Here is a 72,089-nt window from a genome sequence, read left to right as displayed (position 1 = left end):
ACTTTTTTATAAAAATCTGAAATGTGATAAAATGTAAGTTACAAAGAACTTAGCAGATATAAGATTATTTTATCTAAATATTACCATATAATAGATATTTGAACAATTTGGCTAGACTGCAATGTTTATTTAACACTAATAATGTTTTTACAAATAATATGGCTGAAAATATAAATTTTGTAAGAAATTAAAAAATAAACTTATAGCTCTTTATGAAATGTTCAGCTTGAGTACTATTGCATTTAATGCTCCAACAAAAATTAGGCCATCATACGTACATCCCATCTATCTTCATATCGTTCTTCCATAACCTTCAAGTCATTTTTTTTTATTATCTTTTTTTTTTTAGGTACCCCAAGAGGTCCTTATGCTCTTATCACAGACCACCGCGGATTAGCATTTAGTTGGAAGTTCACGCCTCCTTCCGAACCGATGTCGCAAAACTTGCCCAGAGGTCAACTACGGATCCTTTCTTTCTGAGGCAAGTGCGCTACCACTGTGCCACGTCTCCTAAGATCTAGATGAAATCATTCGCTTGTTCATGGCTGCTCAGATCTTGATAAAATTGTTGTTTTCATCAAGTCTTGATGAAATTGTTCGCTTTGCTCATCACTGACAGCACTAAGATTTTTAGGAAAACTTGCAAAATGGCAGTGCAGAATATATAGTTTAATACTCATATTGTAACTAAGTGCTTTATAATTTTCCAATAGTTGCTGAACAATTTCTTTGTAATTATGTGCACATGTATTTTCAAGAAAGTTCTTGACGATGTCTTTAAATGATATCTAAGCATTCTTCTCAAGATCCAACTTAGTTTGGATAAAATGTTTATCTTCGATAAGCTGGTGAGTTTGAGGACCATCAAAGGCACAGGCCTTAATCTTTTCAATTGGCAGTCTAGGAAATGTAACAATAATGTACTTAAAACGGTTGCCATCAGTTGGTAGTGCTTTCACAAATTGCTTCATGAGACCTAATTTTATGTGCAAAGGTGGAAATATTATTTTCTTTCTGTCAACAAGTGCTTCATGTAAAATATTTGGATATCCAGGCTTAAGATCAGATCTTGGAGGCCAGTTTGTTTCAACCCAATGCTTATCTATAAAAACTTTATTTCTTTTTTCGTAATTGGATACTCATAAATTCATTCCTAAAACGGTTATAGCAGTTCTTTTTTAAAAGGCCTAGGTGACTAACGTTGCCAGACGTCCGGCTTTTACGGAGTAGAATACAGCGCCAAAACTGTAAAACTAAATTTTTTTACTGTATTCTCTTTTGTAAAAGCCGGACATCTGGCAACCCTATACGTGACCAAAAATGTTGTTAAATTCTTAAGACCAAGAAAGCCATCTTCCCCTTTAAACCACTCAGCGATGGTTTGAATCGGACGATAGTTTTTTTTGGACTCAAGGATTTATCATCACTGTTGGTAGCATGATCATTTAAAAAAAGAACTTATAAGTTATAACCATATTTTTGGAACTAAATTATGAACATACGGTTATGAACAAAAAAATAAAGCTATTAAGCTATACCCTGAATTACTTAATTTGAAGAAGACAATGGCTATCTTGGACTCAAGAGTTCATCAACGCTGTCTTAATTTTCTCCAAAGAAGAAGTTGTTACTCGGGTGAGTTTGGGACGCATTCATTTATTATATATTAAAACTATGCCATAATTTTCAAAATGTTGCTTTTGTTTAGGATAAAGAGGCGGTTCAAATGGGCAATTAAGCAGTTGGAAACGACTCTGTTTTGTCGGAGAGGAAATTTTATGCAATAGTTGAACGCAACATAGTCATATTAAATAGACCACCTCAAAATGTTGCATTTTTTCTATGATATTCGACAAATAATAAAGTCCAAGTCTCCATTTTTTAACAAAACTGTTTTCAACGGAGAAAATGAACAGAGACTTGCATGTCTGGAGTAGAACTGCCGAAGGTTTCGTTTTTTTCCTGCTTTTTTTTTCAAACGTGCTGAAAGAAGATGATAATGGAACTTTTAAGCTACTCATAAGCTTTTTGTAAAGCTCATCAAGACACTCCGATTCCGCCTTAAAAAGCTTTCTTCACACCGAAATCAAGAAACAAAGTTGCAAGCGTATTATTTGAGCCGTAGAACTCAAAATAAGTTCAATAAGGTATGTGGAGAATTTGTGCTCTTTGCTATTGTTAAAGAAATCTACACAGCCATTTATTTTTCCATATCCTTTTATGGAACTTTGGAAGTGTCTCATACGGAACAAATCACATTTATATTTCGATTCGTGTGCCTTGGCACTGACAACCTATTTTTACCTTAAAAACTCTTCTTCAAAATGAAGGAGAGTTTTGAAGTAAAAAAAAAAAAAGAAGGGTGCTAACTTTGCAAAGCTGATTATGGACATTTTGGATCAAAACTAAGTAAGTTACAGAGCTTTAGAGGCGAGGGCTTTGATAACGGAGCGAAAATGTTTGGTTTATATAAAGGAGTGCAGCCCATCATTCTCAAAAAATAACTTCAATTTTTGAGCATGCCTTGCAGTGTGCATAGCTTCAAATGACGTTCTTCTTATCCCCAAATCTTCCAATTTGGGTTTAAAAATGATTTTGTTAAGAAGAGGGCAAGGATCAGGCCATCTAGATGTTTTCAAGCGATCAAATACTGGACAAATAGAATTCCTTTCTCTAATTTAGAGCAGCCGTAGCACAGTGGTTAGCGCGCTTAACTCAGAAACTAGAGATCCGTGGTTAAACACCACATCTGGGCAAGTTTAATAATATCGGTAAGGAAGGAGACGCGAACTTCCTTTTAAATGCTCTTCCGCGGTGCTCTGAATAAGACAATAAGGTCTTCTTTTTTTTTAACAATTAGTTAAAAAAAATTAAGTTGCTCAAAGGAATCTACTATAAAGACCTTTGGTCAATATTTCAATTTATTTGCATTTTGGTTTGCATTTTCAATACAATCCCGGATACAGTGGCTGAAAGAAAGCGCTCTTTTTAGTAAGTTTGGTCTTTTCAAATCCGAAGTGAGATCCAGGGGCGTCACATTGAAGGGGGTAGGGAAGTCTCCCTAAAACCCCCTACCCCTCAGAATCTTTAAAGTTGGGAATTTTCTTGTCACGAGTTGAGATAGTTGGGAAATTGGAGATAAAATGAAAAAAGATTCATTAATTAAATAAAATCAAAAAGTTTTCAAAAATCCATCAAAGATGGATTTTTTGTTTTACTTGGTTAAATTGAAATTTTAAATAAACTTTACAATTTTAAATAAACTTTACATTTATTAAACGACTTAAAGTTTTCCACAAGACGAAATAAATCGAAATAAAACCTTTTCCACAAGGCGAAGAAAATCGCCTAAAGTAAATTTTTTCGTCATGACGAAACGCCGCACAGTGGGGCAGAACAGCTTTAAAAGTGGACAAAATTTTTTTTGTGTAATTTTTAAGTTTACTAATCTTTTTAAGTGCACTTGTTAGACTTAAGAAAAATTAGTCCATAAATTTTTAAATAATTATTTACGTTTTAATGTATTTTCGAGTAATTTCGAGATTTTTTTTTAAAAAACCGGAAAGTGGAATATATAAATAAGAAAATTAATAACTTGTATGAATAAATAAAACAAATAAAACGTATTCTACTCGATTCAATCAAATAAATTAGAGCAATTCAAACATAATGTAAAATGCAACTCGAAAACTCTAAAAACTTCGATTATTTTTATATAAAAAAAAAACCTTTTTTAAATGTAAATTTCCGTAAATAAAACAATCCATGGTCAAAAGTTAATAGCAAAAAATATCATATCATCACCACCATCATCGTCATCATCATCATCATCATCATCATCATCATCATCATCATCATCATCATCATCATCATCATCATCATCATCATCATCATCATCATCATCATCATCATCATCATCATCATCATCATCATCATCATCATCATCATTATCATCATTAATATGTATGTCTTGAGATTTCAGTAAATCTTGCGCTTCTTTCGGAAGCTTGTTTAGTTTTTTGTATGCAGTACTCGCTTACTGGAGATAATAGGATCAGAATTCAATAAAAAAAAGTTAAAGATATCAGCATTTGTGTCCTTTCGACAACATTTTCTAGAGTAATTCTCTCTATACCTTTTAAAGTCTTTATTGCAAGCCTCCTGTGCTTCCTCAGTCAGTTGTCCTATTGGCAACAACCAGATGATATAATTTCAGGACCATGTTTAAAGTATTTATGCAATGTAGGGGGCATACTGTACCATAAATACTTTTCACTCGCCACTGCTATCATAATTGTATGCATTTTTTTAATCAAAACTATATCTATATTTGTTATACAGCTGAAATTTCTGCCTTGGCAAAGAAGCGTCTAGCTGTATTTCCATCATTCGTATTGCCAAATGGTTTTGGTTTATCAATAATCAAACCACACTGTTCTTGAAATTCTTTCTGAATTCGAGCCTTATTGTTTGCGACAATTTCTTTATCATTTCCACGAGCTTGCCACTTCTTAATTGGTAGTTTATAAGCCAAGTGCAAAATGCATTCGAACATTTGAATCCACCCATGTAGCACAGATAAGCCAAATTCCAAGTTTTCAGTTTTGATACTCCTCTGAACCATTTGCTAAATATCATTAAATTGCTTTGAGGTTGCACCACATATAAAACATCTTTGGGTGGAAGTAGTTTCTGTCAGAGCATTACATACTTTGCCATCTACCATACAAAAAATTAAAGTGTGAAATACTTCTGCTTGTCTTTCTTCGATTAGGCACTTTGTCTTTACAATTCTTTTTATTTGCTCATCTACTCTATTCTTCTCAGCAATTGATTCTATCTTAGACTCTTTTATAAAATCATTTTTTAAAGGCCTACAATATTTTGTCGATGCAGGGTGTGAATTCGACCAAATAGTTTTTCCATCAGAAACAAGACAAAGAGGGACGATGCATGTTAGAAAAGCAGCTGAATCACTGGCTTTGAAATCACAAAATGCTTGTTTGTAGGAACTATGGCCTGAAGAGCCATCAAACCCCCATTTCAAAATTAATTGAAGCTGATTTAATTCTTCATTCTGAAGAGTCCCAATAACAGGCTCCACAGCTAAAAATAAGCGCAGTATTGTGTGGTTCAGTAAAGATTGCAAAGAAACCAAAGCAAAGGTTTCGGTTACATGAATATCAATAGGATAACATAATTTCTTGGCTGCTTGAACCTTTTTGTATGAGGGAAACCTTTCAGGTACAATTTTCCTTAAAACATCATATTGATATCTAAATAGTTTTGCTTCCACAAAACACTTAAAGCATCTTCACGTGACATTTGTTTTTGTGGTTCAAGTATTTTCATATATGCTTCTCTATATTTATTTGCACGTTTGGGACTTTCTGTAGCTTCTTTCAATAGTTTTGATGCGTGTAACATTCCTTCAGTTCTTAAACTTATTTGAGTAGCACAAGTCAAAACAGATAGAGAATGAGTCTTGCTTAAAACTTTTGATTTCCTTCGGATCGTTCGTTCACAATAATTTGAAGTATTATACTTCTTTTCGTTGCTGCAAGTTTCGCTCACTGTATGCTGATTTAAACAAATGGAACTGTTTAACCAAAACTTATTGTTTTTTTGAAAAACGTCATATATCCTATGTGATTTTATCCAACGAGATTTATACTGTGACATAAATAACGACAGTGACTGACTTAACGCATTTAAATGTTTTTCTTCGCATTCTGTAAGTTCTTCTTTCAAAAAATGAAATTGTTCGTTCATTTTAATAAACCCAGAATCTCTCATAATAGCAACAAGTTTACTTCTTTTAAAAAACATAATGTTATTACTCTAAACTGAAATCATATAAGAAGTTTTAAGATTAGCCTAAAAAATAATTACCAAAGCTCAAAAATGCAATGGAAAAAAATGTCATTAATTTGATGCGTTAATGACCTGGTTTCGTTATCTGGTTTCTACTGATGTATATGACTTATTTCCTCTGTAACACAAAAAAACGCTCAAAATGTGCAACAACAAAAAAAAAGTTTGACAATCTATAATCATGAGCTATTCCATAAAATAAAAAATCTCAGGTGTATCTAGGTGAATACCTAAACAAAAAGTGAAATATTTAAAACGCTATTTTTGTAAAGGCATAAAAATTAAAGTGGAAGCACTTAAATAGTATTTTATTATTACCAAAAGATAGCTACAAGCCTAAAATTAAAGAATACCTAAAAAAAAAATTCATATCTTTTAACAAACTTCTCATAATCACTATATAAACAAAGTGGTACTTTTAACTCGCGCAAGCGAGTCATTTTTTAGACAAAAGAATATGGCTAAAATATGGGTATGTATATAAAATACAGGGTTAAAGGTCAGTCCAAACCTAAAAATAAAACGTGGATAAGATGGACCAGAGACTCTTTTATGCATTACTACTAAAAAAAATTTCATAACGCCTTATTTCATTTTTGTCAATTGTCCAATTTTGAAGCAATTCTGCCCCACTGTGTGCCGTTTTTATTTTCATTTATATTTTTCGCACTATTTTATTTTCGTTAACAATAAAAATGGCAGCAACAAGTCTACGCTGTATGTTTAACTAAAAGCAGTTATTAATTTTTTTGCATAATTTTTACTTTAAAAAATGTGAAAATTTATTTCCATGCACTGATTTTAAAATTTCTGTCTTTGAATGTAAGATATCATATCATTTAATGAATCATATCATTTAAAATGATATGATTCATTTTTAAATATGATACTTTTTATAAGAAAGTATTGGAAAATAAATGCTAAAGTCTGATATGAACGTGTTGCGCCTGTTATTACTTCCAATTTTCTGTATACTAAAGAAGGATCGGAATTAGGTTTGTAAGGTAAGGCCTAAAATGAATAAAAATACATAATAGAGTTATTAGTCTTATTCTATTATCGTAATGTGATAACTTATAAAACATTAACTCATTTAAAAAATGGTATAAAGAGTTTGAACATTTAGAATACAGCACTCAGAAGGATGCCACATTTTTTTTTTGTCTGCTGGCTTTACGCCAAGAGTGTTAAAAAAAAAGAAAAAAACTGAAGATGCTTGGATAAATGTTGGGGTGAGATCTTGGTTTAAGATGAAAAGCTATGGAAAGACAAACTTGGAAAGCTTCAGGCGCACTTTACCTCTCAAGCACATAAAGTTACATTAAGTGAATATTGTCACTTTCTTATAAAAAAAGGGCATATAGATCACCTTATTGATAAATCCAATAGACTTGCTCTAATAGAAGAGCAAAAAATAGAGGTGCAGAATAGAAAAACTGTCGAAATTCTTATCGATACATGCAAGACTTTAGGAAGTTAAGGATTGGCGTTTAGGGAATCTGACAGTGTTCACCTAGGTAACTTTGTTGCAGTAGTGAATCTCATCTCTCGCCACAATGCCACACTAAAAGACTGGATTGAAGATGGAGCCCTTCGTCCATATAGAGTTACATACACGAGTCCATCATCTCAAAATGAAATGGTTAGTTTAATTGCAACTGAGTTGAATAATCAATCATATATATTCTGAAAATAAGTTTTCACGGCTATTTACAAATAGCATTGAAAAACTAATCTCAAGTAAATACCTTAAAAAAATAATTTATATATATACAACGAATCTTAGTAATAATAATAATAACAAAAATAACAATAATAATAACAATAAATAATAATAACAATAGTAATAATAATATTAAAGTAATTATGATAATTTAAATAAATCGGTATTACTTTCCATACAGCAATCGCTTATACATACAAAGTTACAGTTACAAACAGTAATAAACTGACAAAACGCAACAACTAACCAGGGGCGGATCCAGGAATAATATTGACTGTAGCAAAAGTAAAACCAGAGAACCATAGCAACAATGGCGTGGCTAAGTGGCAGAGAATCTTTTCTTTTTTTTTCTTTTTTTTAAACTCCTAGATATTGATACCCTTCTTTCAAAAATTCAAAAGTTTCAGAGGCACCAAAAACCTAACTTATAATTACATTAAAAATAATAATCGATGAAAATTTTTTTTTTGATAGCTTTCAACATTAATAAAGCATTGTAGTCAAAGTTTAATAGTATGAAAAATAATATCAGAGCAATTATAAAAAAGAAGAACTGATGAAAAGTAGCTCCCGTGATTTAATAAACATTTATTACAGGAAGTTTTAATTCTTTTTAGAGCTGATAATGACCTTTCGCATGTTGCAATGTTACATGTTGAGACTGGTAATGTGCAAAGGATTCGAAGTATAGCGAAAATATTGGGAAACGTATAGTCATCACATTTTTGTAGTGAACCTGAAATGGTTTTAGGAGCACTATTAGAGTGATTTTTCCAGTAAACTTCCCACATATCCAACTCAGCATAAGGATAGCTTGGTTCTGGTAAATCGTTTTGGTATGTACGAACAAATTCTTTTACTTTTTTCCTCCACTCTTAGTCAGAAATTAAATTTGATGGTATAATGGAGAAACTATCTAGCAATTCTAAATTTTCTAAAGAAAATAAAGAACCTAGCTATATCAGAATGTGATCAAGAAAAAGAATCAAAAAAGTTACTCGATAATATTTTTTATGTCATCTACTCATGGTTATCACTTTGTGTTTATTAACCACATGCTCTTGGTTTAGATGGCATTGTACTAGTTGTTGCAGCTATGCTAACAGCTTCTTTATAACATCTTGTGTGTGAAATATCAATAGAGCTTCGAAGAGATATGAGTATTCTTTAAATTTTCCAAATATTTACGAGCTTTTGAGAAGTCTTGACCAACCTTTTTACAAAGTTTTTGTCAGTGGTCTTATATAGCCTAATAACTTCCTAACTATGATAAGGTGATGATAAACTGAAAAGAACAACATATTGCCACATATGCAGAAGCATCACCTCTGGATTTGTAGTTCCATGTCACATCTTCTTTGATACAAATAAGAGATGCAACTATAGCTGGATATAATTCAATAAAGTCTTTAAGATCATCAATTCTTTCAATCCACCTGGTTCTACAAACATTAAAAAAATTTGAAGATCTATCTACAAAAATTAGTGAGCTATGTCCGACATCATCTTTTGAATTGAACATGCTTTGGCAACACATAGATTAAATTGATGGGAAAAGCCGTGGTTGTATGGAGCATCAGGAAAATCTTTTAAAATAATGCTGCTACACCACAAAGACGCCCTGCCATGTTACCAGCCCCATCGTAACCTTGTCCACAACAATAAGAAATTTCCAGACCAAGTTTATGTATACTTTTCTCGATCTTGGTTGATAAAGAAGCTCCACTCAAGCCAGTATTGCAAGAAACAAATTTTAGAAAATCTTCCTTAACTTTACAGCATTTATTCACATATCGAACAACTACAGCCATTTGTTCTGTTTGGCTAACATCTAAAGCTTCATCAGCTAAAATAAAAAAAACCTTTACTTTCTTTATTCTGTCTGTCAATAGCGATTGAACAACACCTGCACAAATATCAACCAACTCATTCTGCACTGTCTTTGATTGATAAATAGCATTTTTAGGACCATTTTTAAAATGGTCACTCAAGATCTTGTTACCACACTATGCCATCAGATCTAATAAACATTGGAAACTACCAGCATTATTACATTTCTCAACCAGATGTTTGGTGTCACCTCTGTGTCCTCTAAGCGGTATACTCTGCCTACAACAAAAAAGAATTGCACGTGATATTGAAAACAAAATTTGGCAATTTCTACAAATATTATCAGATAGAAACTTATTGAGTTACAAATTAATTGGAACAACTTTATTACTCATTGCTGCTTGAAAACCAAGCATTATCTGTGTTAAGGTTTTATGCATTGGAGAAGTGTTATTATGTGATAATATTCCTACATTTTCAACTGACCAAAACCGACATGAAAATTTATAAAATAATTAAGTAGTTAAAGAGGCTTTTCCGAACAGAACACAAGAGATACAGAACAACCCATCATAGTATTTTGAATAACACAATCATGAAAATTTTTTGAACCAAATAGGGTTACATTTACGACCATTAGTTTTAGGAAATAAATAGTCAGAAGGTGGCACCCATACGTTCATTAGAATATTATACTTCTCATGCTTTTATAATTTTTCCACTTTGTCTACAAACAACCCAATATCAAATTTATTACATTCATCTTCTCTTGTTGTCTTTTCATAACTTACATGCAGTTTCGGAATTATGACACCTGATATAGATTTTTTTAATTTTTTATTTAAATCCAAAACCATCGGCTGCACCAGACAATTTATGTAAAAATATATTCCCTTAGAGTTTCACAGGCAGAAATTATTTAACTCGGCGGTGTTACATAATTTAATCTGATATATTAAAGAATGATTGTTTGCTTTTAACGCTTGATACAACTCCATTTCTTTGATTAAAAAAGTTTTTAAACCGTATATAGTAATATTAATTCAGCCAAGTATAATTGTTTTTTTTTTACTACTTTTGCTACAGGTTCCCGGTTGATGACTTTTAGCTCTTATGTAAGACCTCCTTGTTAATAAAAAGATGATACTAAATAGGTATTCAGTATTATAAATGCACTGGGGTAAGCTTATAGTTGTTTGAAAACATGACAAACAGGAGTTAGCTACACATGCAACACATGTTTTGCCATTTTAGTTCACTCCCAGTCAAAATTAAGTAGATACGCTCCAAAATGCTTGACATTTTTACAAAAATTTATGAACACGACAAACCCTATAAAACTCGGGGTTTTTTTAGCGAAAGTTTTTTTTTTTGATTTACTAAGATTAGTTAAGCTACAACAGCGGCCAAAATTTGATCTAAAATTTTTATTTTATTTTGCATTAATATATATATATATATATATATATATATATATATATATATATATATATATATATATATATATATATATGTGTGTGTGTGTGTGTGTGTGTGTGTGTGTGTGTGTGTAGAAAATAATAATAAATGTAGTCTAAGTTGACTTAAGCAATTGCTTCACTTGCTACACCCTGGATCCGCTCTTGCTAAGGATGTCATAAAAACTGTTGCTAAAAAAATTATAAAGATTTATTAAATATATTAATATAATCATAATTGTTATAATTTAATAAGCAAAATATATTGCAAATATTATGACCAAATAAATGAATAAAGTATAAACAGAAACACACTGAGAAAATCAAAACGAAACAAAAGTTACAATAAACATTACAAACAAAACAAAAAATTACCTTATAAGCATTTATAATAATTGGCTAAAATAAAAATAAAAACAATTAATATATAACTGCATAAAAAATTTATATATAACTATTAAAAGATAAACAATAACTAAAAAATACAAAACAATAAATGACTAACAAAAAATAATAAAAGTAAAGCTATGTACACTAAAAAGCTGAAGAAAAATAAATAAATAATAAAATAAATAATCTTGAGAAATATCCTCGAACAGTTGCATGTTTTCTTCAAATCAAGTAGAAAAAAATTTAGTCATTTAAAGGAAAAACTTAAAGACATTGGTAATGCAGTGCAGCTTGTAAACCAATCTAGAACAAGATGAACTGCACGATCAAAGTCTGTCAAGGCTCGAAATCTGTATTTAGAGAAAGTTATTGATCTTTTTCAGAGCATCTCAAATAATAAGATTTTCGGTACTAACACGAGAACTAAGACAATCGGACTTCCCAAAAAAGTAACAACTTTTGATTTTATTAGAGAAGATAAAAATATAAACAAAAATCTTAGAAAGCCCAAACTTTTCCTTTAAATAAGGACAATTTAAGTTTTGAAACAAAAGCAAACAAACTTTTTCTGCCTGGATTCAAGGATCAAATTCAAGACATTCATGGGCTAAAATTGCAGATGGAAATTTTGATAGATATCTGTTTAGAAAAAGGTGAGAAGATTTTAAGTCATCAAAAACACCAACTAAGACACTGCAAGACATTTTGTACCATTTGAAATTAAAAGACGTATTAAAACAACCCCATAAACTATCCATTTTTGTAATCACAGCTGCTTATGGTGTAGCATCAAAAAATCGTTCTTTCAGTCAACTCAAGTTGGTAAAATCACATCTGAGAATAAAATCTTAAGCAGTTAGGAAAGTTTAAGTCTGTACCCCCCCCCCCCTCCTCCTTCCTGGATTTTTGACTATGACTGAAGAACACCTAACTAACCTAATGGTGATTTCAATAAAACACGACCTCACCAAGACTTTATCGTACGAAGATGTCATCTGTAGTAACGCAATAAAGAAAGCCCGCAGAGAAGTTAGTGTGATCTAGTCACACCAAAATTCTTTTTAATAAATTCAAAATACTCAATGTATTTCAACTTAATCTATATCATATTTTTATACTCAAAGTAGATAATAATGGTACCCATTTCATTCAACTCATTTTTTGAAAAAATAAATCATTTTATCCAACAAGGTTTTCAAATAAAAATTATACTTTAATTAAATTATACTAATGTTGCATGGGGGAGCGCTGAAAAAAGTTAAAATGCCTTTATCGGCGTAAGAAACACGCGATCTGTTTAATAAATTTTGCAGATGGATACACTCATTCCAAACCACTTTTTATTGAAATGAAAGTTCTCAATATTTATGAGCTTAATGTTTTCTAATGTTTTGTGCTTTATGTATAACAATTTAAATCAATTTATTTATACTATTCATAATCATGTAATTGAAATAAATTAGTATATTTATAGGGAATTTAAAATATTATTAAAATTATATTATAGTTTTAAAATATTAATTAAAATGGCTTCGTATAAAACAAGTTTGCAAGAAGACCCAAGAAAACGCATTTTCCAATTTAGAAATTCGCATCTGGAAATGCCAAAAATCTCCACAGTAAAACACTTTTTAGATGAAGGAGCATCAAAAGCGACTATATATCGTGCTCTAGAACGTGTAGACAATAACTTTGGCTATCAACGAAAAAAAGGAAGCGGTCCAAAGGCGAAAAAAATGGACAAAAAATACATAGACCAAATGAAAAAGGTATTTGATTATCATCACGGTGTTTCACAACGTCAAGTAACTCGAAGATTTGATTGTGACCAATCGTATATATCTAAAATTCTTAAAAACATAACTAATATTAGATATTACAAGAACTAGCTCGAATAAATCTTTGTGTCGGCATATATATCGCAATTTTAGGAATTTTGATTTTGTCTTGGATAACAAATCATATTTCACATATGCGAATACAACAATGACTGGCAACGATGGCTTCTATTCTAGCGACGTATCATCTACAACTAGCGACGTCAAATTCAAAAGAAAGAAGAAGTACGAGGAAAAGGTGCTTGTCTCTTTGATTATATCGCCCAAGGGGACTTCAAAATCAATGTTTTTTGAAAGTGGCCAGGCAATCAACAAACAAGCATACATCGATGATTTATGCTTGTTTCTGGTCAGAACAAGTACTCTTCATTTTTATAATGTTCATTGATAAACATTATAAAAATGAAGAGTACTTGTTCTGGCCAGATTTAGCTAGCTCTCACTATGCAAATGAAGTGGTTTCTTTTCTCGATGCCAATAACATCAAATACCTGTCAAAGGTAAAAAATCCACCCAATGTACATGAAGCTCGACCAATTGAGGACTTTTGGGGTCAGTTGAAACGCTTTGTCTGCGAGGATAATTGGCAAGCAACAAGCATTCCTCAACTCAAACGGTGTATCGTGAATTGTCTTAACAAAATGGATCCGAAAGTGGCAAAACGTCATGCCTCAATGACTTCAGTTCGTTTAGGTCGAATTGCTTTTAATGATGTTATTAAAAACCAATAAATATATTTTTTTAAATATCACATATTTGTTTATAAATTTATTTTAAATTAAATTTGATAGCTATGTAACTATGGCTATAATAACAATTTTAAAGTTGTCTCATTTTTTAGTCATTAGGTGTTATGTTGAAAAATGGCAAATCTTTGCCCGATTTCAAAGGTCTCTTTTGTTTGAAACCAATAAATAAATATACACTTAGAATCAATAATTTTATATATGAGCCCTTTTGTCGAACCGAGTTTAATCAGTTTTGTATTGCATACCGTGCACCCTATCTTTGGAATAAAATTGTTTTGTCTAATTTCGACACGCATTTTGCTTTTCCTATTTTCAAATATAAACTAAAAAATTTAATCATCCTAATGGATGATGTAGTCAGGTTTTTTTAAATTGTAATTCAATATTTTCTTTAGAACTTTTATGGTTAATTACGTTTTATTTTGTTGATTATGTTTTGATGTAGTTTATATACACACGCTTGTAAAAGGTTCTGATGATAAGATCAGTACGATCTTCTTTCAAAAACCTAGTTTGTGTTTGTGAAAGTAATTTATTTACTACGATAACAAATGTAAACTAAAAAAAATAAAAATATTCAACCAAAAATTTATCATATTTCACTATATGCATATATTACCTTGTGATAACGGTAATTTTGTTGTTGTTGTTGCTTATAATCTTGTTTTGAAGGGGCTTGGCGATAAGACAGAATTTGTCTTCTTATTGCCCCAGCCGTATGTATACATTTTATTCAAATTTAATTTTGTAAATATTTTCTTTATGGCAAAATACATAATAATAATAATAATAATAATAATAATAATAATAATAATAATAATAATAATAATAATAATAATAACAATAATAATAATAATAATAATAATAATAATAATAATAATAATAATCTGTCTTCATAAATAACATTTTATTGCTGAAATATATGATTCCATTTATTTTGTTCTTGTAATATCATATACAACGAAGTTCAAATATCGAGTGCTGTTATGTGTAACGATACTTAATAAAGAAATAAACATTGTTTTCATTAAACAGAGTAACTCATGCTAAACAGGTAACAACTGATAAACAATGAAATTCAGGTACAATTCAATTTACCTACGAAGCCAAAATTTGAGGCACCGACCAAAATTTGAAAATTATCTCACGCACCACAAAGGCTAAAGCCTGTGTGGGCCTGTCAAAAGCTATAGATGGTATATAGGATAGGACTTATTTTTCTAAAAAATAAGTGTTTTTAGAGTTATTGCTTGAGGGAGCATAAATATCGTATTTTTGTTTTCAAAACATTCAATTAAGTCTGCAACAGACCGTAACATATTTTATAAAATCAAGGGACACTCTGTTGTAGATTAAAAAAATAAAAACGGTTTGTTATTTTCTAACTTGGCAATTGCAAAAATAATAATTTTCAAATTCCTGAAAATTTTAATTTAAAAAAAGAAAAAAATAGGAAAAAAAAATTTATGCTATAGAAAAAACTGTTGCATTGCTAAAAGTCATTGGAAGAATAGTGTAAGTAGTATAGCAAATAGTGCAAGAAAACTGTAAAAATTCAAAACTTGGAACAGTCGCTAAATGAGCCAGAAAATATATATAAAAACGTTTAAAAATTATAAAATCAATTTGATTTAAGGAACTTCATTGTACAAATGAACGAACTAAGAGAAACAAAGATCCAATTATCTATGGTATAAAGCAGTCTTCATCAAATAATAATATAATTAGATCATGATAAGCTTTTTAAATTTCTCGTTCTAAACCTGGCTAATGTAAGTTGTATTATTATCATATTAGATGTAAGTGTCATAAACAAAATTTATTGTTTAAAATCCAAGATCCAATTAAAAAAGACACCAATTAGGGATGGCTCTTTTACTTTTTCTTTTTTTTTACTTACACGAGTAAGTTAATTTTTATCAAAAAGTAACTTCCATAAGTAATTTTAAACATTTTATGTATACTTACATTTCCGTTTACGTAATTAATTTTTTTGAAACGACTTTTACTTTATAATGTAAGTTTTTCTTACTTTCAAAAGTAAGTTATGTAAAAGAAGATTACATAAAAAAAGTAATTTACTTTTACATGTAAAAGTAAGCCACATGAAAAAGCTTTACTTTTACATTTAAAAGTTAATTAGTGTCGCTTCCACACTTACCGTGAGTTTAACAAAAGTTATAATATGTCAGATTACTCAATAAGCAGAAATGCATAAGAAATGAATTTTTGCAGCCGTCAATGTAATACTATAAGGGTTAGTTTAAAATTAATCTCACTCTGAAATTTAAATCAATAATGTAGTTATTTTGATCAAACTTTTAAAGCGCATTTTTCCATACTTATCGTAAGTGTTTCACACTTATCGTATATATTGTCGGCACTTATCGTATATCTTAAAACCTGCTGTAGTGTCTGGTTTAAAATGTGCTCGCGGTTTCAAATGAAATTTTAATCCATTTGTAACATTTTATTAAACGTTTTTAGGTGTATAAATAAAAAAAAAAACTATTAAATAAACATTAATTATATAGTAATAAAAATATTATTACGAATTAAAACTAAAGATTTTAAAGCATTTCCATTACTTTAGTACATATCCTTTAAGTTCTTAAACTGGAAAGGATAGAGCTTCATCATAAATATCTGAGTCTTATTTTATAATTATTATCAACATTTAAATGGAACTTGTTCTCTGACTCAGTTTCAAGGCTTTCTTTTTACTTTTGCAACTTTTTTGATCAAAGTTTTCATATTTTCTCTTTCTTTTTTAGTTTTTTCATTTAATAACTTTTTCTCCATTGCCAATTGTTTCTTTCTTAATCTTTCTTTCTCTACTTTTGACTTTTTATTTGCAGCTAATTGTTCCTTTCTTAATTTTTCATCCTTTACTTGTGACTTTTCTTGCACTTTTGTCTTCTGAATTTGCTGCAACGTTTCAGATGTTATAACCGATGGAAAAATTCCGGTATTTTCAAAACCACTTTTAATATTATTGGCCATAGAAGGATCGATTATAAAAGAATTTAATGCTTCTGAAACATTGTCATTGTTTATTTCGTGTCTTTCATGGTCAATGCGTCATTGTCGACAAAAAGATTTCCACTTTTCTTTCATTGGCCCAAAAACTGCCACATCGAGCGGCTGTAAAATATGTTGTATTTGGGAACAAAGTAACAAGAATTATTCCATTTTTAGAGCAAAACTCACTAAGTTCGATAGAAAAATGTGACGCATGACCATCTAAAAAAATAATAACTGGTAAAGGAACTTCTTCTTTTATCAAAAATGGATGAAAAATGGTCATCCAACCATTTTCACTTTTTCCAATACCCCATCCTGATGGGACAGCATATACAATTCTATTTGGAAGACAAAAATATTTAAAAATTGTTAATGATGGAGCAAAAGTTCCGCTGGCATTTACTGCAAATAAAGTGGTGATGCTTTTTTTATTACTTCGAGCACTTTCTTCATATGTATTTTTTCCTCGTTCGCCAATTAATAAATTAGTTTTTGGTGACAACTGAAAACTACTCCCATCCATATTGAAAAAGCGCATCGAATCATTTAAATTTTGAGTGTTTTCTAAAAGCTTCGGAATTTCAGTAAACCAATCTCTTATGGTTTTTTCAGTTACTCCTCCTCTTGCTTGGTTTAAGAATTCTCCTCGTTTTTGAGATAGCTGTTTGTGACGGCGAACAAATGCATAAAACCAACCTTTTGCAGGACGGTTGTTAGTAAGTTGTGTTTTTATATTGTTGGAATTCAAATATTTTTGCACAGTATCTAATAGCTGTACTACAGACATGGCAAATCACATTCTGGTGCATGTTAGTAACCGCTCGACTAACTTGTTTTCAATTTGTTCACCTAGAACCGATTCATACCCGCAGTGTTCTATCTTCAAAGAAGTTCTTCCAGATATTTTATCACAAAGCATCTGCTATGGATTCCAAACGTCTTGCTTGCTTTGTACACAACCATACCTTTTTTAACAGCATTAATAGTATCACGTAATTGACTATCTGTATATTGAAGTCCTCGTTTTGAGCTACAAACTTTTGTCTTATATTTTTGTCTTGCAATAGCAAAAGAATCTAAGTAAAAAAATATTTATTTTTATAGTAAAAAAGAAACAAGTTGGTTATTTATTGGACATACGATATGTATGAAATGACATTTTTTTTAGTTCATACCTATCGTACATTCAAAAATACTACATTGATACTATAATGATGAATTGTTTTAATAATATTAATAATGATTCATGTTTTATTTACCTGATTAAGTCAATTTAAAAAAAAAAAAATTTATTATCTTTTTAAATTTTCTTGTTTTATTTGAAACGCTTCTAACAGCTGGTACTTAGAAAAAAATTATTTTCATAGGCTGACGTATAAACCCACTGAGTTCATATAAGTAATTATGTATTGCGGTTTCCATGTATTGTAATAGAACTGCATGACGATGCTGTTGATGTAGAAAATATAAGAATAAAAAAATAATTACTACTTTTTGCAAAACTTATGTTAGTATTTAAAACCTACAAGTGTCGACTCACGGTAGGTGTGGAAACCATACTTTTGAAAATTACATTCATAATATAAAAGTTCCTCAAACTGTAATTTACATTTATCTTAAAAGTAACTATTCACAATCGACCATATAATTTCAAAATTGAAAGTGTGCTTTTTTGAACCATTCTACTAAATTCGCTATATTAAATAAATTAAAATAAGTGGTTTTTGTAGTTATGAAAAGTTATACATTATTTTTTAAGTTAATTACTTTTACTTTTTTAACTTTAATTTTTTTTTTTTATATAATTAATCTTGATGTTATTTACATCAATTATTTAAAAGTTTTTTTTAAAAGACTGTCTGGTTTATTGTTCTTGCTTCGGAAATGGCTCTGGATTTCGCAATTTTATTCTAAGTTTTGGATTTTGGCTTCTTTTATTCCGCGTGGTTGTTGTTAAAAACCAATCTAACCAAAATGAAAGTTATTTCTGGAAATGACTAACTAGAATAATTGTTAGATAATAGAATAATGAAGGAATAATTGTTGTCTGGAATAGTCTAATTGAAATCAGTTTATTCCAGGCAACAGTTATATTAATAGCCATTAATAAATAAACAAACAAAAAATTAATTTTCATTTCTGTTCGAGTGGTTGTTACGACCAGAATGAAGGGGGTATCCCTCACCCCAAGCTATTATGTATGCATTTGAGTTAGCACATTTGTACATTTAGCATATCAGTTGGGAAGTTTTAAAGTATAATTGGCGAATGTCAAATATTGAGGACCCTTTTTTTGTTGTTGTGTGTCTCTAGTTGGCAAAAAACACATACAACACCCCCTCCCCAATGAGAGACCTCTTCGAGACGGCCCTGACAACAACCACGCCAAATAAGAGAAGCGAAAAGCAGCAGCATTGCTACAGATATGCCCGGCTCCTTTACAGTAAATTTTTATCAGGGTCACTAACCTATTTTCTCCCGACAAATAAATACTAAAACACATAAATCAAAAAAATACCTTTTCAACGCTTTTTTGCAAAAAATCTTTCTTTCTAAAAAGTTACTCCAACTTTAAAGAAAAACAAAATATTAGAGAAAAAAAAATAAGGGTACAACCCCCTTTGCCCAGGAAACAAATTTAGCATGCATCTTTATTGGGACTACATAAATGCAGGCAAGATAAATTCAAAGTAAAGCTTGAAAGATAAAGTAAAATCTAAAAAAAAGAAAAGATTCAAAAAAGTGGAGTTGTCCAGTTGGCTCTGAGAACAATTTAAGATGTACATTCATTAAATTTATACAAATGCTGAAAGTTTCAGAGCTCTAGCTAGTCTGGAAGGTAGTGAAAACATAATCGCAAAGTTCCGGGACAACTGATTGCCGACAAACATCTTGTGAAGTCAAACTAACGTTTGAAAAAAATTACAATTTTGTTCTAAAGCACTACTTTAAGATGGTACACTACCAAATACTTTCTGAAAATCTAAAAAAAAAATGAAACTTTTGATATTTAGCTCATTTGATAGGGAATTTTTGTAGATTAATAACATATAAAGTTGGTGGCCAAATTTTTTTTTTATATAAGGATAAATTAGCATTTTTCAAAAAACGTTCCATAGCAGCGCCCTTAGCAACGCAAAATATCCATAAACATAACTAGATTATTTCTAGCTTGTACTTTAATAAATAAGTTATAAGCTCAAACAGATTTTCATAGTGGTTTTACTTTATTGCTTTCTTAAGATGAAAAAAAAATAAAAATAAAAAATGAGATTCAACGAAAATGAGGTTATTAGAGTGCCCACAACCTATAGTAGAAGATTGAACAGCTTTCCTTACCATCTTTTTTCAAATAGATTGTATACGATAAAACGCAATAAAAGATTATATCTGATAAACACTCCTTTAATCGTATAAATTATATCAAATAGTTTAAATGACTTATAATTTTTTGAAAACTGTTTTAGCAGCCAATGTCCTTGCGGAAACCAAAAAAATGTTGTACTGCGTCATATTACCATAACAAAATAATTGATTGAAAAGGCAAATACAAATAAAAAAACTGGAGAAAAAGCGCGCTCTAACTGACAGTTCACACATGCATGAATTACCCATAGCTTAGAAATTATGCCCCCTTTCCCCCTTTCCTCCGCCAAAGTTTCATTATGGCCGCTAACCTATTTCTGCTCAACAAAAAAAAGAAACAAAAAATCAATTATTATTTAGCAATCCCTATTAGCACTCATGCGCCCGTCTCTACACTACTAGTATACTTGCATGTTGACAATATTTACCCCTAATTATAAAAGAACTACCCTTTATGACTAATAAAGCTATCAACATTGAGTGAAAGTTTAAGATTAAATGCAAGTTTTTACGAGTTCAACACTGATCAAGGGCAAAGAGTCAAAAGAAAAGTGCAAGTAATATTTTGAATCTGGTAGCTTTTAAAATATATTTTTCTAAAAGTCATAATTTTAACAATATATTTATAAAAAGATGGTTATTTTACAAATTTATTTTTGACTTGCATTTTAAACATCCCATTAATAAGTTTAAGAAATCTAAAATAGTAATTATGTAATTATGAAATTTTCAGAAATCGTTTAATCAATATTTGTGATACAGTCTGGTTTTTAACCCTATGACGCATACATTAATCTAAAATTAAAAAATGGGAAATATGCTCACAATAAATAATGTTAGTAACAGATGCTTAATGATAGGTGGTGATCAGATCAGATATTGGTTCAATATTATTGTATAAAAGAATTTAAAATCTCGTGACCTCTGTTTTTTCTTTTCCTTAGTCTTCTTGAGTTCAAAGCTGTAATTAAAAATAAAGCAGCACTTCCGTTAAATTAATTTTTTCTTTTTTTAATTTCGCTTACATTAAATGTTACAGTACAATTATATATGCCGTATATATCGCGTTACAATTAAAAAATTCCAATATCGGCATAATTAAAATAAGAAAACTCACATACATATGTATATACATATATAAATATAAGCATAAATACATTTTCAAATGTATTGATGCGCACATACATAAACTGTTAAAAATTTAACATAAGCCAGGATCTGAAAGATGATCATTAGATCTTGCCGTCAGAACCTTAATGATAATAAAGTATAATAAAGATAAGTATAACATACTATAAAATAACATACTAAAAAATAAAGTAAAAATTAAATTAAAAAAAGTAATAAATTCAAGTTTAATAACGGTTTTCAAAATATAAGAAGATTCTGATTATATTATCAAGTGAAAAAATACATTTTTTTAGATTGAGCTTGAAAAGGTAAAAGGAAGTTGGTAGATCGAAATTCCGCAGAACAATATTATTCTATAGGTGGGGTCCACGATAAGCAATGCAAAGTTGATTAAATTGTGTGTGAAAAAACGGCTCATTTAAAAAATCTATGTTTCTCATATCGTATTTGTTGTTACCCCTATAACATTTTAAAGTTATGTTACGTCTTAATCGGTTACAATTGGTAACAAGGTTACATTCTCTAACTTTTAATTAAATATTAAGTAAATAAACTTGATAATGCAGTAAATGTTTGTTTTATAAAACAGTAAATGTTTGTTTTATAAAACAGTAAATGTTTGTTTTATAAAACAAACAATTACTGCATTATCAAGTTTATTTACTTAATATTTAATTAAAAGTTAGAGAATGTAACCTTGTTACCAATTGTAACCGATTAAGACGTAACATAACTTTAAAATGTTATAGGGGAAAACGATCAGCATAGTTAATTATGCGGATTGCATGTTTTTGACAACGATAATGAGATTTTAACTAACTTTTTACAGTACTCTTCAAGCAATGTTAGCATAATTTATGTAACTGTGGATAAAAGAGTAATAAAGTTGGCTTAAGCAACTTTTATTGAGGTAGTTACGAGCTTTATATAGAATGCCGATGTTTTTTGAAATTTTAGTAGATTAATGTGTTGATTCCAAGGAGATGTTTTCATCGAGATAAATGCCTAAGAATTTTGTAACGGAATCAATTTTGTCTATATAAAGTTGCGGCAAGTTTGTTGGTGAAAACCGCTTTTTTGAATTCGGATGGAATAAAGTCTATTTGGTTTTATTAATATTTAAAGTAAGCTTATTACATTTAAACCAGTTTGATATATGTTTTAGTTCTTTATTTGTAATGGTAAAGAGTTCATATGTATTACTGCTTGAGAGGAATAGATTGGTATCATGATACTTTTAAGGTTAGAAGCTTTATTCGAATATTTATATTTATCAAGAAAAGTAGGGGTTCGAGGTTTAACTCTGAGGAGCCAACGATATCAAGTTAATTATTTTACTAATTACAAATTTTTTTCTTTTTGTTAAGTAGCTTCTAAACCATTTTAAAGCATGACGTAGCAGCATTTAATTCCATAATGAAAAGCATGACGTAGCAGCATTTAATTCCATAATGAAAAGCATGACGTAGCAGCATTTAATTCCATAATGAAAAGCATGACGTAGCAGCATTTAATTCCATAATGAAAAGCATGACGTAGCAGCATTTAATTCCATAATGAAAAGCATGACGTAGCAGCATTTAATTCCATAATGAAAAGCATGACGTAGCAGCATTTAATTCCATAATGAAAAGCATGACGTAGCAGCATTTAATTCCATAATGAAAAGCATGACGTAGCAGCATTTAATTCCATAATGAAAAGCATGACGTAGCAGCATTTAATTCCATAATGAAAAGTTTTTGTAGTAAAATATAATGATCTATCGTGTCAAAAGCTTTTGATAGGTCGATGAAGATAACTAACAAGTACTGTGATTTTTCAAAAGATTTCGAGATTTCATGCACAAACTGGATTATTGTATGTTCTGTTGAGTTACCTTTTTTAACCCTTTAAGCGGCACCTTTTTTTTTAGCCGTACATCCAAATGCGCAGGTTATTTTGAATAAAACTCAACTTTTTACTAATTCAAATTTAATATGAAAATAATGTATAAAAATATCATTTAAAACACAGTATTAGTGAGAAAACATGTTATTAATACTAAAAAATATATATTTTAACACTAGTAGTATTTTTTTAAATGATAGAGTTGGAAACATGGTGCAGCACACAACCCTACATCACAAGGGGTGCACTCATAACGAGAATCTTTTCTTTTCCCCTTTTTTTTGCATACAACACACCTCCGTTGAGGTGCAGTTTTATATTCTGTTTCCGAAACATATGATGGAAAATGACGATGCACTAATCGCATTGGATTTCCATCAAGACTTAGTCTCCCACCCTATCCGGATGTTACTATGTCATAACCATAAAAAGAAACTAAAGCACTAACAAGCTGCATTCTGAATTCTAAAGCCTTTAGTTTACCTCCTAACATTTTGTGAATGACTTGTGCATTATATATGGAAAGATTAATCAGATGAAAATAAAACTTCTTATACCACTTTTTCACCCTTTTTCGCTCACAAGCATAGGAGGTGGTCATTTGATCACTAAGATCAACACCACCCATGTTGCTGTTATAAATGTGGATAACAGTTGGTACTTCTTTCCTTGCACCTTTACGTAAGACAATTTCTAAAGTATCAGGTATGCAGGTGGTTATCATGTAAACATCACGTTTATCCTTCCAATGCATTACCATGAATTGATATCCTTGCTCGTATGCAACACACCTTTCATTTGATTTCAATTTTGCATTAATAACATCTTTTGGTAGATACTTTCTGTAGCTTCGTAATGTTCCCACAACATCAGTCTTTCTTTGAACAAGAAAATCACAAATTTCCAATGAGGTATACCAATTGTCAAGGTATATACACCGTCAAACATCTAACAGTTCTTCAGATAATGACATTACTACATCGGTGGCCTGATATTTGTATTGTTGAGAAATTTCTGTGCCAGCACCAAGGTATATAATTTGATTCCAGACATATCCTGTTTTCCCACATGCCAATGCAAACGTCTTAATACCGAAGCGTGCACTTTTTGATCGTATCGATTGTTTAAACGACAGCCTTCCCTTCCACAAAAGTAATGATTCATCTATGGATATATCACGTCCTGGTTGTAACATAATTTTCCAGCGGTTAACAATGTACTCCTGAATGTATTTAATTTTTATATCCTTTGTATAACTTTTGTCCACAAAACTAGAAATATCTACAAAATGAAGAAATCTCTCTAGCAATAATAATTTGTTTTGCGATAGTATACTTTTAAAGCCTGGTGTTTCAAACAGTTTGCTTTTTGTATAGTACATTCGCAATTTGGGCTTTCGAATAATACCACAGTAGATTATCACTGCAAAATGAAGGCGTATGTCACGAGATGTAAATATAGCTCCACTATTGATAAATTTAAATATACGAGAGCTTCTTTGAAATACTTTACCTCCTGTCATTTGGTTAAAGTATATGTTAGTTTGTTCAGCAATGTACTCACAAAGTTCGTTTGTAATAATATATTCAAATAATTCATGAGGGTCAGAGTTTTTTATATCTCCATTGACTTTTTCTTCAGAAATAAAATTAAATCGTCTCATTCCTTCTTTAGGAGGTTCCTTTTGCCAATTTAAATTCTCATAGCAACTAACTTTCTTCTTCTTTAGAGCTGGAACTACTTTTATATTCTTGATATTTTGCTCAATTGATGGAATATTCTTAAAATTATCGTCACTGTAATCACTCAGATATAATTCTTCATCTGTTTCTGATTCGATTAAAAATTCTATTTCACTGTCAGATAAAGATTCTGTCAACGAAGAAAGATCTGAGTCTTCTTCCAAGACAAAATTTACAGCGTCTTGAACAGATATTGATCGTCGTTTATCTACCATATTTTTTTTTATTTCTAAACGAAATTTGTGTTTATTAGTTCCGTAGAACATTCGAGAATAGTAAAATCGTGGTTTGAAGGGTGTATGACTAATTTTAAGGTGTTACAAACTCTATAAGTAACACCTTATACCAGTGCGTATTATTACGGCGGTGCTCCTTAACTCCTAAAACGGTCCTCCGTATTATTACGGCGTTTTGTCTTAAAGGGTTAAGCCGAACTGTTTGTTATATTGTAAGTTATTTTTGTTGAGACGTTTATATATTTCATTAGACATTATTCTTTCTAAAATTTTTGAAAATACCGAAAGAACAGAGATGGGATGATAGTTGCTAATATTTGATCTGTCACCCTCTTTAAAGGTAGCAGTAATTTTAACAACTTTCAATTGTTCTGGAAATAGTCCTTGATTAATAGAAGCTTTAAAAACTACCAAAACAGTCTATGATTACATTTCCAATAATTTCATCTGCTTCTTTTTTTTTTTAATACAAGAAAAAATTAAACTGTATATGCCTTTGCCGAAAAAAAATTTTCTAAAAAATAAAGCCTCTCCACAGTGGGCCAGGTGGTGGACAAAACCTAAAAAATAAGTATTTATTATATTCAAAACCATATAATAAAACATATTTGTAATACTCTAATTTAATGTTTTGAAAATTGTTTTGAGTATAATAGTATCTTTTAAAGCCACAAAAATTAGTTGCAGTTTCATGTAGAATGAAAAACTTTTTTTTTTTTAAAAAGCGTGAAATTTTTTTTTTTAAACATAGCTATAATAAACAGTAACTTTTAAAATTGTATAAGCTTACGGAATTAGTTTATATATTTAAAATATTTAACAGTAAAGCTTTTCGAAAAAAAATCTAAAGTAAAGATCAGTCTCTATAATACACTTATAATCTGGCTTTAAAATAACGAGGTGAATTTTTAACATTTATTACTTTTATTTTGTACAAAAGTGTCATTTAATTTAGGGAACCTACAAGAACCTATATATACTACAAATACACGAACTAGTAAATGTAATATGTATACAACCAATTTGAAATACATTGCCCTTAACTTCCCCTTTTGGGTTTCTTTAACATTTTAAAACAATGACTAGTAACTTATGTTATTTGCTTGAAATCAATTTTTATTTCTTGTAAACAAAAATACATGTTTTTTTGTTTGTTATTTAACTCAATACAAATTGCACTGTTTACTTGACAATTTTTTTGTTTTTTTGTTTAGTAATAAAATAAAAATTGGTGACATTTACGGACTTTTATAACAAAATAAACTAGTTCCTAATGATATACCATTCTTTTCATTGAAATTAACTGTTCTAGCTTTTGAAGATATTAAACTAGAGGAGGCTGAGTGAAAAACTTTATAAAATTATAATGTAAAAAGTTAATAGCTGCAAACAATGTTAATACTCATTTTGAGAGAAGGAATGAAAATTAGCTAGCTCAAGATTTTCAACACACCTACGGTACATTAAATCTACATCATCAGTTGAAGTTGGGAAACCATGTGGCTCTTTTGAAAAGTTTGTAACAGAACAAAAAGAATAAGTCTAAGAATGTTAGTAATATTTTATTTAGCCATAAATTACTTCATGCAATAAAATTAAAACTAAGTGAATTTAAGTACAAAACTGGCACAAAAATTTCTGGAATTTGAAATATTTACCCCATTAAACCTGGTTAGATATATTCACGTCATGAAACTTTATCATTAACTATTAATGGTGATATATCAAAATCAACATACCAGTTTCTAAGAAATGGTGCTGAAAAAAAAGGCTGCCACATATCCTTTATATAATGGTATAAGATCTTCAAAAGCTAAATGCTATCCCAAGAACATTCAAATAGCTGGCTAGTCAGTACAAATATCGCTAAAAGATCATCTAAAACACACTCTTAAAAAGCTATGTGATATACAAACTACTTTGCTAACCACAATGCTAAGGAATTAACTAAACTAACGTTTATACGCAAAGCTGGTTTTGATGGTGCTACAGGATATAGTGTTTACAAATAGGTAAGTTAAAATGAAAATATTGACGTATGAAGAGTGCCTGTTGATTATTTGTATAGTACCTTTAGTACTCAGTAGACTTTATAATAATAAAAACGTTGTAATATCATCCACCCAGAATCTGCGGCCAATATATTAAAAATAAAAGTACATTATTATATATAGAGATGATAAATAATCTACAGACTTATTCAAAACGTCGTGAACATGTAATAATATCAATAATAGAGTTTGAAATCTAGTGATAAATTTTCATTTTTTCCGAAGTATAATTTAGTGCGCATTTTCATTTTTAAAGTTTGTTGCATCAATTTTTAATTTTAAGTTTATTCCACCAGAAGAGTTTGTTATTCAGTTCCACGATTTTAAGAAGTTATATGATTTGAAATTAAAAAAATTTAAATCCGCGTTTTTAAAGTTTTATAAAGTTTTTTAAATAATTTTTAGTATTGGCAACTATTTAACTAAAATTTATAATAAAAATAAATATATCTTAATAAAAAGTGATTCTTTGGACATATAAAGGGTTTTAGTAAAAAAAAAAGATCAAAATAATTTTGTCCACCATATGTCTAATATCTGGCCCACTGTGCTCTTCTTTAAATGAAAATATCACATTTACCTTTAAAATATATATATATATACCTCAAATGACTTATAATTCACATTTATAAAAAGACTGCATTCTTAGATTTTAAATTAGAAAGTAACTTACTTTTCATTATTAGGGCGCTTAGAATTAGTTTTAAAAACATTTTTTTCAAAAATCAAAAAAAAAATTTTCCCGGTAAAATGGTCTCAAAATTTTTGGAAACTCATATTAAATCCATATACTTTCTTTCTTGAGAGACTCTGGCTTTCATTTTATTTATTTAGATGAAACACATTTGAATAATTTTTTCTTGTTTAAATTTTCCATTTAACCTTTTAAAGTTTTTTCACTTTACTGACTTTCTTGAGGCCAGTCAAATGTTTTAAATATGTCGGACTTTCCCTTCGCTCTAATTTCCGATATACCATATTGATTCAACTTATTTAGAGCCGATTTCCATCCAATCATCTGGGCATTTGTTTTTGGAAATGTATTTTCTCTATTATTGTTTTTGAGATGATCTTCTTTATTGTCTGCTTGCGCTTGAATCTATGCTCAAACGAATATTTAAACACATATATAAACGTATAATAAGTATGTAACCGTAAAGTATATAAAATAATTATATTGCAAATATAAAATTTAAAAGTTCATTTACCTATATCGCCAAATAATTATTCCAATATATATATATATATATATATATATATATATATATATATATATATATATATATATATATATATATATATATATATATATATATATATATATATATATATATATATATATATTAGGGATATGACTTTTTTGCAACCTACTAGGCCTGTATCGTAATTCAATGAACTTTTATGTAAAAAGAACGAATAGATGTTTCATTTTGACATATTTTGAAAAAAGGTCACCCCAAAACCAAAAAATCGAATTTTCAATAGGTACACTTTTGTACAGTAAATGAATATTAAAGGCTGAAGATGTTGTAAGAGTCATACTCCTGTTGTTATTTTATTTATTTATGCAACATGTACTGTGATATAACAAAAAACATTATGTGATATATAATTATACAAGTATTACAAAATTAACAGTATCAAAGCGTCTAGTACAACAATATACATAACTGTCTGTGTCTATAGGCCTACTGTGTTTAGTACATGGGTCACATGATGCTCACGTCTCATAAAGAGTCTAGCGCTTATTACTTAGAATGAATCGAAGTTGCAGTTTGTCTTTCTTTCTGCAGGAAGCATACAGGTCTTGCATCACCTTGATTGCACGTTCAGCTATCTGATTACTTCGTGGTATGTCGATGATGGATGGCTCTTTCTTCCAGTGATTTTTGAATGACTGCAATGCCTTTTTGTAAGGCTTCAATACATCAGATAAATTCTTGAAGTCATTGTCATTGTACTTTTGACTACTAAACCAATGTTCTGCCCACTCATATGAAATGAACCTGCAAACCTTCTCCAAATTCTTTCTCTCTTCAGGCATAAGAATGAACGCCAGAATGGCGAGAATGGCTCTTGAGTTCCATCTGGCATTGCTCATATTAGGAATGTTCTGAAAGTGAATCAGAGGGAAGTTTCTTTGTTCTTCATAGAACCTAAACACTCTTGTTAAATGGTACAAAAACTTCATATCGTCTCTCCACCCTGATTTATCAAGAATTTCTACAGTTCCATTCACAAACTTATCCTTCAGTTCATCATACTTATTCAACAGTTCAGACACAAATGGGTATTCAATGTTTGGAGATTTGGTATCACCCCCAAGTTCTTCGTCCATCACCAGACGGAGAATCCTGTCTAGTACGTGATGCTGACAACCGATAAATTGTGGTATTGTGACACCCTTTAATTTAAACATACGTTGCAACTTCACAACAACTCCATTTCTCTTCCCAGTATTGACGTTTGTTGTATCAGTAATGATCATCTTAATTGAATTCCACAAATTGTATTCATCAATAAGTTTGGCAATTTTTTCAGCAACAGTTTCAGCTTTGCCATCTTTTAAACGCAGTGCATCAAGTTTCACGTCAGTTCTTTCATTCTGAAGTACAACTACCTGATATTCCTTATCATCTATTCGTTTGCCGTCAAAGTGTAAGGACCACTGTTCCATTTTAAGTTGTTGTATCATTTCTTTTTTTAATTTACCTGCCTCTTTGAATATGGACTTGTAAATTGCTGATTGACTTGGAGTTGGAATATCAATACCTTGTTGTGATAATACATTGCATATTTTAGCAGCTTTCTTTGTGGAAACTCCACTTGATGTAACCATACTTACAGCAAATTTACTTTTGTAGTGCTTTCTAGTTTTTTTCTGAGTGTCCTCATCATCGTCTTTATCACCGTCGTCGTCTTCATCATCTTCACTCTTACTTTTGCAGTTTTCAGATTCAGTACCACTGTCTGTGGTAGACAGGACTTGTGATGTGGAAGGTATTGCTGTTCCAGACCGGACTTTCCTTCTCTTGGAAGGGTGAATGGTTTCTTTACTTGCCACTTGTCCTGTTGAGTACCCCACCTGTCCTTTACTTTCTTTTTGTAGGTGGTATAGACGTTTATCTTCCGAGGATAACCACTGGCCATTCACTTTCGTGATGTCAAATAATGCATTGAGAACATCATATTTTCCACGCTTGACACATTCATCATAGACCTTCAGCACCTTCATAAGCTTTGCTCTTATCACTTGATCAGACACACGTGGAAAATTCAGTTTATTGTCCCACAATTTTGTAATTTCCTTAGAAATTTGGTCTATTCGTTCTTTTCTTCCTTTAACATATGCTCCGAGAAACTGGTATCTTCCTACGATCTGCAATTGAAGTGGTATTCTGGATTTTTCATCGAGTGAATGTTCTTCTACAGCCACGCTTCCTCTTCTTCTGTGTGACTCTTGAAATCTCACCAAATTTTTAGTCCAAGTCTTCTTGTTCTTTGTTACTGTGGTATGACTTTTCTTGTGAGACATCATATAATATTGTTACGACTTTACGGATAGCTGAGCGTAAATATCTGTTTAATAAAGTCGTTTAATTAATAAAATACTTTAACTGTATAGTAATCCAATTATAGTTCGATAATCCAGTCAATGTTGATAACAGTTCGATAATCCAGTCCGTATCCTAACGATAATGCTACAACTACTTATACTTCGTACACTTACAGCGTCTTTAGTTCGCTACAGTAGTTCCTTATTAGCTCAGTTACATGCAGAGTACTTCATAGAACTATTCACATTATCAACACTGAGCTCTGACAGCAGCTCGCTTATATAATTATTTAGAGCTTCCAGAATGTTCTACTAAGTTCTATAATCTTCTACAGTCTGTTACAGTCGTCTATATCACCGTGGTAACACAATGACGTCATCACATAACAATTCCAAGTATTTGCCGGCACACGGCCGTTTCGTTGCCATGGTAACGTGTGGCGTTATATTTATAAATTCATAACAAAATAATGAAATAAATAGAATTAAGCTGAGAATTAAGCTTAAGATTAAAACATCGGTCAAAAATGAATGTATAAAAAAGGTAAATCAAATTTTTATTTTGGGGGTGACCTTTTTTTGTTGCAGAAAGCTATTTGGGCCTTTTTTCATGATTTTAGGTAAAAGTTCATCGATTTATGATACAGGAAACATTTTATTTGAAAAAAAATTAAAAAGTCATATCCCTAATATATATATATATATATATATATATATATATATATATATATATATATATATATAATAATTATTCCAATATATATATATATATATATATATATATATATATATATATATATATATATATATATATATATATGTATATATATACATATATATATATATATATATATATATATATATATATATATATATATATATATATAATAATTATTCCAATATATATATATATATATATATATATATATATATATATATATATATATATATATATATATATGTATATATATACATATATATATATATATATATATATATATATATATATATATATATATATATATATATATATATATATGTATATATATGTATATATATATATATATATATATATATATATATATATATATATATATATATATATATATATATAAACACATAAACATTTTATTCAATTATTATCATTACGGGGTCGTCTATTAATTACATAACGCTCTAGGGGAAGGGAGGGGTTAGTGATTTTGTCACGACTCAAACGGGACTTTATAATTGAACTGTTATAATTGTTATTATATTGGGGAAAGTCGGGTAGGCCCGGACGACGGGTAACTCCGGACACTTGATGTACAGCTTAAACTAAAGAAGCTATGTGATTTTAAATACTATAAAAATATTATTCGAGTAAAAACATGGCACATGAAAAATATTTATCCTAATATGCCGAAGCGATAGGCTCTGAGTGCCAGATATTGTTTTCCACCTTCAGAGGAGCGATCAGAATTTTTAATATGCATATTAATATACCGATTTCTTATGTAAACTAAAAATTTTTTATTGATTAAAGAAACATTTTTATTCACAATATATATTTAAAAAAGTTTGTTTAATACTTTAACTCACTGGTTTTAAAACTAGTATTTGTGAATGAGGTATGATCGGGTGGTATCGGGCACATGTTTTGAGGGTGGTTCCAGACAACTTAATTCATTTACATATTAAATATGAGCAAATTTTTTATATAAATAACAACACATTTTATATAATACACAAAACCATAATAGTAATTCATCTAATTTTAATAAAAAGACCTAAGATTTGAAAAAAGTTTTTAAAGTGTTTATTTGCATTAGTAAAAAGCTAATGTTTATATTTCTAAATGATGACATTTTTATGCCCGTTCTTTAAATATCAAAGGCAATATTTAAAAGCGATTTTTTTTTAATATGTTGAAAACAGTCTAATGCTTATTAATTACACAGGTCAACAAAAAAAAAAATTTTTTCTGGTGCCGAGCAAACAATTTGTTTTTTGTATAGCATTTCTCATTTTGATTTCAAATATGCAACTCTTTTTTTACCATCAGGTCAAGTTGTAAAGATATTTAGATTCAAATCTTAAGTATTTAGGGTAAAGTCCCTAATATTGTCGAAAAAAAAGTTATTCAAAAGTATGTCAACCTGGGTCTCAAAAGAAGCGTATTTTCATAGAGATTTTAAAAATGTTATTCATTTGTAATAAAAATAAGTATTTTGTATATTTTTGGTGAATAGCATTCTGTTGGCTTTTTTTTAAGAGTCTTTAGCATTTTTTCACATAATCTTTTTCTTAATAAATTTTAAGGAAAAATATTTATATTTTCTAAAATCTCTATGAAAATACGCTTCTTTTGAGACCCAGGTTGACATACTTTTGAATAACTTTTTTTTCGACAATATTAGGGACTTTACCCTAAATACTTAAGATTTGAACCTAAATATCTTTACAACTTGACCTGATGGTAAAAAAAGAGTTACATATTTGAAATCAAAATGAGAAATGCTATACAAAAAACAAATTGTTTGCTCGGCACCAGAAAAAAAAATTTTTTTGTTGACCTGTGTTATACATTATATTTGTATCACACGGGTAAATTAAAGGTAAAACCATGGTTAAACTATGTGTCCGGGGTTACCCTCCAATTTTGAAACATGCTTTTTTCTAATACTTTTTCCTTTAGTGTCTGGGGCTACCCAACTTTACTCTACACACATACATGCATACATACATACATACATACATACATACATACATACATACATACATACATACATACATACATACATACATACATACATACATACATACATACATACATACATGCATACATACTTACATACATGCATACATACATATATACATACATACCAGGGGCGACAACACGGGTTTCAGGGGCACAATTGTCAATTTCAAAAAAAAGTCCTCTATATGTAGAAACTTATAATGAAAAAAAAAAAAAAAGTCCTTTAGAAAACAAGTACATACATACATCCATTCATATACATATATATATTATATAATATACACGTGTATCCATTATATATAATATATATATATATATATATATATATATATAATATACATGTGTGTGTGTATATATATATATATATATATATATATATATATATATATATATATAACATATATAATATATATATAACATATAATATATATAAATAACATATAATATATATATATATATATATATATATATATATATATATATATATATATATATATAACATATATTTATAACATACACACACATTCTTTAGTAACAAGTCCCGAACGAGTCGTCACAAAACCTCTAACCCCTTCCACCCTTGAGTGTGACGTAATTTATGGACGACCCTTAATGGCTTATTAATTAATCAATCATATATATCCTGAAAATAAACTTTCACGGATATTTACAAATAGTAATGAAATACTTATTTCAAGTAGACACCTTAAAAAATAAGTTTTATATATATATAATTAGTCATAGTAACCATGATAGTAATAATTATAATAAAAAAATAATAAAAGTAATAGCAATGGTGATATTTCTAATAATAATTATTTAAAAAAATATACAACACTACAGTAAATAATTTAAGTACAGAAAAAAGAGGAAAAAAAAAAAAAACAAAGAAGGTTATTACTGTTCAACATTCAAAATCGAGAGAGAAAAAAATGCTTTTACTAAGTTAGCCAAAATATCTCAATAAAAATAATATATTACCAAACATGATGTAAATTTTTTAAATTTATATATACTTTATATATCATATGTATATATATATATACACACCTCTTTATATATATCCAAAACATATCCCCATTTTTCTGGCCAATGCTTTTGTGCCACAATTTCTCGACTGATATGATCTTTCCTTTAATAAAAACACAAAAAGAAACTTTTTTTAAAAACATATTCACACAAACCTCGATATATGCGCCGGAGCATTAAATGCTATATCCTTCAGAACTAATAAAGCATTAGACATTTTTTAGTTTTTTTTTTGGTATTTTGGTTGTGGGGGTTTTATTAATATTTAATGTATAATCATGTTTTGTGATAACTACTTATGTTTAACCTCGAACTCACTTTTTTTGAAAAGTAATAAATACATACCAATGCAGTCAATATCATAGGCACTTATCAATCCTCGACAAAGTTAATGATCTTTCTAGGTAATTTTCATTGTTATTATTGCTATTTATTAGTTATTATAAACGAATAAACTCTAAGAAAAAGTTTATAATATATTAAAGGAATTTTTAGGAACGATAAAATTAGCATTGGTAGACGTAACTAAATGTCATACAATTACAACATAGTTCAATTATGATGAAGATAGGTATGAAGGTACAATTCTCTATTGTAAATATGTTGTTACTCCTCCTCTCTTAAAATACGAAAAACAACTTTGATGTCTAGCTTAAGTCATATCGGAACCATTTTAGTCTCTTAACAATATTTTTCTTGTTAATAAAAAACTTTTTAGTTCCCACTCTGAAGTAACATTTTTACTTACTTTTATTCTTGTAATAATTGTTTTGGTGTATTTTTTTTCAAAGATTTAAATTTTACTTTACCTAACTCACGGTTATAATACGATTATCACGGTTATCAACTCACATATGCTACGGTTCTTCATCACATTCCTTACAATCTTCAATTTCTGTAGTTTTCATTATTTTCCAGATCCCGAAATGCTGCATATTAGTTTTTGAGAAAAAAACACAACCAGTGGATCTACATTTTAAAAAACACAACCAGTGGATCTACATTTTAAAAAACACAACCAGTGGATCTACATTTTAAAAAACACAACCAGTGGATCTACATTTTAAAAAACACAACCAGTGGATCTACATTTTAAAGATTTAAACTGTAGATATGAATCAACATTTTAACACATCCAACCTCTTGCAAAGGCTAATCTGCATGGCGCTTTTGAGTTATTCTACCTTTATCAGTCTTAAACATGATTTTCCTAAATTGGCAAATGCGAGTTAACTGATAAGCAAATGATATTATTAAAAATTTGATGCTAAAATGCTATAAGTGTGAATGTCTCATAACTAATTAATGGTTGAATTTTGGTAATTGTTTGATCAAAAGCATTTAACTCTATTATTTTTTAAACTTAAGTATTTTTTCCTTATATTATATAGAGTAAAACCGGGTCAAACCGCACACCATATCATTCCGCACACTGATCGAAATTATCTAATAACAACTAAACGGATATGGTTATGAAAAAAATAAAAATAGGTTCAAACACAGAACTATTCTATATCTCCTCTGTTCGAATTGATAAAATTATATGCCGATTCACTCTCACTAGCACTATCTTGTTGGAGATTAAATTTTAATTCTGATAGATAATTTTTACGCAGCTAGAACAAAAAGCTAAATAAAAAATCAAAAAAGTAAAAAAAAAAGCTCTTTTTTCTAGTAAAACTGCACACTCGATTAATTACTTAGATTAGTTTTTTGCTAGTGACTAAGCGCCTATCTTTATCTAATCAACTTAGTGTTAATTCCGATTTAATCAAACATGAACTGTAATGTTATTTGTTAATATAATCATCTCTTACTCATAAAAAACCAATTATTATATTATTTCTCAATATAATCATCACTCACTCAGTTCAATTTAAATCACTTACTTTAACATGTCAACTAAAAAAACAAAAGCATACAAGGAAAACGATATTTTAGCCGCATTAACGGATATGAAAAAAAATAAAACATCACTGAGAAAAGCTGCATTCAAACATAGCGTTCCAGTCTCACCACTCAAAGATTGCAAAAATAACAACAACAAAGACTTCCATAGCTCAGGTAAAACAACAATAATCTCAAATGAAACAAAACGATTGATGGTGCATGCGTTCCAATTACTTGGTGACTGGGGTCATGGTTTAACACAAAATGAAATCCTAGAATTTGTATGCGGCTACCTTAAACGCAATGATTATTTGCACTTATTTAAAAATAACAAGCCTGGTAAAGACTGGTTTTATGCCTTTATGAAGAGATGGTCAAAAGAAATTTTAACAAGAAAAGTGGAAAAGCGGATACGCCAAAAATAATTGATCGTTGTTTGGAATGCGTCGCCAAACAACATCAACGGACTGGTATAACTTAGTGGTCGCATATTCAGAATTGTGATGAAAAAGGTTTTTTGGGTGATCAATGCAAAGCAACCGTAGTGTGCCGAAAAGGGACAAGACATGCATTTAAACTTACTGGCAACAATGAAAAAATTCATTATACTGTAAACAAATACTGCAACGCTGATGGGCACAAAGCCAAAAGAAACTTTCGTCCTGATTAGGCAAGAGCTAGTCCAGTTGGCACCAAATATTCAATTTCAAAATTAGGTTGGATGGAGAACGATACGTTTATTGAATGGCTAAAAGAAGTATTTATAGCCGAAACTGACAATATTGGTGGTATTCATATTTTAGTATTAGATGGGCATACAAATCACAAAATCACATAACTTTGGAAGCGGTATTGCTGTGCAAAAAACACAATATAATCTTGCTTTGTCTACCATTCTCCACATATTCTACAACAATTGGATAAAGGTGTCTATTGTCATTTCAAACAAGCATGGAAATAAATTCTTACAAAGTATTACAAAGACTCAAAATGTAAGAATTTAGGTAACAAAATTTTCCACCGTTGCTCAAACTGCTCTACGAGAGTGGTGAATGTTTTACACGCTTTCATGCAATCGCTGGTTTCCAGTACACTGGCTTATTTCCACTTAACAAAAACAATATAAATCATAAGACATTAGCAATCACACAAACGTTTAATCTACCTTCATCACCTTTAGCAACCTCCGCAGCACCTACACCATCTTGTTAAGACACAGCTTCATCATCTCCAACAGCCGCCCCAGCACCTACTCCAACTACACACCGATTACCATCTTTCTCAACTAAACCAGCTTCAAGTTTTGATAGGTATCAAGCATGTGTTGAGCGTTGCAAAAACAGTATCGAGATAAAGTTGAAGCAGTTTTTTCAAGCAAGAAATCGATCGCATGTTAAGAAATCGAAGCAGTGCGATATGTCAAAACTCGGCGAAAAACGTATTACCGAAGAAAATGTGATCGAGTTCCTTAAACAAAAAGCAACAAAGCAACAAAAAAAGCAACAAAGGAAACCGTGAAAGTTGCTAAACTTTACACAAAGCTTAGACTCTCTATGCCAAGTACTTAAATGCCTGAGGATAACAATGCTGAGCAACCTCAGCAAAACAATAATGAAGAGCAAGTACTAGCAGCCAAACGATTAAAAGTTGCAAAATGTAAAAAGTGTACAGTTACACACAGGAATGTTGCAATGCAAAATGTGCAGGGAACGGTTGTGCAAAGAAACGTGTTTACCAAAGAAATATGTAGTTGAAACTAAATTTTTTTGTTTCAAAAAATGTGAAAACTTTATTATAGTTTCCTAAATATAAGTTGTGTTAAAAAAAATAATTAAAAAAAAGTTGAAATTTAAAAATTTTTAAAAATGTTTCCTCAAGTATGCGGTTTTACCAGAATGTCGCCTAAAACAGCACAATTTTTTTTTTCTTTACATTTATTATTTTCAATCATTTTTTTTTTTTTTTTTTTGTTATCATATATCTATATTATCTTATTTAGTTTTTTATTACCTATCCTACTAAAAAAAAACGAAAAAAGAAAAACAAAAAAGTTATTTAATTTTTATTGACAAGTGAGCGGTTTGACCCGGTTTTACTCAATAAAACTGCTTAAAAGTTTAATTAACAAAATTATATTCAGTTTTTTGATTTAAGAAGGTATGAAAAGTTAATAACAACTTTATACTACAAAAAAACGATATAAAATTACATGTTACATTTAATAAAGAGAAAAACTATAATGTGAAGCTTAAAACATAATTTTAAAGAAATCCTTTTTGACCTGTTATTAATTTAAAAACCGGCCTTCTTTTTTTTTATATTTATTTTTTAATTTTAAGTATTAAAATGGTGTAAATATATTAAGTATCTAACACAGAAAACCAAAAATTAAAACAAACTTAATGCTACAGTCAATTTGACTTTATTTAAAAAACTGTGTACATATTTTTTTAATTTAATTTTAATTTTTTTAATTTAAGTTCATACTTACATTTAATTTATTTTTATCTAATTATAACAGTTTAATTAATTTTTTGTATTGTCTTATTGAAGGATGTAATGCGTTAATGTTTTATTAAAGGACGTCATTAGCTATTAAAGGATATAATGCGTTAATAGTTTCAAAAAAAGTGAAATGATGAAAGAAAAAAAAATTATAAAATGAGTTTTATGCTAAATGAGGACAAATATGAAATTGTCATATTTCCTAAAATAATTTCATTAGTTGTTAAAGTAGAGAAAATATTATGAACGATTGTAGCAGAGCGATCAGTAATTTTAGTCGGGAAAGTGATAAAAGGGCGAATATTATAAAAAGAAAATAAGTCTAAAAAATCGATAGTCGCAATGTCATAATTAAACTAAGTAAGAAAACAGATTTATTTTTAGCAGGTACATTAAATCATCTCTTCCTTTGTATATTAGTTTTTTTGATAAATATAATTATGTCTAACCACAAGATGATTCAGTTTGGTGTGTGATCAATGATGTAATTGTCAATGAGAGTTGGATGAATTGAGGGTTTTCCTTTTTTTTAACGTTCTTTCAGTTATACCAATAATGAAAAAAACAAAATTTATTAATGATAGTCTCAATCCTCGAAGTGTTTTTGTAACAATGATATGTTTAGATGAAAAAATGAGAGAGCGTTCATTTTATTAAAGTTAAATGTACATAATTTGCTTTTATCATAATATTTACAAACTATGTCTAATGAAGAAGACATCTTTTTATCGGAATCTAAAACAAGAGATGAAACATAATTATTAAATTGATCAGACACTTTATTTAAATGAAAAAACGAGAAATGGTTTGCAGACAGAGCTTTATTATCAGTTTTAAAAGTTTTATCAGATGAAATTAATAATTTAAATTTGATATCTGTTACATCTGTGAATGGAAAGACACTTATTGTACAGTTTAAACAATGCCTCGACGAGCGACTTAACTGTAGTAAACTGTACTTAGTGTCATTAAACCATAGTAGAACTGCAATATTAGAGAGAATGTGCGAAACAATATTAGAGAGAATGTGCGAAACAATATTAGAGAGAATGTGCGAAACAATATTAGAGAGAATGTGCGAAACAATATTAGAGAGAATGTGCGAAACAATAAATAGGAAGTAAATAGCTTTGTTAATAATAATAGTAAAAATAATACTAATGAATAAGATTATTAACAAGCGATTACAATATCGGAACACTAACAATTATAATAAATAATAATAATAATAATGGTAGTTTAAACTATAACGCAACAAAATAAAAACGGTATTTACTTTTTATTTTATATTTTTTTGAAATAATTGGTTTATAATTTTTGTATTGTTAAACGGTACTTGGTGACAGGATCTTATGATCCTCTTCGAGTTTTCGTGTTCTTCATATATTATGTACCAACGACACTTTTACCAGAGAATATTGTTAAATGAACAAAAAAAAAAAAATAAAAAAAAAAAAAAAAAAAAAAAAATTGATTAAAGTTATAAAATTAGGGTAGATTAGGGTAACATGAGCATACTTAAAGACTTCTTAGATGTAACCAGTGAAGTTTAAGTTGCATTATATTTTTTAAATCGACTTTATGCGGTGATAACAGGAATCAGTATATTTAGCGTAAATTTATATACAGTAATTAGGGGCTATCGTCTAATTAAAACGCTATTAAATTTTTTGCGTTGTTAAAATAATATCATCAAGCATGATTAAATCTGTGGCGCGAAATTTCGGTGCTAAAATAATGAAATTTATTTTTTCTTAAAGAAAAATATAGTAGCTAGAAATCCGTTTCATTTTTGTTTGAAAAACATTGCATACAAACATTTACTTTTGACTTAATATAAAGATACCATTTTTGTGTAATATGAGCATGCTCAAATTACCCAGCGTTTTTCATTGAAATAACTTAGTTCAAAGTCCTAAAATCGCAGTGGTTTTAATTGACTTTTGAATAAAAACAAAATATAGTAAAAAATTTTAATATTTTAGCAATACTAAATATTTTTCTGTAATTTAAATTAAAAAAATTTTTATCGTTCAAAGGTTTGAGTTAAAATAAAACTGAAAAAATAACTAATTTTTTTGTTGTTGCGGAAAACAAAGTAGCATTTTTTTAATAAAAAGTTGCTTAAAATTTGATCTTTGAATGATAAGTTTTGTTAATAACGAGTCATACCATTCCAAAAATTAGTTCTTATTCTCAGGTTGGCATTTTTTTACTTAGTTAATGTCATTTTTTTGAGCTAATTTTAAGTGCTCATATTATCAAGTGGTCCGGAAAATGTTGCTTAAAATTTCCAGACATTTTCAAAAAAATGTTATTGCAATAAAATTATATAGTTTTATAAAATTCATTTATTTGTTTCAAAAATATGCGTTTTACCATCGTAGTATTTGGGTATTCTTTGAAAATTTCAACTAAAAATATAAAATAATAAAGACTCACAAGCGAAAAATAACATCTTTTTGTCAAATTTTTATAATCAAGTTAGTCAATTTAATAATCGGGTATTTAAAAAAAAAAAGCAATAAATTGTTATCTGCTACTCTTACCTATATTACTTTTTTTTTTTTTTTTTTAAACATCTTCGCTTCCAACAAGGCTGCAAGCAACCACTAATTAAAGTTGGAAATTACTGTATTTAATATTACTGTATATATTAATATTACTGTTTTGTGAAACAAAATTGAATAATATTACTGTTGAATAATATTACTGTTTTGTGAAACAACGAAAAGTAGATGTTTTCCGTGTTCTTATGTGTTTTCCGTGTTTTCTTTTGAGCTTGTGTATTACTAGCTATTTATTTTAATATATAATAATATAAATTTAAATAAATTATTTATATAAATATATACATATTTCTAGCTTTTACTTCTCTCAACTACGATGTGAAATATTCTTAAAGTACAAAAAATAAAATCTCTTTTAGATAAACATGTTTTATTGTGTACTATTTTTTAGAGTGTTTTAAAAAAACAAAGTTTTTTATGTGTAAAAATTGCATATAAAATCTCTAATAAAATAAAATTGTTATTTATAAATGAATAGCAACGCACAATGTAAATATAATGCATTGTTTAGAATTCTTTTCACTAATATTTAGAGTTTTCAAAACAATTGTCTCGGATGATTTAGTATCATTTTAACGTATTTGATATATAAATAAGAATGTTATTGATTTCAATTGTCTGTATTCAAAAGTCTTTTTTAAAGTAGATGTAAGTTAATTTTTTAGTAAGTTAAATTTTTTCGTCTTTGCAAAACAAAGTAAAATATTTCTTTTAAAAATGGTCAATTCCATTAACACTTTATACCGGAATAATAAAGAAATTTTTCGCACAGATATTTACTGTTAAATATATGTTAAATTTATTAAGAATCTGCTATTGATTATAAAAGGTTTTACTAATGATGCTCCATCAACAAGTGTTTTTTAGTCGGTAATCTAAAGTTTTGGGTATTATTTTTTATATAAAATACTTTATTATACAATATTACTAATACTATACTATTTTTTTTAACTAAAAATTAAATATAGTTAAAATTTATAATAATTTTACCAAATTTCGTCATTGTGAACTGCATTAAGAGATTTTCTTTGCTTTCGAGCATCCATAATCTTTGCTTTATTTAATGACGTCAAATTTTTTTTGCTATCAAATTTATTTTCTTTAAAAATAAAAATAAAAGATTTTACGTTAAATTAATCAAAAACAATATTAATGAACTCAGTTTACAGTGAACCAGCGTTTGATGAGAATGGTGTGCCGATGGTTTTTAGCTGGAGCGTTGCTGATGTTGGATTATGGGTTCGCGACGTACTTCAATACCCAGAGTACGAGGAATGCTTTGTTAAAAATTTTATAAATGGTCAAAAACTAATTTACATTGACGCTTCAGTATTACCTCGTATCGGCGTAACAAACTTTTTACATATCATGGTTTGAATTTTTGATAAAGTTTTTTTTTTTATGCTTTATTTTGTATTTGCATAATTCTATAAATATTAGCTTTAGATTGTTTTCCAAAAACAAACTGTTATAAAATCTTCTTTTTTAAACTTAAGAAGTAGCAATTACGAAAACTGATAGATTTTTTTTAATGGTGGTTAAGCAATTTTATGTGGACCTCTTTTTATATTAAGAAAAGATCCTGGTAACGGTAGTTAAAGGTTGAACATTTGTTAATGGTGGGAAATGAATTTAAAACAAATAAACTTTTAGTATAATATTTTAAAATTAAAATACTTTGTTAAAACTACTGAAATTCGGACGGTTTTGGTTCCGGCTAAAATATTTGCTGGAACAGAAAAATCTTTTTTCGTTTCTGGAATTCAGTTTTCGATTTCGGCAAGGAACTAAATAAACCTTTTTTTTTTTTTTGATGTGTACATTTGGTCACGTACTACTATCTGAAAAATTTACAGTAAATTTCATGCAATAGTTGCATCGCATCTCAAAATAAAATCAGTCGCAGTCGTGACAGTTACAAAAACAGAAACAGAACTTGTTAAGTAATTTTGATTTTTGTAGAAAACTTTCTAAAAATTAAAAAATTAATATTTTTAATTATTTTTTATGGGATGTTATATTAACTATAATATAATTTTTTTCTTTTTTTTCTTCATGTTTTATAGAAAATTGTAACCAGCAAAAAGTCGCGGTCGTGGCAAAATATTGTACTATCAGATAACATTATATTTTTGGTATCTTTAAAGTATATTTTAGCATTGCCAAAGTTTTTAAAAATATATAAACAATTTAAACAATGTTTATAGTTAAACAATGTTTTTAGTTAAACAATGTTTATAGCTAAACAATGTTTATAGTTAAACAATGTTTATAGGTAAACAATGTTTATAGTTAAACACTTTATAGTTATCCTAAGAAAAATAAAAGAAACATCAACAAGTTTTTAATAAAAAAAGGTAACAAATCACTTTATTACATTGCAATATTAAAGACATTTAAATGAACTAAACATAATCAAGTACTAAATTACGATTTTTTGTTTGCTGTGTTATTCGTCTGATAGTGGTGATATTTTTTTCATGCTAAAAATTTCATTCTTAACTTTCCAGTAATGGTGAAGTCTTATATCTTCAATCTTTTCTGCTAGCAGTGAAGTATCGATTAGTTGACTATAATGTTGATTGATTACGTCTTCAGTCAAACATTAAATTTACCGTCGAATCTTTGCATATAGCTTCATAAAACTGCCACGCATTTTAAATGAAAACTTGTCTAGCTTTAACCTTTTGCCATGCTATTCTTTTTAAAGTTCCTCCTACTTCATCAATGGTTCCGTTTCCGTGGGCTGTAGCAAAAAAATTCCACTCGAAAGTTGTAATATTAAATTTCACTTGACAATACTTCAGAAATTTTAACATGAAGCGGTTTTTAAATTGAGAAGATGGATCATAACTACACAACGTTACTTTGTTTATAATAGGGTACAGTGAGATTTGTATGTTTTTGAAAAAAATAAAATTCAAGCTTAAGAAAAGGTGTATTCCTATGTAAAATTTAATTTCAAGGTAGGTTTGTTATGGACCAATTTTTGATCAGAAAACGTCTTGATACCCAAATTTTCATATTTACCCATTATTAAAATGAAAAAAACTTAAATTATTATAAAATAAATAAAATCCGTTTTTATGTAATGAACTCTCCTAATAAGCGCAGCGCCGAATTAATTTTAAAAGATATTTTCACTTGGTTCTCCGCTGTATAAAACTTTATACAAGATCGTAGTCTGTTACTATTTTATTCGTTATTAGTTATTTAATCGAGATATTTATAAATGTCAAAAGTTAAGACTAGATCATCCACCACTGCAATTTCAGATTTTATTGGACCTGGAAAAGATTTTATTCCTAGTGAGCTGCCTACAAACAGAGCAGTTATTCAATAAGGAATTTTACTAAAAGAACAAAAAAGCATAACATGCAATCTACACCATAATAAATATTCTAACAAAGATCTTGCTAGCGATCCGATTCCGTTTGTTCTTGCTCAATGGAGAAGAGCAAATGTTAAGTTTCAACAGCCAGTTATTATTGGTGAGAAATAGCTATATTATGGAATTAAAACCTTCAGGGAGAAAGTAGAAAACGTTGTATAGGGAAGAACTAAGACAAAAGTAAAAGAAGAACTTTTATTGAAGTTAGATAAGCTAATGGACCTCATTACATGTCCTCATAAGATACTTCTGTGTAAACATGATCTGTCTGTGTGTTCTTCCCTCCAAAATTGTAAAAGTAAAGCACATATAATTTGCACCTGTATTTTTTCTAAAAAAATTCCAACTATAGAGCTCAGGTGGTTATACAGTCAAAAAAATAAGACAGGTGAAAAGTCTGACATGCAGATGGGACATGGTGATAAGATTGAGACAACAAAACTTAGAAAAATTGAGCACTCTATTGTGTAGAATACTTTTTAAAGTTGTTTAAATATATATATGTGTATATATATATATATATATATATATATATATATATATATATATATATATATATATATATATATATATATATATATATATATATATATATATATATATATATATATATATATATATATATATATATATATATATATATATATATATATATATATATATATATATATATATATATATATATATATATATATATATATACACATATACATATAAAACAAAAATAATATTTGTAAAAGTTTGGTTTTAGGTTACAGAAAAACAAGATATAGAATTATATGAAGAATATCAAAAAAATATTTCTCCTGATATTTCTCTCAATGACAACTATAATCCAGTTAATGTTAACTTTACTTTAAAACAAGACAATGAAATTAAATTGTTGATTGAAAGGCTTCTAAAGGATAAATTAGGTGTCTATGCTTTCCTTGTAACACGATTTTTAAAAAAGAAGTCACGAAAAAACACTATGTCAATAAAAAACACAGCAATGGCTAGTATAAGGTAATCATATAGATTATTATTTTGTTGAGCAGCAAAAGTTTGGATGATGAATTAATAAAAATAAATATGAACTAGTTTTATTTTATAGGTTTGGGATTTCACCTGCTGCAACTGCAGCAATTGCTACAAGTTATCTGCAAGATTTAATTGAAGCAGGATTTCTCACCCCTGAATACTCTTACCTCGCTTGTGATCCTTCTTAGTTAACGAGAGCGAGAAAAAAAGTCATGGTAGTAGCAAAGAATAATGACAATTTCAATCTTCCAAAAGCAGATAATATTGGCATTTACTTTGATGGAAGAAAAGATTCAACAAGAGCGATGATAAATGATTCAAAAAAAAAGAGCAACACATTACTGTGACTATAGAACCTGGTGGTCGATATCTTGGTCATTTTACTCCAAATGCACATACTCATTCAGATTAGCCCGCTAAAAAGATTGCTGAAGGTGTTTATAATTTGCTGCAACAATATAATCTTACTAAATCATGTTTAGTACTTGGAGCTGATAGTACTTCAATTAACACCGGCTGGAAAGGTGGTGCTATAACACATCTTGAAAAGCTGTTAGGTCACAAATACCACTGCGCCATATGCATGCTTCATTCAAATGAGTTATTTTTGCGTCACCTAATAAAAGGAATTGATGGACTAACATCATGTAGTACTGGCTTTGTAGGTCCTGTGGGAAAATATCTTGCTGATGTTAATAAAATGGAGTACAATCCTCAATTTAAAGCTCTTCCAGAGAGAGAGAGAGCTTTGTTGACATTCCAGAAACAATACTAAAAAATATGTCAACAGATCAAAAATAAACCTACAAGTTATGCAAAGCAGTTAAGATCGGCGTGTTGCCACCTAATCTTAGAGAAATTCAATGTGGCCCCCTAATTCATGCCAGATGGCTCACTACTGGCATGAGAATAGTCTTTATGTGGACAAGGAAACACGACTTAACTGATCAGAATTTGAAAAATCTTGAGTTACTTGTCTTATTTTGTTTACAATTTTACTTTAAACTTTTTTTTGACATTAAAGCTAAAGACAGACTTGAAGATGCTTCAAATCACATTCTGTCTCAATTGAGAATTCTTAGAAATCAACCTCTTATAGTAAGAGAAATTGTGACTCCCTACATCCAGTTAGGCGCTTGGTATGCGAATCATGAAAGTTTATAAATCTCTTTATTATCTAGTAATAATGCAAAAGACCACAACTTTGCAGTTGATCGAATTATGGAACAAAGGGGTAATGATATCCTTGGAGACATGCAAATCAGACCAAGAAAAACACCTAAACTGAACTTTGCAGCAACTACTCTTAAAGAGCTAGTCAAATGGGAAAATGGTGTGGTACAAGAACCTGTTTTTACTTGTTCGCTCACTAAAGATAAGTTGGTAATGCTAAGATTGACACCTCTAATAACTCCTTCTGTTAAAATTCATACTCAAAGTACCGAGTGTGCTGTAAAACAAGTGACAGTAGCATCCATGTCAATAGTTGGACCAGATGCAAGAGATGGGTATATTAGAGCTAGAGCTCAACATAGAGAGTTGCTACCTGTTTTTAAAACAAAGAAAGAAATTTTAATAAATTTTCAATGTCAATAGATTTGAAAGATATCTTATTTTATTTATTGTTTTTTTATAGTATAATAGTAATAGTGTAATAGTAGTGTTATCAAAATATTATTTGGGTAAGGTGGGATAAACCTCCTGTTTTTTGGGGAACCGCATCACTGGCACCACCTTTATTTCTAATGAAACAAAAAAAAACAACTGTTATAAGCAAATTTGTTAATCATTAAAACCTCATTGAAAATTGAAGACCCCCTCCCCTAAAATGTCCAGAATCTGCATTGCTGGTAGGATTCATGCAAGATAATGACTTTGAAACAAGTATCAAAAAAAATTGCAACTGGTCTAAAAACATTATTTGCATTTAATATTTCATCGCAATGAAAAAGAAGGACATGTAAAACATAATAAAGGACAAGTGTGACAAATAAGATTTTACTAAATTTTGCAATTTTTAAAAGTGCAAATTTGGGTATCAAAACTTTTTCCATCCAAAAATTATTTTAAGTAAACCCTATTTAAAATTTGATTTTACATAAGAATACACCTTTTTTTAGAAGAAAAAAAATTCTCGCTGTACCCTAGTGTATAATTGATTGGTTGCGTAAAACTTTAAAAAATATATCAGAAATGTTATGCATCCCTCAAAGATAAAAATAAAAGATATAAAAATTGAACTGTTTAAGAAAAATACCTTTAAAGTTAATTCAATGAAAACACTGACGCATGTTTTGTTGTGATCATTTTTATCTGTTAAATAAGCAACCATATTTTTCAAATCTTTACCATAAACAGCAACAGTGAAGATTGTTGTTTGAGATTGACTCCAATAAGCACTTTAAACTTGTTCTTGATGAATACAGCAATAGTTTTAATATATCACCATAATATTATCTATTTGGTGGCGATAAACAGACGCTTGATGACGTTTAATTAAATGGTGAATCCGAAATTGAGGAAGCATTTTCAAAAATTCTGTATATGTTGCATACAAAGACTGTTTGATCAATTCTGCTTTAGAACTACATGACAGTAAGAGGCAATCTGGAGTGAGAGGGCTGCAAAGAATCCATTTGTTTACCCAGTGTGTGTCATAAGGTTCAAATTTAAGGTTTGAGGAGAAAGCGTTGCATATGTTAATAAAATTTTCATGAAATAGACAACAGCAGGTTTCAAGAGACGTGTCTGAATATGTGAGTATTTGAGCTGGACGAAGTGCACAAAATTTGGAAAATTTTATCTCGCCACCAAATTCTTCTGCGTACAGGGCATCACATTCCCTTAATTTAAGGAACAAGTAACATTTTTGAAATTTTTCACCATCAATTTTTATTAAGTCTTTCATACCTGGAGTTCATCAAATTATTTCTTCGCGGTTGTAAAACTCTAGTACATGATTGAATACACTAGAAGATAAACGGATGCGCTATTTTATCTTTGATATATTTGAAAAAAAAATTTTCATTTCTATTGCTAACTGTTTAATGATATAATCTGCTTTTTGTGGCGACTTTGGTAAAGCCAATTTAACGCGGTTCACAGCACGCGCTTCTGACGAACTTGAATAATAGACGGGTTCTTCCATTTGACTAGAAACAGAACAAGAAATACCAATGATACCTTGAGCATTTTGAAGATCTCTGTGTTTACGCTGTCGTAATTTAGAAAGCTCCTTATTTTTCAATTCTTGCTCTGGCGTTGGTTGTTGGCGACAAATAATACTTCGTTCTATTTCAATTTCTTTTAATTCAGTTTTCTTTCTTTCTCTGTAATCTTTACAAACTTGTTTGTGCGATTTGGGCATTGTTTTTATATTTATATGTTTCCTATATTTTTATGTAGAATATGTCAAATAAGTTATACTTTAAACTAGTTCATAACCATTAAATACAGTTGTATCAGTTGTTTAAATTACTCTTTATAACACGTGTTTTAATTTTAAGGTTTTTCGAACTAAATCTTCTTTCTTGACGCATTTGAACATCTATACGATGCAATTAAACATCGAAACGACGTATTTAAACATCAGTTACGTCGAAACATCAGTTACGTCGCGTTCGTGACAAAAAAGAAATTGCATTTTACTTTTTTCCAAACAAGGTTATTATAAACAAGGTTATTAAAAATGTTTTTTTACATACATATTCATTTCAACTAAAATACTTTTGCTAAGTATTTTTTAATTAAAAAAAATTAAATTTAGGTTGTATTAAAAACTAAATTTCTTATAATAGTCGTGGTCGTGACGGTGAAAAACGCCTTTTTTTCCTTTTTAGTAACATACCAACTAATAATTGAGGTAATAGTAATATCACTTATTAACAAACTTATTTAATCACTAATGTTTATTCTAAGAATTAAAAATTAAATAAAAAAATAAAAAACCTTTGACACAACTTCATGTTAAGAAATCCATGTTTTTTATATCATAAAATATTAAAAATGGCAACCAAATTTTAAACATATCCTACACACGCATAAAAATAAATGACGAAGTGAAGATATTTTTTTTAGATGCACTAATGTGTCTGTTAATTTAATTTAAAAAAATCTATTTCTAATATTATGTTTAAATATTTTTGAATTATGGCAATCTTATATGGAATGACCCTATTGCTCTTAACTTAATAGGACTTAACTCATATCCCATTTTTGCAAAAACTAAACAATACTGAACCAGTTCTTGTTCTTCTGACACTGAAAAAACTTTCATAGAACTGTTACTATATGGAATACATAGCATTTCTTTAATCTGCCTGGTGATAGTTGAGCAACTTTAATTCGCCTCTTAAGAGTTGAGTGTTTGACTTCAAATATTTAAACAGCTTTTCTTTTAAATAAAGTTTTTGTAAAAACATTTTCAACTGCTTGGATCATATGACTGGAGTCTCGATCTCCTTTTACTACTGTTGCTTCGTGTTGTCTCATAATGCTTCTGAAATGAATAAATCTTGTGTACAACATTATAAAAATAAACTGTGCTATTTTATTATTTTTTTTTTTAGATTTATTTTTATATTGCAGAAACTACTGAAAGTTTGATATACAACATCAAACATTAAGTCTGAGTACATTCGTAATGTTTAGGTTTATCAATGTTTTTTAGGGTTTTTGATGGTTTGACAACCAAGTTTTTTAACTATCTTTGCTTCAATCTGAGAAGTTTATCCAAAATTATGAAACTCGCATAAAGGAGAAAAACAATTATGACTTAATTTAATTGAAAACTAATTTTTTGTTACTACCTTCAACAACGTGCATATAACATTCTATTATATTATTTGCTTTATTAATTGAAAAAAGTTATGTAGATTTTGAGGATAAGTATTTTTGAAAAAAACAAAAAGTTTGCGAAAATTTGACTATTTCAAAGCCATTATGAATGATTCTAGCAAGCTTGCCTTCATCTAGTAATTAAACGGATACATTTTTGAGTAGAGTAAAGCACCTATGTTTCAATAATAAAATTAAAAAAAAGTTTAGAAGATTTGACTTTTTTGGGACTTTAGGCCACGTAAAAAAATTTTGGACTACTGTGCACGGCCGCAAATTTTTAATAAACAGCAGATATTTTTTCAATAACTTTTACAATATCCAATTTTTAAAAATAAGTCTTTAATGTTATGGTAAATGATCAAATAGATACAAATTTAGGCATTTTTTAAAAACTTTGATCAAAATCAGTCAATTTAATTACTTATTAAATTATTATATTATTATTTTTTTGTCAAAAAGATTTATTCGGCAATGGCATATATGTAAAGTTTCCAACTTTTAAGTTTTGTTTTGAATAATAAAGCTACTAATTTATTCTACTTAATTTATTAGTTTAAAAAAAATTAGAATTTTTTAAATACTAAAAACTTTATATTAAATAAAACTTGATATCAAATATTTAACATTTGTTTTTAGTTAATATTTAATTGTTCGTTAACTTAAAAACAAACGTGCAATTATTTTTCATTACATCCGCCGGCGGGAGGAAAATATTTCTGCCTCCAATTTGACGGCCGCAGCCAGATAGGAGGCAGAAGACATTAGAGGTGGCCTCTAAATGATTATGCTTCCACATTTTTTTCTGGCGGCAGCCCCCAATGGCTTCATCCTCCCTTATGGCGTTGATCTCCAAAACATTTTGCTTCCAAAAAATAACTTGGCTGCGGCCGCCAATAGAAGAGCAAAAGCTACTGGAGGCAGAAGAAAGAACATTTTACCGCTAAAAATTAATTCAGAGGCCGCTGCCTATATTTTCTTCCTCCGTAAAAAGTCGGCCTTTAGACAGAAAGTTACTGTGCCGCCGGGCGACATTATCAATTCTGGAATAAACTTGTAATTTTTTCAAACGTTAGTTTGACTTCACAAGTTGGTTGTTGGCTATCAGTTGTCCTGGCGATTAATTTTTCACTACCTTGCAGACTAGCTAGAGCTCTGAAACTTCTAGCATTTCTAGCATTTGTGTAAGTTTAACAAAAGTACATCTTAAAATTGTTTTCAGAGCCAACTGGAGAACTCCTTTTTTTTGAATCTCTCTCTTTTTTTTTTTTTGATTTTATTTTATCTTTCTGACTTTACTTTGATTTTACTTTATCTTGCCTGCATTTATGTAGTCCCGATGAGCATACATGTTAAATTTGTTTCCTGGGCAAGAGGGGTCGTTTTTTCTCTAATATTTTGTTTTTCTTTAAAGTTGGGGTTTATAACTTTTTAGAAAGAAAGATTTTTTGTAAAACAGCTTTGAAAAGATATTTAAATGCCTTTTCAAAGCTTTTTTTCAAAAATTAATTCTAAAATAAATCTAAAAAAGAAATTTTTTTATTTATTTGTTTTAGTATTAGTTTTTTTGTTGGGAGGAAATAAGTTAGTGGCCCTTATAAAAGTTTACCGTAAAGGAGCTGGGCGTTTTGTAACAATACTGCAGCTTTTCGCTTCTCTTATTCAGCGTGGTCGATGTCAAGGCCGTCCCGAAGAGGTCTCTTATGAGGGAGGGGGTGTCGTATATATTTTTTGCCAATTAGAGACACACACACACACACACACACACACACACACACACAAAAGTAAGGTCCTCAATATTTGACATTTGCCAACTATACTTTAAAACATGCCAACTAAAATGCTAAATATAAAAATGTACTAACTCAAATGCATATATAGTAGCTTGGGGAGAGGGTACCCCTAACACCCCCCGTTCAGAACGGCCCTTGTTGGCCCTGGTCGTAATAACTACTCTAACAAAAATAAAAATTTTTTTTTGTGCTTGATTTATTAATAGCTATTAATATCTGGAATGAACTAATTTCAATTAGTCTATTCTAGGCAACAAATATTCCAGTTAGTCATTTCCAGAAATAACTTTCCTTTTGGTTAGATTAGTTTTAAACAACAACCACGCTGAATAAAAGAAGCCAAAATACAAAACTTAGAATAAAATTGCAAAATGCAAAGCCATTTCCGAAGCAAGAACATTAAACCAGACAGTCTTTTAAAAAAACTTTTAAATGACGGAATTAAATAACATCAAGATTATTTTAAAAATTTTACACTTGTTAACTTTTTAACTTTAAAGTTTCAAGTTCGTCTGACAATCAAATTCTGTTCCTCATTCAAAAGTTCGGAGCGAAAGTTAATTTAGCTGTTTTTTTCGTAAATAAGTAATCAAATAACGCGTACTTCATATTTAAAATTTGAAAAAAAATATTGAAGAAATAATTTGGTCATTGATTATTGTTTTTTTTTATTAAATAAAGACATCCTTTAATGCAGTGGCTTATTTTTAATTTTCATAGTTTTTTATTTTTCTAAATTTGTCGTTACAAATAATTTATTTTCTTTTGTAAAATATACAAACGGCCGGGCAAGAAGAAGACAAAAATGGTCTTATTACCAAGCCCCAAAATATCTGTACATAATTAAGTCATTAAAAACTTGTCATTAAAAATTGATTTTAGTTGACAATTATAGTTTTGTACTTTTTGAGAATATACCTTAACAATTAATATATAAGTAGTTGAAATACCAGATTCTCCTGTTTTTTTTATTTTTCATTTTTCAATTTCATTTTTTTAACATATAAATAAAATCGTTAAAAAAAATATTATCCATGAAAATATAAACTAAGTAAAATACAAGATTTAATTTTGAACTGATTTAAATACAAGTATTACGCGGTATTATACCACGTCAAAAGCAATGTAAAAAGGTTTCATAATTTGAAAATGCGGCGATTCCTTTTATCACCAAACCGATTAGAATTACTTAATCAACAGCATCTTTATCTAATAGTATTATTAATAGTTACATACAAATGAGAGGTCTTTTAATGTGTTGCTAAAAACTATATTAAACTCATTAAAAGACTTTATGTTAACCAATAATATAATGATGTCCATTTGCGTAAATTTTGAGATGTAATTTAATATAATTATGAAAAACCGATGATTTTGGTTAATAAATATACTTTTAGTAAATAAAACATACTTAAGTGTCAAACTTAAGTATGTTCTTATTTATATCACACCAGAATGTTTAGGAAAATGTTGAAACAACCACCTTATTCTGTTTGTGTGTAAACTTTATATAATCATAATCTTTCAATTTTGAATTTTAAAGCCCGTCGACTTAAATTTAGTGTAAGAAAATAAAAAATAAAAGTTACTATTTTGATGCCCTTACATTTGGGGTAGAGATGGTAAATGTTTTAGGGATTTTTTTTTCAGACTCCAATCACCACAAGTTTTATTTCTTAATCTACGTATAAATCATTGCTTAGCTACAGCTCCGGTTATATGTATATTACACAGTGGCGTAGCAAAATATTTTTTGCCAGTAGGCATACGGGTCCAGGTGCCCAGGTGTTTCTGTTTCACTGGAGCAATAATTTTTACTAAAAAAGAAAAGAAAAAAAAAACTCTTTAAATACATCTTGAGGCTCCTAAACCTCGTAGCCTGGGCCTAGTTGCTTGAGGGACAGTAAATGTTGCTTACACTGGCCTTGCTCTAGTTAGGCCACTGATACCACACGCAGATAAAGGTATTTACATAAATAGTTCACGCCCATAAAATACCGTAGTTTTTAAATCAGTGCTGGATTAAAAATTGCAGGGTCTGGGGATAATTTTGACCAGGTGGCCTTTTGAACTTTTAAACTTTTAAACAGGTAACCAACAGGTGGCAAAAAATTTTTACAAAAATAAAGCATCCTCTTAGAAATTTCGGAGCTCCTCAATCTACGGAACATGGGATTGTAGCCCCCATGATCCAGGACTGGTTTAAACTTTCCCTCCTTAGTTTTTCATTAATAAAAACTTTTACGTAAAAAACTTGTAAAAAGAACTAACGATTATGCCTATTATACCTTTCAAATAATCTTTCTGAGCCTCCCATGGGTATGTCTTCTCACTGCCATGTTTCAGCTTTGACTAAATTCTAGATTTTTCTTTTTTGCATTACTGTAGTACAAGATCCGGTCAAAGTTATTGTAGAGTATAAGTAAATTTACTTACTTACTTTATATAAATTACTTTTAATTTACTTTACAAATTATATAAAATGTAACCTTATATAATTTAAATTTTATTTTATATAATTTATTTTTAATAAAGATTTATTATTACTTTTACAATAAAAAATTCCTACTTAAAAAATATTATTTTCATTTAAATTTAATTTACATTTGGTAGCATAGAGTAAAAGCGGGTCAAACCCGCGGCCGTGGCGCAGTGTTAGAGCGCTTGCTTTATAAGCAGGTTAGAGTGGTTTAGAGTTACAGTTAGAGTTTAGTTTTAGAGTTTAGTTTTAGTTTAGTTTTAGAGTTTAGTTTTAGTTTAGTTTTAGAGTTTAGTTTTAGAGTTTAGTTTTAGTTTTAGAGTTTAGTTTTAGTTTAGTTTTAGAGTTTAGTTTAGAGTTTAGTTTTAGAGTTACAGTTAGAGTTTAGAGTTAACAGGTTAGAGTGGTTTAGCGGCCGTGGCGCAGTGGTTAGAGCGCTTGCTTTATAAGCAGGAGATCCCGGTTCGAAACGAACTCTGGACAAATTTTTTTTTAAATAAGATAAAAAAATACCAACAAGCACATTATTAATTTTTTTTTTTTTTTTAATTGTATTTGAAAATATGAAAATTAGAAGAAAAAAAAAAGATCGTTTTTGGCAGTCTGTTAAAACCGATCAATATAAAATACATTTAATAAACTTAACATTTTATATATGTAAATGTATATATATTTATATATTTTTTATATAGCATACAGAAATATGCTATATATTTTTTATATTGCATACAGAAATAATAAAAGATTTAAGATTTACATTTTTTACAACAAAAAAATATCTGAACCCGTTACAAAACTTTTTTGTAAACATGTTTTGTTGCAGAGCCAAGTTTTGTAATTTGGATTCTCGCATGACATCATGTCCGAGTGTAATTCTTTTTTAAACTTTCTGCATTTAATAACTTTTCTTCTTATGGCTGAAGATGTTGTAATCGGTTCTATATTCTGAGTTCTTTCTTTTCTGCAGGGTTTGGCAATGGCATTATGAGTTTTTAGATGGTTTTACGCTTTTTAACTTGTTTTTCAGCTAACTTGAGTTGCTTAACTTCTTCTCTTTTTTTGAGATGTCTGCAACACCGCGTTCTGTAATACGTTGGCCAGCAATTTTTGGAATATTAGGTTGCGTCGATTTTTTTACATGAGACTGATTTTTTTCTTGAAAAAAACTCTTTAGCTCATTTTCCATTTCGATTTTCATTCTCATCCACTGTTCTGTACTTGTCGAACCTCGAAGCTGCTGTTGCTGGTTCAGAAGATAATGCTAAAGACTTTATTTTTCGCATTAGCGTTGAAGACGTCGGTTAATTAAACGTTTCGGAGATAGCTAATGCCTGTTGATTGATTTTGTTTTTGTTAAGTGGAAATAACCCAGTATATTCAAAACCAGCAGTAGGGTGAAAACGTGTAAAACACTTACCGCTCTCATACACCTGTTTGAGCAACGTTGGAAAATTTTCTTTATCTAAGTTTTTGCATTTGGTGTCTTTGTAATATTTGGTAAGAACTGCCTTCCACACTTGCTTAACATGGCAATAGACATCTCTGTCCAGTGACTGAAGAATGTGAGATGAGTGGGCTGGTAGACAAATCAAAATTATATTGTTTTCCCGACATAGCAATACAGCTGCTAAACTGACATGAGACGTATGTCCATCAAGATGTAAAATATGAGTAACACTAATAGCTTGACATTCTGGTATATACACTTCCTTCAACCATTCAATAAATGTGTCATGCTTCATCCAACCAGATTTAGAAATTGAATATTTGGTGCTTGTCGGACCACCTAAAGCCCACTCAGCTCTAAAGTTTCGTTTTGGTTTGTATACCACGAATGGTGGTGTAAAGTATAAATCAGCATTACAGCAATTGTTCACTTATAATGGATTTTTTCATTGTTACCAGTGAGTTTCAAAACACGCTTTGCACCTTTTCGACATACTACAGTTGCTTTGCCTTGATCACCACAGAAACCCGTTTCATCTCAATTCCAAATGTGACTACCAGAAGTTATCCCAGACAATTGATATTGTTTAGTGACAACTTCAAAAAAATTATCAATTATTTCTTGCGTACTAGAAGCGGCTCTGGCAGATGCTAAAGTGTGAGTTTTTCTTGTGGAAATTTCTTTAGACCATCGGTTTATAAATGCATAAAACCAGTCTTAGCCAGGCCTGCCGTTTTTAAATAGGCCTGATTGATTTGTACGAAGAAGGTAACCATATACGAAGTCCATGACATCATTTCGTGTTAAACCATAACCCCAATCACATAGGAACTTAAACGCGTGCACCATAGTTTTCTGTGAGAGTACGGTTGTTGATCCTGATCCCTTGTAGCTAGAATTGTTGTTGTTCTTGCGACCTATTAGAGTTGAGAATGAATGCCATATTTAAATGCAGCTTTTCTGATTGAAGTATTTTTTTCTTTTATATCGTTTAACGCAGCTTCTATATCTTCTTAATTGTATGACTTTTTACCTGTTGTCATCTTGAAAGTGAATAGTTAATAAATATCATTGAGTCATTTTTGTAAAATAACTTTAGATAGGAACAACCCGGAACTAACACATGAGAAAATCTAATAATTTAATTTACCTAGGTACCTAATTTAAAAATTCGTATACTACTTAATAAAGGAATTTAAACTAAATATGTGAATGATCGGTTTTACCAGAAAAAATTTAATATTAAATTTTCTTACTTTTTTGTCTAATTTTTAACTATAAAACGAATTTTTAACTATAAAATGTAATCGGTATTAAAATTAAAGTTTCTACAAGATAGAGGTAAAATTATTTTTAAACGAATAACGGTTCTCGAATTATTACGATAGTATATAAAAGAAAAAAGCAAATTTTTACGACTCTCTTTTAAACTTTTATAAAAATAAAATGACTTGGATTTTATTTTGACACATTTGAATACAGGATATAATTTTCTTTCTTCTGGTGTTTTTATTTTTTAAATATTCCAATCAGTTCTGGTTTTATTTAAATTTTTCGATCAGTGATCGAAAAAATAGTATGATCGGTTTGACCCGTGTAAATTACAGTTTGAGGAATTTTTATATTATGTAATGTAATTTTCAAAAGTAATTAACTTTTAAATGTAAAAGTAAACAACTTTTTCATGTGACTTACTTTTACATGTAAAAGTAAATTACTTTTTGATGTAATCTTCTTTTACATAACTTACTTTTGAAAGTAAAAAAACTTACATTATAAAGTAAAAGTCGTTTCAAAAAAATATATAACTTATTCGGAAATGTAAATTTACATTAAACGTTTAAAATTTCTTATGTAATTTACTTTTTGATAAACTTTCTTATGTACCGTCTAAGGGGTTTACTTTGGCCAGCGTGGGTAACTTTGGCCACACTTCGGTAAAAAGATTATTTAGCTTATAATTCCATTAAATATATATTTTTTCCCACTTTCATACATGTAAATCATAGATTACACTTTAACTTTAATTATTATATGGGTATTTTGTTTATAATCTTTTTACCGAAGTGTGGCTAAAGTTACCCACGCTGGCCAAAGTAACCACCTTTGACGGTAATTTACTTACATGCAAATTTTTGATAAACTTGTTTAAATAAAAAAGTAAGTAAAAGAGCCATCCCTTATTGTATTTTTGCGATATATCAAATTATTGAAATATTATGAAATAAACTATACAATAAAAATTATTATTTAAGTATTAAATAAATAGTGTGCTTAAATCTTTGATAGCCTCGCTTTAAAGTTTTTAATGACAAAACAACATTAAAATGATTATTGTTTTTATTTTCTAAAAGAATAGTATGAGATGTTAGTTGGTCAAGTTTAGTGGAAGCTGGATATTTTAGCCATGTTAGCTTTTGTCCTGTGAATGACCACACCGCTATATCAATTCCAATAAGATTTGCAGTGCCAAGAATCTCTACATCTGTAGCCCATATACCATCTGTGGATATACCACTTTTGGTGAGATAACTTTCCTTGTCATCACCTAAACATCCTGATGAGAGACTAGAGCAAGGTTCTGTTGTCATGTGTTTCACAACCAGATTGCGAACACACTCATGTTGAAATTCAGAACCTGACAGCAAAAACGAAATTGCTCAAAAAAAAATTTCCATCAGCTTTGCATGCATGCATTATCAAAGGTACATCATTTTCTTTTCCATCAATAAGGTCTGGCATAGCAAGTATTTTGAGAGCAAGTTTTACAGCAATTTTTTGGCAAATATCTCTGGAGGGATGTTTCATTAGGTTGAGGTGGCGTTGAAATTCATCTTTATCACCACATTCTGAAGATAATTCAGACATTTTTGAATTACTTTCCTTTTTAATAAATGGTTTAAGATAATGTAGAGAGTATTTTTTTTGCAATGTGTTATTCCCTTTACTGTTACTTAATAAGCATGTAGAATTTGATAAAACATCAAGAATCTCATATGGACCCAGCCACGAGAAAGTTATTTTTGCACTTTTCCTATCATCTTTTTACAGGTTTCTTAAAATTACTTTCTAACCAACACAATACTTTGATGCCGTTGCATGCTTTCTGTTATAGTCAATTTTTTGCTTCTTTTGTGAACAAACAAATACTGTTCATGGCATTTTCTTCAATTCCTCTTTTCATTTCTAAAGCTTTTTGTAAAACCTCTTTATCATATACAGGATTATATTCATCATCCTTGAGTCTATATGTGTTTTTTACATCGATTGGAAGGCAGGGTTTTCGGTTATATGTAAGGAAAAATGGTGAGTACCCCTTTGAATCATGCACTTGAACACGTAGAGCAAAAAAGATTCCATTTAAAACTGACACCCAATTTTGAAAGTTTTCATTTAAGACCTTAATGATTGGTTTCTTTATTGCTTGGTTCTGTCTCTCTACAAGGCCATTAGCATGTAGATGGTAAGCCGGGGTAACATGCTGCTGAGTACCTGTTATGTCTTGTAATGCAATGGATACAGAGTTTACAAACTCCCGACCTTGGTTATTGATTTGTATTTTAAAATAACCATGTCTGCATATAACTTTATAGAGAAAGGATGCTACTGATACTGCTGTTTGTTGCTTAGAGGTTCAGCTTCAGTCCTTTTAGAAAAATAATCAATAAGAACAATCATAAATTTGAATCCATTCGATTCAAGTAATTGAATTAAATCCACACCAACTAGGTTCATTACTTGTTGTTCCACTCTAACAGGTTTTAAAGCAAGAGAGACTTTAAGATTACTGTTAGAGGTTTTCTGACATCGCGCACATTGATTTATTTGCTTTGTGATATCCCCCGCTATTGAATGCCAAAAAAATCTTGAAGATATTTGCTTTCTAGCAGCATTAATGTCAAGGTGACTGGCTAATGCAAGAGCTTTCTCTGAAGTTCCTATAACTAGGGTTAGGACTATTGTAATTGTAATGAAAACAATAACAGTAACAATAATCATTGTTATTGTATAAACTTAATTTAGAAACAATAATACTTGTGATTTACAACTATTGTAATTCTGTAATACAATAACAATAAATATTGTATTGCAATTCATCTTTATAAAACAATAACAATATCTGAAAAATAAATGTATTGTAATGACCCACTACAATAACAATAAATGTTGTATTGTAATTCGTCTTTGTAATACAATAACAATATATTGTTATTGTAATAAAAGAAATTAACATTTTTATTTTAAGAAGAATTATTATGTTTAACTGTTTGTGTTGCTAAAGTTAATTTTCATATATATTTTAAGTTCCTTTGCAGCATTAAAATCAAGAGGAAAAAAAAGTGGGCTGAATAAAATAATTTATGAATGTTATTTTTCATAATAGTAAGGCTATCATCAGACAGGCAATATTTTGCGGCCATTTAGAGTTTAGAAATACATATCAAGATAGGTGATGCAAAATCTAAATATGTAAAAAAAAAAATTTGCAATATATTGCAAATCCGTAAATATAAAATAGCAAAAATAATAGTAAGTTCATCAGAGATGAATATAAATACGTTAAAATACGTTAGCTTTTCTACTTTAATGTAAAGTAATACAGAGGTGTAAAAATTATTAGATTCAACTAGGTTTTTTTCAATAAAAATAGTTTTTATATTCTAAAAAGAATTTATTGAAAAATTTAAAGTTACATTAATACTTTGTATGCATGCCTTTAGCCTTTAGCAACTTGGTTACCACGCATAAGCTTGGTGGGTTGTCAACACTGCTATAAACATAAAGGTGATCAATCAGCTGTTGTAAGGAGAATTTTTACTGTAAATACATTCATCAATGTGCATTTATCAAAATAAAAGCTGAAGGTGAGTTTAATTAAATCATTATGGTTAACCATTAATATATTAATGTTTATTTGCTATAACTTCTATTTTAAAATGTATAAAAAGTCTGATTACAAATTGTTTTGTTTTTTTCTATAGATTTTGAGGCTATAGGAAGAACCAAAGATCTTTCACCTAGAAAAGTTGCTGTTACTAAAACATTGCTTGAAGAAAAAACGTATTCACAACGAAAAATAGCTTCAAAACTACAAATTTCACAGAAATCTGTAAGCCGAATCAGCTAGGCTATTAAAAATGGGTAAGATTACAATTCTGCACGACAAGGAAATTGTGGACGCAAGTCCAAAGTGAGCCCGAGAACCCAACGCAAACTTATCCATATGGCTAAAGTGAATAGAAGAGCCATTAATGAAGACTTAAAAAAGTCCTTGGAGAAGTATGGTGTTGATATTTGCAGTTCTACGATTAGGAGAAGGCTTATTAAAGCAGGTCTACCAGCACGTCGGCCAAGAAAGAAAACCAAAATAACAAGGGCAATTGCTAAAAAAAGGGTTAACTGGGCCCGTGAGGTTAAATCTCGCTTGGAAGTGATTGGAGTAAGTTAAGTAACTTAAACATTTCAATAGTTTTTCTTACACATGCTTCTTTAAACAAAAATTTCTACCCTAACACCAACCAACCCATGTTTTTTTTTCTTTCACACTTAACCGCCAATTTTCAAGGTCTTTTCAATACCCATCTGCCAAATTCTGAGACTTGTGTTGCTCAGACTGTGAAGCATCCTACCACAGTTATGGTGTGGAGTACAAAAATATATAAAGGCACAGGGCCTTTAAATATTTTTGAAGGCACAATAAATCAGCATCAGTATAAGAAAGTTTTGGAAACAAGACTGCTGCCCCAATTGAGAGACTGGCTTCCTGATGGAGACTGTGTTTTCATGCATGATGGTGCACCATGCCATAAAGCCAAGTCAGTGACAAAGTTTTTGACAGAAAACCATGTACAAACATTGTCATGGCCAGGAAACAGCCCAGATATGAACCACATAGAGAATTTATGGTTATGGTTGTTAAGAAAAGGCTAAAGAAAACCAGCATTACCACAAAAGTTCAATTGATTGAACAACTTATCAAAATATGGCACCATGATGAGGAAATAAAAAATAAATGTCCAGTTCTGGTAGAAAGCATGCCAAAACGTATAAAAATGTTACTTAAGGCTAAAGGCATGCATACAAAGTATTAATGAAACTTTAAATTGTTCAATAAATTCTTTTTAGAATATAAAACTATTTTTATTGAAAAAAACCTAGTTGAGTATAATAATTTTCACACCTCTGTACACTACAATAGTTATTGTAATTGTTTTCATCAAAACAATACAATAGTTATTGTAAGTTTATTTCATTAAAACAATACAATACAATACTTCTCGAATTTTATTGTATTGTTAGAAAAAAAACAATACAATACTTATTGTAATTGTTTTTCATCGCAGTAATACAATGCCAAAATAAAATTTTTTTATTGTTTCTGTAATATTACAATACAATATTATTGTATTGTAACGTGTAATTGTATTTAATTTTTACAATTACAATTACAATAGTCCTAACCCTACCTAGACCCTCATGAACTTCTTTAACTATGTTTAGTTGTTCTTCTCGATTTACTACCACAATCACCTACGAGAAACAAAAGTTTGTTTGTAGACAATAAAAAATAAAAAACAATAATTAGAACCAAAAAAAAAAGTTTTAAATGTTAAATTTTTTTTTGAAATTTTGAATTAGTTAAAAAGTTTTTCTCACCATGCCAATATTTTTTTTGCAATACATCAATTTGTTGTCTATAATTGCAAAGTTTTTACATTGTCTTTTAAAGTTTGCCTTTTTTCCTCTCTCGTTTGCATCTTCAGGAAACTTTTTGTCATTTAAATATTTCCTGATATCATGAAAGTTAATATTTTTGAACATCTTGAAAACGCCAAAATAATAAACGCCAAAAACCTTATATTAAAAAAGTCAGTAAAATAATAACGATAGCAGTAAAATTCAAACGTTGAAATTTTACTGCGCAGTAAAATTTTAACGTTGGAATTTTGCTGCGCAGTAAAATTTTAACGGTAGTAAATTAAAAATAATACACCGGTCCGTTCAGTACAATCCAGGGCCGGCGATACGGTTTTCGAAGTGGAGGGGCACAATTGTTAATTTATAAAAAAGTTCTCTATATCTAAAAATTTCTAAAAAAAAAAAAAGATCATCTATAAAAAAAGTGTCTCCGACCTGCATTCAATGGTGGTTTATACAGTGCATTAATCAAAGTGCACGTTACTCATAGTTACAGCAATCAGAACATCATATAATTTTTATTCTACTGTTATACGAAGTAAAAACTATATATTTATATAACATTGTTATTCATTTATTGTTATATATTCATTGCTATACATTATAGTCATAGTTAACTTGACCTTAAAAACATATTTTAAACTGAAAAGATAAAAAATTACATATGTCTTGAAAAAAAAAAAGTTAAAATATTATTGCCTTACTGCGAATAAAGTTAACCTAAAAATATTAAAAGACTTTAAGTATAAAAAAATTATATCCAATCAAAAAGTGTTATTAACTGCTTGTTAAGTTCTTATTTTTCTGATGACCCATTCAGTACAAGGTCCATTCAGTATTACACTCCCCCTAAAAATGTTAAATGCAAGTAACAATTACAAATCGTGATTGTTACTTGCCTTTAACTTCACTATGCCTTTCTCTCGTTAATTTTCATAGTGCTTGAGAATTTGCATTTTCTTATTGCATTAAAATCATTTTTATAATTAAAGTCATTTTTATACAGAAAGCAGCAATTCAAATGACGTTTTTGCTACGTTTTTACTCTCGTGGATTTTCATATACAAGAAACAGAACGGAAAAGAAAATTATCCAATCATGCAACATAAAAATTGCGCATCTTAAATTTTTTTGTTACATGATTTGATGATTTTCTTTTCTTTTTCGTTCCACAGAAAATTTCACGTAAGTGGAAATCCACCTTAAGCTTATACTTAAGTTACGCCGAGTTAAAAAATAAAATTAACGCTTTTATAAAAAAAAAAAGAACGCAAAACTCCAAAAGTTATACAGTTTTGAGAGCTTATTTTCAATGGAATTCTTTTCTTTCTAATTTTTGTTTGTCAAACATTGTAATCAATGTCATAGTAGGAATCCTACAATCACAATAGGATGGCAAATGCAATAATTATGAAACATATGAAAAATTCAAAACATGAAATACACTTTTAAAAACCAAAATTGCTCGTTATTTAAGAACGCGGTTCAGTTCAGGAATAGATTGGTAACTACCCGCGCTAAAGTCTATTTTATAGAATTACTAAATCGTAGCTAATAAATAAAAATAGTAACTAAGTACATTCATTGTATATATATATATATATATATATATATATATATATATATATATATATATATATATATATATATATATATATATATATATATATATATATATATATATATATATATATATATATATATATATGATATATATATATATATATATATATATATATATATATATATGTATATATATATATATATATATATATATATATATATATATATATATATATATATATATATATATATATATATATATATATCAGTGACGGATCCAGGACTTTTTGGTGTTTGAGACATCCAGACATGGAACGAACTCCAAACATTTATTATATAACTCCAAACATTTATTAAATAAATGTTTGGAGTTTGTTCCATGTTATATAAAAACTTATATATATAAATGTTTGGAGTTAAAATAACTCCAAACATTTATATATATATATAAGTTTATATCAAATAATGATTCTTTGTTTATGTCAAATAATGATGCTTTACAAAAATTTGCTATGATTGGAGGCTGGGAACGAAAAAGCCCTTTTACTTTATCCCCCTCCACCCCAAACGTAAAGGCAACAAGTTGATAAAATGTTCTTTCATCAGTGTTTGTAAATCCTTAAATTAAGGGGGGCGGGAGTACAAACACTAATGTATATGCATGCACTGATGTATATTATATACCAAATGTAGTGTTTATTTCATGTGATATATATATATATATATATATATATATATATATATATATATATATATATATATATATATATATATATATATATATAAAATCTTAAAAGCGGTCAACAATATTAGATTTGGTAAGAACTTAGTTTTAAAATTGAGATTTAAAATTGAAAATTAAAATTGAAAATAGATAATATTTTGTTTAAACAACACTATTGTGTAATCATCGTAAATAACTTGATTACACAACACTAATTTTAACTTTAAAAATAAAAAGTTCTACTAATATAAAAAATATAAAAATAAATATCTGAAAAATGAAAGTTTTTAAATTTTAGGATATTGCTTCAAAAGTTCGTGTTCTTTTGGGTATCGAAGATCCGTTTTGGAACCGCAGCATTACTTTGCCTTCACGAAATCCAGTTGGGCATTTTTTAGAAAGAAAATCCATTACAGGAAATAATTCAGATCGCCTGACATTTATCGAACATCTACAATATTTAAGTATGTTTAGTGAACATAAGTAGCCTGCAATATATTAAAAATTGAAATTTGAAATCAAATTGTCACAAAATCGCCTACCCTCTCCCCCTAAAGCGTGACATAATTTATGGACAACCCCTATAGTATTAAAATTTCGCGTTTTTTTTATTTATGATTATGTCTAAAACTTAGTACATTTAACTTTTTGATATGTTTGAACAAATTGTTGGTATACTAGCTTAGCGTCTTGTCTTTTTGTTATCCAGATTTTCAAGGTTGTCATAGTAGTGCAGGCCAATATGTTCCAAAAAAAGCCTTCGTGTGCACATACATGTTACAAGCAAACTCTTTGTTGATTCGAGATCCTTATATAAAAAGGGTTTGAAATAAGACAAGTGCCACTCAGTTTTTATATTTTGTGTCACGTGGTATAACGTAATTCATCCCCGAAGCAATAAAAAAAAATTTTAATTTGTTTATTTAATATTTTGTTATAATGGAAAGAGCATTAAATAACCTTTTTAAAATCATATAAAAACAAATGCTGCAAGTTTGTACTTCATGAGATATAGAACGTTATGTATTTTCAAAACCGGGGGTCAAGTATGGAAATTAATACTAGATAAAATATTTCTCATAAATAAAATAAAAATAAAAATGATTTAGGTTGTACATATTATTTTAAATTTGCATTGCACAAATATATAAATATCATTATTTAAACCACACTCCTATCAAAAAATCAAGATAATCTCTTCGAGCTGACTCATAGAAATGGGTCAGCTCGAAGAGATTATCTTGATTTTTGGGGCTTGAATACCTACAATATCAGTATAAGGGTTTCAAGCCCCATATATCAACTTGATATATGGGGCTTGAAACCCTACAATATCAGTATCATAAAAATGTAAAAATTGAAATCAAATCATTATACCCAAAAAGGTTATTCAACACTTAATTTTGTTACTGTAAACAGCAATGAAGGAAATGAAAGCGTGAAAAAATTTGGCATTTCTACAGTACAAATAAACATGATTTTTCATCCAAGAGGGACTGTTTTGAAAGTCTTAAGGCAGTTTACAAACTTTTACTGTTAAAATCAACTACACATTTTTGAAGTTGAGTTTTACATTCTGGATGTGAAATGGGACAATTATACCGTTGCCAATAGTTTTAAGAACAATTTTTTTATCTAAACCATGTTCCAAAACATTTACAAAGCATGTCTTTACAACAGCATTGAACTTTCATAGGGCATCAATGATGGGTAAAATGTGAAATACTGTTTTCTCTTCTGCCAGTTGCTGAAGAAGATCAACATTTTTGAGCAGTTTGCGACAATCATTGATAATGGATTGACCTCCATGGTTAAGCTGTGGGCTAACGTAAAGAGCAGCTGTCCATTTATTAGTATAAGGCCAAACAGTTTTAAAATTTTGTAAAGGTGGTTAACAACCCCAAGAAAAAGATGTAGTTCCATAGGTGGAATTAAATCCAAAACAATGACAGTGTCATATGCTTCAAAATAGGTTCACGAATGACATTTACAAATTTTTTTGCATTCTTTACATTATTGCAAGCAGAAGCAAATGCTGGCGGTACTTTTATAAATGTACAAAAAGCTTTTGATACCGTTGATCATAACATTTTGATTTCTAAATTAGAACACTATGGTATTTGTGGTGTTGTTAGTGATTGGTTTTGATCTTATTTTACATATCGGAAACAATTTGTAAGTATTAATGGTTATAATTCTACTAATAAATCTGTTGTGTGCGGTGTTCCTTAAGGTTCTGTTCTTGGTCCTCTTTTGTTCTTAATTTAAGTTAATGACATAAACAACTCTATTTGCTTCTCGTCAATTTATTTAATTGCTGATGACACAAACCTATTGCTTATCAACAAATCATATAACTCTGTATGTTAAAACATAAATTTGGATTTAAAAGGTATTGTTTACTGATTAAATGCTAACCTAATATGTCTTAACGCCAAAAAAACTGGACCAATATTTTTTTCATCTTCTAGAAAAACGCACAACCAAAACGGTGTTTTGATTGACTGCAATCTTTCGTGAAATTTTCATATTGATGAGCTACGCAAGAAACTAACTCGAGTTAACGGCGTACTTTCAATAATTCGTCATTATGTCAATAAATTCACACTAAAGGATATTAACTGTGCATTATTTTTTTATCGCATCTTAGTTACTGTTATCAAATTTGGGGTCAAAATTACAATCATCACATCTAAAAATTGATGTTCTCTCAACGTCAATCCATAAGAATCATAAACTCCCAACCTTTTCAGTCAGAAACATCAAAATCTTTCAAAAAACAAAAAACCTTTCCAGTGCTTGTTATATTTGCTAATCTTCCTTTTGTTTTTGACTCTCTTAATAAAAATTTACTCTTTTCTATAACAGACTGTTTTACAGAAAGTAGAATATACATACATACTCGACTAGAAACATATATAATGGAAAACTTAGTGTACCATTTTTTAAAACTTAGAAGTATGATAAACATTTTGCTGTCTATCAGTGCATTTGTAAATGGAACAAGAGTTTTGTATGCATAGTGAATGAGTTCAAAAAAATTTCAACCTCAATTTAAAAAAATTCAAAAAACAATTTTGTTTTAAGTTATTGACATGATTTTCACTTAATATTTAAAATAAAATCTTATTTTCTCAATTATGATTACTAAAACTATTATCATTAACTTCTTGTTTATTATTATTATTATTATCAAAGTATAATTTTTAAATGTTTGCTTTGTTTATGTATGTTCTATGTGTGTATGCTTGTTATTAATCATATAATATTTAAAAACTGACATCACTCCTTTGATGAGACCATCCTTATCAATCACTTAGTTATTATTATTAAATACTTATAATTAATTTACTCATTATTATATTACTAGCTGATCTGACCCGTAAAAATGCTTTTTACTTATATATATATCCTAGCTTTCCAGACCCATAAAATACTGGTCTCTACCAAATCTACCATTTTTATTCTTATCTATTCCACATCTATCATTTCTATACCTATTATTTGTTTACTTCAATATTTTTATGTAAAATAATTCATTTAAAAAAATTGATTTAAGAGCAAAAAAATTTATTTAACATACGACTCTACGTGGAAAAATTTTGATCTTTTTTGTTTTGTTCATTAGTAAAGTTTAGCGTTGCGTAATTTATGGACGATCTCTTTTTTATAAATTTATATAAAGGATCAGCCAAAAAGCATATAAAGCCAAAAAATAATGGAGTATAATACTATTTTGATGTTTATCTAAATTCTGTTGTTGTTGCGCACTCGGTTTAGCGAGGATGTGGTTAAATAGCTGCAAAACTCTAAATTTCCCTATTGTAATAATATTAAATAACTATAACTTTAAATCATTTTTAAAAGTATAAGTATAAAATTTGAACTTTCAATTATGTTCTTATATAAAGTATATTTTTTTTACCCCCTTTTTGTTTTGAAAAAGTTAAGGTCGCCGCGTGACAAGTTCAAATCATCAGCTCGCTTTATTTTTTAATTTTTGTTATTTAAAATGCAAAACAAAACAACTTTACAGTTCTATAGATTTTATATTCTATATAAATATGTTTATATAAAATATATTATATTCTATGTTTTATATAAACATGTTGTATACTCATTTTTCTTGCACGAACTCAACTTAGTTGTAAAAAAAACTTGAAATATAAAACTAAAATAACATCATTATCTCTACGATGACACATACGCAACAAACATCCCCCCGTTTTTTAATGTTTTTAGAACTTTTAGCGTTTTTAAAAATCTTTTCGATTGTTAAAGTGTATAATATCGTTAGTTATGTTTGTATATAATCTTTATAAAACTTCAACGGTGGTTGGACTCGAACCTCAACTTTCTTTTTCAAAAGCTCAGGGCGTTAACCACTCGGCCATGCTGGCAAATTGACCATCGAAATTTTAGAACTATAAAAAAAAAATTTTTAACGGAAATAAATGCTGTAGATCAAAAACTCAATAGAGGTTGATGCAATGCAATTTTCAAGTAAAAGTAAAACTGTAAAACTTGATATATGTTTAAATATGTTTTAACATAAAGTACGTACGCTCGGAGGTGAAGAGGGGAACTGCAAATCGGGTATATAAGATTTTTTATTTTTTTTTATTTTTTGTGGATGATTGTTTTTTTTAATTTGGAACCAATGTATGGTCCCATGTCTTTGATCTTTGAAGCTTGATTAAGAGTGGATGCAAGTTTCCTCATGCCTTGAGCTAGATCTTGTGCAGTTACTTTTGTGGGAGCTTCAAAAAGTTGTTTAGTAATTGATGATAAAGGAAAACTAAAATAAATAAAACCTCATTACATGTATTTTAAAGTGAAATTTAAAAAAAAAAAACCAAAATTTCTTGGTGTCAATAGCAAAGGTTTACCACCTTTAGCCTGATAATGCCTCCTTTTGACTAATAACTGGGTAATAGCTATTTGGTCAGAAACTTTGCTGTCTTTTGCTGAAAGTATTCTCATCTTTTCTCAGAATGCGTACTCATTGCAAAGATGTGGTATAACTTTACCAAAAATTGAAAGGTATTCAGAGCATCTGTGAACACTTTTTTCACTTTCAAATTTTTGGAAGATTTTTAATGGATGCTTTTGATTGAGCTTAAGCTGACCAATTTGACAGATGAGACAACAACATGATTGCTCCCTTGTAGACATCTTTAGATAAGTTCCTTCAAAATTGAATGGAGGTGGCATATTTATGCCTTTGCCTTTATCTTTTTTCTTCATTTGCATAAAGTGAGCCCTTTCCAGTAATTAGTTTAAAATACTTTATCTGTAAATTGTGAACATATTGCTTTGCTATACAGTTATATTTTATGCTCTCACTTAATCATAGATGCTGTACACTGTAAAAAAACTCCGTAGTATTTAGCTGAATTTTTCCGTTGTTATGTTACGGAAAAATTCCGTTTTCAATAAATTACGGTCTTTTACCTATACTTATAGATTGAAACCTTTTTCCAGTGAACAAACTCAAGTTTCGCGTTTTTTATAAAATCCTGATCCGAATATAATAAGTGCTCGAATATTGAATTCATTTTTAATAGTGTATAAGTTATAAAAAAATTTGCTATAATATATTAAAAATAATTATTTAATATAATAAGCCTAATAAATTATTTATCTATTGCAAGTTATTATAAGAAAATGAGTATAAACGGTTTAAATAAATTTAAATAACTCGGGTCTTGATTTTACAATAAACGCGAAACCTGGATTTGCTCACTGGAAAAAAGTATCGACCATACTTTTAAGACTTTTGAAATAATCACATCATTTTAAATTACTTTGTCCTTACTTAGGATAAGGAGAAGTTCCGTAACTTTACATTACGGACTTTAACCGTATATTTAAGTATACTTTAGTATAGTCTCTAATTTACACAGCGCCGTAGTTCTTTTTCAAGAGGAGAAATTATACATCTATATAATTTCAAGTTATATATTTTAAAATATTTATATTTGTTTTACTGGAACTAAAGTGCTATATGTTTTTAAAGAAGTGCATTTGCAAAACATTTTCTTTAATTTAAATTAAGGATGTTTTTATAAATTGATACGGTAACAGGGGGCATTAAGCCCCATGTTTCCAAGTACTTTTCTTTTTCCTCTCTTTGAAATAAGTAAATAAATAATTAATTCAAACTGGAAGTATTTTTTAGTTAAGGACAACACATATTTCTATATGTACAAAAGTTTTGTTCAGCAAAACTTAAAGTCATATAGTAAAAAAAAGCTAAAAAGTTACAACTAACCCCGACTCAAATTTTAAAAAATGTGGGCAATAAGCTCCACTATGTAAAATATATTTTTTACATCGTTTTCAGACACTTCTCACAAATCCAGTCCATGGCTTTACGTCAGAGGTGTACTTGATTCACGGGGTTAGGGGAGGGTGGCATACCAAATTTTATTTCAATTAAAAAACGGCTAAAATAAATCATCGTTTTATTCACATGTGAATCAAAAACACCTCCACCTGGCTTTACTATCAACTCCGTCTGGAATTTCTGCGCAATTTAACATG

The 72,089-nt window shown here is 29.1% G+C and overlaps 3 protein-coding genes across 3 annotated transcripts; 2 read left to right on the top strand and 1 right to left on the bottom strand.

The window, feature by feature from the left end:
• Nucleotides 1–28,141: 28,141 nt before the first annotated feature.
• On the bottom strand, nucleotides 28,142–42,714 carry LOC105844600 (ciliary microtubule inner protein 1). Its single transcript, XM_065805144.1, has 3 exons — nucleotides 42,582–42,714; nucleotides 34,648–34,729; nucleotides 28,142–28,400 (listed from the first exon to the last, which is right to left on the bottom strand). The coding sequence occupies exons 1-3, from the start codon at nucleotides 42,635–42,637 to the stop codon at nucleotides 28,203–28,205; spliced, it is 336 nt and encodes a 111-aa protein (XP_065661216.1). The 5' UTR covers nucleotides 42,638–42,714; the 3' UTR covers nucleotides 28,142–28,202.
• LOC100205095 (sterile alpha motif domain-containing protein 15) lies at nucleotides 42,667–66,054 on the top strand. Its single transcript, XM_065805145.1, has 2 exons — nucleotides 42,667–42,962; nucleotides 65,842–66,054. The coding sequence occupies exons 1-2, from the start codon at nucleotides 42,744–42,746 to the stop codon at nucleotides 66,028–66,030; spliced, it is 408 nt and encodes a 135-aa protein (XP_065661217.1). The 5' UTR covers nucleotides 42,667–42,743; the 3' UTR covers nucleotides 66,031–66,054.
• On the top strand, nucleotides 44,824–47,814 carry LOC136084944 (uncharacterized). The gene is made up of 3 exons (XM_065806345.1): nucleotides 44,824–44,922; nucleotides 45,734–45,987; nucleotides 46,076–47,814. The coding sequence occupies exons 1-3, from the start codon at nucleotides 44,824–44,826 to the stop codon at nucleotides 46,188–46,190; spliced, it is 468 nt and encodes a 155-aa protein (XP_065662417.1). The 3' UTR covers nucleotides 46,191–47,814.
• Nucleotides 66,055–72,089: the final 6,035 nt, after the last annotated feature.

The sequence above is a fragment of the Hydra vulgaris genome, chromosome 09 (genome assembly GCF_038396675.1).
Source record: "Hydra vulgaris chromosome 09, alternate assembly HydraT2T_AEP".
Lineage (NCBI taxonomy): Eukaryota > Metazoa > Cnidaria > Hydrozoa > Anthoathecata > Hydridae > Hydra > Hydra vulgaris.
Note: the sequence above shows the minus strand (reverse complement) of the source record. Positions and strands in the feature narration are given on the sequence as shown.

Coding starts and splice junctions, on each gene's coding strand:
- LOC105844600 (XM_065805144.1), bottom strand. CDS start 42,637: ATGGATGCTCGAAAGCAAAGAAAATCTCTTAATGCAGTTCACAATGAC. Junction 34,730..42,581: donor GTTCACAATGACGAAATTTG/GTAAAATTATTA, acceptor TTTTTATTAAAG/GAAAGATCATATCAGTCGAG. Junction 28,401..34,647: donor TTTTGGATATATATAAAGAG/GTGTGTATATAT, acceptor GTTTGAGCATAG/ATTCAAGCGCAAGCAGACAA.
- LOC100205095 (XM_065805145.1), top strand. CDS start 42,744: ATGAACTCAGTTTACAGTGAACCAGCGTTTGATGAGAATGGTGTGCCG. Junction 42,963..65,841: donor CAAACTTTTTACATATCATG/GTTTGAATTTTT, acceptor TTTAAATTTTAG/GATATTGCTTCAAAAGTTCG.
- LOC136084944 (XM_065806345.1), top strand. CDS start 44,824: ATGTCAAAAGTTAAGACTAGATCATCCACCACTGCAATTTCAGATTTT. Junction 44,923..45,733: donor AGCTGCCTACAAACAGAGCA/GTTATTCAATAA, acceptor GTTTGGTTTTAG/GTTACAGAAAAACAAGATAT. Junction 45,988..46,075: donor ACAGCAATGGCTAGTATAAG/GTAATCATATAG, acceptor TTTATTTTATAG/GTTTGGGATTTCACCTGCTG.